The sequence below is a fragment of the Passer domesticus genome, chromosome 28 (assembly GCF_036417665.1).
Source record: "Passer domesticus isolate bPasDom1 chromosome 28, bPasDom1.hap1, whole genome shotgun sequence".
NCBI lineage: Eukaryota > Metazoa > Chordata > Aves > Passeriformes > Passeridae > Passer > Passer domesticus.
In genome coordinates this window covers 4,790,454-4,851,401 of record NC_087501.1, presented here as the reverse complement: position 1 = coordinate 4,851,401, position 60,948 = coordinate 4,790,454, and the positions used below count along the sequence as shown (strand labels likewise).

Genomic DNA, 60,948 nt, shown 5'->3' with positions numbered 1-60,948 from the left:
AGAAAGAAGTCTAAGCAGGCTGAAGAAATTACTTTGAATCAAGGCAAGAGGATGGAGAAATGTTTCTGGTTTGTCCCATCAGGAAATGAGGTTGGGTGTAGGAACAACAGGCATAGTGTTAATCTGCTTTCTGGTTTGTTTGGTTGTTTTTTTTGTTTGTTTGTTTGTTTTGTTTGGGGTTTTTTTTGTGTGTGGGTTTTGGTTTTTTTTTTTGGTTGGTTGGTTGGTTGGTTGGTTTGTTGGTATTTTTGTGCAACTGGAGTCTTTCTATTAAAAAAATCCCAAGTGACAAATGAGCAGCCAACTCTCTTCTCCTGGCCTAGGCTTGGGATCTCATCATCTGACTCCTGCTCCCTCCTCTCCCAGCGAATCTCTGACAGACTCAGAAAAGTCTCCTGACCTACATATGTTGGTTTTCACGTTTGTTAAACTGGGTTCACACTTTATGCACAGGAGTTTTGTGAAGATTAATTAGCTGCTGTTTGTGGAGTATCATATAAATACTCTGGCTCAGTGCAATAACCTCACTCATTTCTCACACAGTGGAAAGTGTACCTTCATTTAAAGTGCCTTTGTGCACTCCTGATCCCACACTGACTGTAACTCCTGCAAAAAAATAGGAAATTTTCTCATCAGCTCCCTAATAATACACACTGACATAATAGATCAAAATGACTCCAGAGATAAATATTCAGATTACAAAGAAGTCTTCCACTGTGATATTCATTAAAATCAGGATGGTGATATCAAATAAATGCAATTAATTGATTTGAAACAGTGACCTGCAAATCCAGCCCTTTGAAAGGAAGGAATTTGGAGTTGTGTGGGGCACTGGGTAGGGTTACTTGTCACACTTTTCTCAGAGGTTGCCATGCCAAGACACACACAGGTGACCTGAGGGGAGGACCTGACCTGATCCAGAATTCCCGTGTTCTGATGGAGTTGGAGTCAGGCCCTCACTGCAATAACACTTGCAGTTCACAGTATATTTTAATGCAATATTGTTGAAGTGATACTCATAATAACAACTTCTGTTTTTTTTTTCCTTTGTTCCCTTTGTGACATTTTGGAAGCACTGAATTATTGAAGCAGAATTGCACTGTATCTTTATATTTTCATTAGATTTTGGGATCGCAGGATTTGCTGGTAGGCATAATCAGAATTATCCTAGATGGTAGGCGTGTTCTCATGCCAAAAAATCACTGAGGCCACAGCTCCAAATTCCACAGCAACCCCAAAAAAGCCAGAATTATTTGCTTTACAAGAGAGATTTTTTTGTTAGATCCAGAATTTTAGGTGTATCCAGAGGCTGTTCCCAACATACAGCCAATGTTGGACCTCTTGATACTGCACCTCTATTTTAATGAAGCATAAAAGGTGGATTGATTGATTGATTGATTGATTGATTGATTTTTAAATTACACCTTCTGCTGCACGTGGGACTGAGATTTAGGGCTTCTGCCTAGTCCTGCTGAAGTCACCAGGAGGATTTTTCCGACTCCAGCAGGATTGATTAAGGTCAATTTGATTATTCTCACTCATCTGAGGTGAATAAACACCCTCACAGGTGTGGAACATAGGTTCCAGTCCTAGGCAGGTACAGAACCTGGGCATAGAGAGGCAAGATGGGACTGTGGGTCAAAAACTGCTTTGGAAACAGTTTAACTGATGCAAGACCTGGCTTCGTTTGCCCTCACCCTTTCTCCATGCCCATGCACCCTCAGCTGTGTTAGGAGCTCTCCTGGTGCTCCCCCACCAAGGACTGCTCAAGCTCTTGCTAAAAATTAGTTGAGATAACAGAGCTGCCTTTGTACTGCAGTGGAAAAGGGGCACTTGAACCATTCCTCAGCTGAACAGCTCCCAGCAGGAGGAGCAGTAACTTTTAAAATAGCTCTAGAAAGAGGGAGGCAGATTTAAGGTGGCATTTTGGAGACCTCTCAAGTGTATCAGTCTGTACCTAGTGAGGTCAATGATGAGAGAGAGAAAACAGGAAGACAAGTCTGTACTTATATCTTAATTAATTCTATGTCTGTGCATTAAGTCAATCAGCTTTCCTATAGCAATGCCAGAGTTTTCAGGGGTAGTTATTGAAATGTGTTTAGATTTTCCCCCATCACCCTGAAGAGGGCCAAGGATGGGCCAAGGTCCCTTTGCCTGGCTGGAGCCAGAGTCACCTGCTAAACTCCCACCTAATTCTTTCCTTAGCAAGGCTAAAGATTGGCCAGAAACATCAAAATCAACTAATTTGTTATAATAATTCTCTTTTAAAAAATTATTATTATTATTTTTCATGTATACACAAGTTAAGGCCAAAAAGTTCCTCATTTAAGTGCCTTTAAATGAGACACTTCAGACACTGGCTAAAGTGTCTTATTTAAAGAAATTAATAAAATTTTTCTGCAATTCTCCTGCTACCCCTAAATCAGCTTCATTTAGTGCTAAACCTTCCCTCCTCTTTGCTCCCCCCAAGTCATTTTTATTCTAATGTTGCAATAAATATTAATGCCTTTCCCAGCTGCAATATCTTTAAAAAAAAATTACACGTGCACATACACACATATCTATGTATATGGGTATGTATGTATATATATGTATATATATGTACGTACAATAATCTTCCAAATACTTCACGCAGATGCCCACTTGCAGCTCAAATTTGACTGGAGGACCTCTGAAAAAGACAAAAAGAAAGGTGTGGCTCAACTGGGATAAAAAAAGGAAAAAAAAAAATCCTTGCGTGGGCAGCTAAATGAAATTAAATCTAAATTTTGGGGTGATAAGAGGGAAATTGTCATAGTGCAGCTATCCAGGGATCTCCAACAAACATCCTAGCAAAATAAATATAAATTCTGCCACGATGTTTAAGTACTAAAAGAGAACCCAGCACTTTCTGAATTTTGTGATATTTTAATCAGCAAAAATTTCAGCATTTTGAGCTGTTCATCAATTCCAGAAAGTCCTGGCACCTCTAAGAGCCCTCAGTGGATCCCCAGGCTGCCCGGGTTAGGCAGGCAGGCTGAGCTGCCGGGCTCTGAGGCTGGGATGTGTTTGGTGCAGAGCACTCGGGGAGGGTGGGGAGCGCTCAGCGCAGCGCCGCGGCAGCTCAGGGACTGGGCAAGTTTTGTTCTCCGTGGTTTTTTAATGGCCATTGCCCCCCTCGGCACGAACCAGCCCGGATTTAATTGGAATCCAGCTTCATTTTCGAGTGTGCTGTTGGGTTGTGTTTGCTGGGGGTCTGAGCCCTGGTTTTCTGTAGGCGTTTAGCAGAAAAAGGGGATTTTTGTTCCTTGCCATGCCGCGTTGCAGAGTATGCTCGTGGATGCTGTCAGATGTACATTTGGAATTTTTACCTCTCTGTATCTGCCTTTTAGGGTTGTGTCACTCACAGTCCCCCAGGATCTGTCCTCTTCCCAAAATCAGCCCAGCTGACACAGCAAGTTCTCTCCCAAACGCTTTTCCCTACTCATTTTCTTCATTCTTTGGTTCATGTTGATAATTTTTCTCATCTCTATCAAAAGGGATGCAAGCATTCAAAAAATTAAAAAATAAGCTGGCCATTTTTCTGCTTAATTTATTTTATATTTCCTTAGAAGTAACAACTTGTGATTTTTTTTGTGGTTTTCCTGCAGAATAATCAGCCAGCAGCTCATTGATTTTCATACAAAAGTTCCTTGTCTTGGCTCATTTTATAGTTTGGTTTCATTCTGGAGTTTTCCTTTGCACAGGCACATCTCCTATAAACTGTTTCTATATCTGAAAATATTCTTTTTTATATCTGTAAGAAGAGGGAAATAGAAAAAGGAGGGTTTGTGGGTAACATTTTTGCCTCACATTATCCTGGGAGTCTCTGAGGGTGCCAGCGTGCAGGGGATTTTTCCTTCTGAAAACATTTTTATGGATTAAATCTCACCAAATCTTTCGTATAAAAGAGGTCACAGGTTTTAGCATGGACTCGACAGGACTTATTTAATAAAATATATTCAGTTCAGCTCCCAGGGCTTGAAATTCTGTAGGATTTTTAGTTTGGAAGCCACGGAGGTGCCCAGGTCTCTGTTGGCAGAAGTTGCCCTCTGAGAGCATTGACACCTCTCTCCTGCTGAACCTCAATGTCCTGCTGAAGGGAGACCTGAAATGAGAAGGAAATCTGGAGAAAATAACAGTTTCACCTTGAGAAAATAAACATTTTTAAAACATCTAATATATTTGTGAGATATTTAAGGGAATAATAGTTAAAAAGAGGACATTTTAATTGAAAAGGGTCCCCGGCCAGGGTGGATTTTGGGCAGTGGTTTTACATGATGCAATCTGTGTCTTTTTTGGGGTGAAGCTTCCGGAGGGGTTTGGTTTGTTCGAGCACCACACGAATGGATCCAGCCATGGCTTTTTCTTTGTATTTTGGCAGATGGAGGAGAAATCTTGTGGTGGGAGTAGTGCAGAGGAAGTGGCACTAACAAGGGGGAGCAGATTTCTGTGTTATTGTCTTGTGCTGGGGCTGGTTTGGAGGGTGTTGTTGGTAAACCCAGGAAATATCCATCTTTCTCCTTTAAAGTTCTAATTCAAGGCATGAATGTGTGAGTTCTGAAGGGACTTAGGGACTGCGGTAAAAAATCGTTGTCATAGTAACAGAAAGGGAAATAGGCCTGGCTCACCTGGGACTTTAACTTACTGCAAAAGCAGATTTATTTTTTTTTTAAAGGCAAGCACTCAGCAAGAGAAATAAATAAATAACTTGTTCTTTGTATTCAAAATCAATTCTTCAACTATTTATTTTTTCTTGTATATGACACTTTTTCCTTCTAAATCTATCTCCAAGTCTTTGATTTATTTTTTTAATTATAATTGTTGCGGTTAAACCCAACTTGTCTGACAAATAGAAGTGGAAAAAATCACAGGAATATTTTCACTTGCAACAGAGGATGCCAAAATATTTCTTGCTTATGCCTAAATTTTGAAGATTTGTTTGTTTTGTTTTTAATCCAACAACTGTGGCTTTTCACACAATTTCTTTACCTCTGAAATGTCCAGATTCAATCAGAAAACAAAGGGGTGAATCCTTTCCCTCGGTGGATGTGAGACAAAATTTGGTGGAATAGCTTAGGGAATAATTCCTGCTTAATTTTTCTAAATTCTAAAATCTCCATGCAGTGTTGGGTGAGTCACCAAACAGGCTGGAGATTCAACTTGGGTACATGACCAGCTAAACTCTACAGAAAAATAAACCATATGAAGATGGGTGTATGTGACAGAGCAAAAATAATTGGCACAAGAACTTTGTGGGATATTAATGGGTTTATCTGCTCGGACAGCGTGAGCTGTCATGTTTCACTTGAGCTCTTGCTTTCCTTATCCTCCCTCAAAATCTAGGTAGGAACAATCTGGGCTTTTGGCACTTTTGTTCCTCTGCTTTTGTGACAGGAATCTTCATCAGAAAAAAACATCGTCAGGATGAAACCTCATCAGATTCTTCTCTGAGCTGTGTTTGCTCCTGGGTCTCTCATACATTCCAAGTCATTCCAAGGCTTCTCTGCCTCGGAGTTGCCCTGTTGGTTTTGTGGTTTCCACAATACCATTATCCTTCTATATTGTTTCATGGGAAGTCCCTCCAGACAGCCAAAGAAAGACCTTGAATGTGAGGGAGAGATAAGAAAGAGACTAAAATTGTGTGGTCAAACCTGCAGAGAGGGAATGGGTGTAGATCAGAGGAATTATGTTCACTTACACCACGGTGGATTTCAGTCACACTGGTTATACTTTACCTGTTTTGTTTTTTTTTTTTTGTAAATTCTGTTTATTAGAGTTTGGTTTGTTTGTGTTTTGATGAATTCTTGTAGTTCTGTAAGATCCACTATGATGGAAATAACTTCATATACATTTTAAACCAGAATATAACAACACCTTTTGCTGTGGTTAATAGAAGTGATGTGGCTCTTTCTCTTTCCAGATTCTTCCTAAAATTTTTTCTCAAGTGCAATCAGAATTGCTTGAAAACAGCAGGAAACCCAAGAGATATGAGACGGTTCCAGGTAAGTCTTACAAGGCTCAGCATTAACCTGTCTGCCTCTGTCCTTTTCCTTTCCCATCTCCTCTCTCCTACATTGCTCCTAACAAACATGATGACAATCTATGAAAAGCCATATCAGACAGTGTTAAAGTTTTCCCCCGTTTGTTGTGTTTAAACCTTTTTTTCCCTTTTCCTTTTTTTTCCTTCCCTCTTTTTCCACCCTGAATCCCCAGGGGAAGTGCTGTACTGTACCAAGCAGCAGTGGATATTTGATTTGACACCCTCGGGCAAAGCACTCGCACATACAGCTGCCCACAGCAGGGATCGTGCTTGTGATATTTAGATGCCTCAGAATTTTTCAAAGTAGCTCTGTACGTGCTACACAAGCAACCTCTTCATTTCCTACCTCTTTGCCTGTTATTTTTTGCTTTCTAACACTCTCGCATCCTCCCTTCAGCTTCTTTAAAAAACCACAACAACAAACCAAGAAGCCAAAATTGTGATGGTGACTTTAAGTGACTTTAAGCTCTCCCAGCAGCGAGGGCGACCAGCCCGTGGGGCTGCGAGCGGCTGCAGGGCACGGTGAGCTCCGGCTGCGGAGCAGGGGCAGCGCGGCAGGGGGACAGGAGGGGCTCCCTGCCCTCTCCTTTCAGGCAGCTCTGCTCCTAAAGCTCTGCTCCTGAAGCTCTGTTCCTGTTAGGGGATGGTGCAGCTCGGGCAGCGGGGGACAGGAGGGGCTCTCTGCCCTCTCCATTCAGGCAGCTCTATTCCTAAAGCAGTTTCCCCGGTAGCTCAGCCCCTCTTAGGGGATGGTGCAGCTCTGGCAGCCGGGACAGGAGGGGCTCTCTGCCCTCTCCTTTCAGGCAGCTCTGCTCCTAAACCTCTGTTCCTATAGCTCAGCCCTGTTAGGGGATGGTGCAGCTCTGGCAGCGGGGGACAGGAGAGGCTCTCTGCCCTCTCCATTCAGGCAGCTCTATTCCTAAAGCAGTTTCCCCGGTAGCTCAGCCCCTCTTAGGGGATGGTGCAGCTCTGGCAGCCGGGACAGGAGGGGCTCTCTGCCCTCTCCTCTCAGGCAGCTCTGCTCCTAAAGCTCTGTTCCTGTAGCTCTGTTCCTTGTTAGGGGATGGTGCAGCTCGGGCAGGGGGACAGGAGAGGCTCTCTGCCCTCTCCTTTCAGGCAGCTCTGCTCCTAAACCTCTGTTCCTATAGCTCAGCCCTGTTAGGGGATGGTGCAGCTCTGGCAGCGGGGACAGGAGAAGCTCTCTGCCCTCTCCTTTTAGGCAGCTCTGCTCCTGAAGCTCTGTTCCTGTTAGGGGATGGTGCGGCTCTGGCAGCGGGGGACAGGAGAGGCTCTCTGCCCTCTCCATTCAGGCAGCTCTATTCCTAAAGCAGTTTCCCCAGTAGCTCAGCCCCTCTTAGGGGATGGTGCAGCTCTAGCAGCCGGGACATGAGGGGCTCTCTGCCCTCTCCATTCAGGCATCCTGAAGCTCTGTTCCTATAGCTCAGCCCTGTTAGGGGATGGTGCGGCTCTGGCAGCCGGGATGCGCTGCCAGAAGGGAGGAAAGCGGGGCTGGGGCTGGTTCTGGGCGAGGCTGAGGCACAGCGAGGGATTCTGCACCCCGGCCCTTCTGGGTGACCTTTGATGAGCCATATCCCCCTCATTTCATCTCTGATTCCAAACGGGGTTGCTTACATGAGCTTCCTCATTTATAAATGGGGTTAAAACTCCACAGGAGTTTACAGAGTTGCTTCAGACTTTCCATCAAAATGTGTTCTCGTAGAAAGAGTGATTTTAATTTTTCTTCTGCTAGCAATGAAAAATTTAATAATTGTAAAAAAAAAAGTTTCAACTTTTACGAGAAATCCTGCTAAACAAAATCTTCTGAAAGCTCAGAAAAATTAAACAAATGCAGGAAAAAAAGAGAAGAAAGTTTTATTAGCTTTTTGTTTGGATCATGAAGAAGTTTAAAGAAAAATTCCTGACCAACTTAATTTTTTTCACCAGTAGTTTAAAGAGACTGCAATGACTTCTTCACTCTGTGTTTTTTAGAGATGATAAGACATGAGAAAAAAAGAGGTGCTCATTGTTAGGGAATTTATACTGAGTTTTTTTTCAAGTGGCAATTTCCATAAAGAAAAGAACCAGCAATTAGTTATCATCTGCCAAGGATGCTAAAAAATCTGGAAAGCAAAAGAAAACCTCTTTTACAGCATGTAAACACATCTTGTTGGCTTTTGGAGCCAGCAAGAAGAACTGATTGTGGAATGTCAGGAAACATAAATAATCTCCTTTTTTTGGGGGGGGATTTGTAAAAATATTGTGCCCAGGGCTCTCCTGATTAACACCTGGGGACCTGTGCACTGCCATAATACACAGAATATTGGTTGCAACTGCCAAAAGAGAAATTCTGGACCCAAACACATCAGAATATTGGAGAAATTCAGCTCTGATTTCAAGCCCATGCTGGCTACTCCCAAAAAATACTCAAAGCCTTGATTCCCATCAGATGCTGAGCTGAAGGAGGAGCTGGGATCAAACTTTTTGGTGGGGGCAAAAATTTCTCTGTGGACTTAGCATTATTCTTGGTGTCACCTCACCCAAATGAGGATGTGACAGAGCCCAACAACTTCAGATGTCCAGGGAAACCTTTAACAGGGAAAGAAAACCAAATCCTGCAGTCATGTGGATGAGGATGGAATTCCTTCTTTCCTCAGCCCATCCACCTGGCAGCTCTCCTGCATGGGAGAGAGCCTGGCCTTGCTTTTGATCTCTGTCCCAAAATCAGCACTTTATTGAGGAGAATGAGCTGGGATAGACTCCTCAGCTGGGTTTTCTGCCTCCAAACATGCCAAGCTGGGAAAACAGAGCCAAGTGAAACTCCAGGGTTCTGTTTCTCTGGGATAACTTCAACTCCTCCTGCACGTCCAGTCCATGGGAGTTCGACCCCTTTGAGTCTCAGAGTGAGAGTTCAGTTAAGGCCCCCAAATGAATCAAGATCAGGCTTTAAAACCATTAAGTTCACTTTACTTTTTATCAATTCCCCCCCCACCCCACCCCCAATGTCAACCTTTTTTTCAGAGTTACAGAATAAAAACCTTTGAGACAAATTGCAGAATTCTTGAGGTTTTGAGTGAGAGCAGGATCTTCGTTCAGGCTGCTTCAAAGCTGGACACATGGGTTGCTGAGCTTTGTTCTGGGCTGCAGAGGTCAGTGTGGATAAAAAATACAAAAAGTGGCTCAAATGGCTAAAATTTGACACCTTGGGAATAACAAAGCTCCATGTTCCAAAGCAAATTAGCCATGATGAACAGTAAGGACAATGGGCAAAGACAGCTTGTTGTCTGTCTGCCTCCTGGTTTCTAAGGATATCATCATTACTTATCTGAACACAACCAAAGTTAGGACTGTTCTTAAACACTCCAGTGGCTTCTGGACACTTCTTTTATTTTGGTTGATTTTTGTTTGTTTGTTGTTGAGTTTTCTGTTTTAAAATTTTGATAAATTCTTTTTGCCTGCTGCTTGGACATGATCCGTCAGCAACCCTGAAAGTCAAAAGTGAGGGAGAAAAAATTACTTTAAAATATTACTGGTGTGTTTGCACACCTTGGACATGTTAATTTTCATTTTAATTGTTAAGATATTCACCAGGCAAAGTAATGAATGTGCAGAGTTGTCTGTTAGGTTTGAAGGGGTAGCTGTGCATCCTGCCAGTGCAGAAACCTGTGAGCAGAGTAAAAGCAGGGTCAAAACCCACAGTGCAGTAGAGTGGTTTATTCATTTCACTATTTAATTCATCATGTTTCAGTCTTAGGCCATATCTAAGACTTCTGCTGGTTTTCTCCCAATAAATTATTTGTACAGCTGTTGTTATTAAGTCCCTCCTTTTCCAGACACTTCCAAGCACTTCACTTTCCTTATGCAAACAGAATTCTGCAGCAATGCTCATCTAAGTGTGTTTTAATTCCTATCTATGTTCTTCTGCAGAACCAAATATTTTCATTTTCAATGGAGTAGTGCTTGTCAAACCTCCAGGAGACATCAGGATATTCCTTTTCTTCTGTGGTTATTAAACAAAACAGCAGAGAAAATCCTTCTATCAAAGTTCTCATTTAGATCACTACTGAAACCTGGGCCTGAAAGGGTCTCGTCCAGCACCATTTTTGGTCTTTAATAGAGCCTGAATGAAAGCCCAAACCTGAGGCTTTTTTGATGAGACACAAGTACAAATATGAGATGTGGAAATAGTGCCTTACAATGCATCCTACTGAGTTTTCCAGCACGGAGCAATGGTTACTCATGACTGGAAACGTGTCAAGCTAATGCTTCTGATTAAAGATGGGTGTGAAGCTGCACAGTTTGGGCTTGGCTTGGCTCATCCCCAAAGCTCCAAGGCACTGGGATCCAGTGTCCAAGACTGGCCCCAGCCTCACTTCCAGAGCCAGTACATGATTTAGATATTTCATACTATACTGGTAATATATTAAGATAAATTAAATGTTAGGTTTCACATGCATCATTAAAAAAAAGGGGGGTGGGGAGAGAAAGGGGAGGAAAGGCTACATTAACATTGTGTTGTAAATTTAATGCAGCTCCAGATGCCTGAAGAGTTGTGGGGTTTTTTACTATAATTCTTTCATTTGGAGAGCAACACCAGCTGCTGTGTGATCCTCTTGCCTTCCTTCTTTAACCAAATGCAATGATTTTGTGCTGTTGAAAACTATGTTTTACATCAGAAGTTAAGGAATGTGTGATCATTATTTTTGTGAGTTTTTTTCCCCTGTAGTAACATGATTTTATTGTGAATCACTACTTCAATGTCTGTCAGTGGCTAAAGCAGGGAAACAGACTCTTTTTAGAACTAAGGGGAAGGGAATATTTCTAGAACTAAGGGGTACTTTCATAGTTACTTGATGGCTGCCCAAAACCCACAGAGATAGAGCAGTATGTCCTTGTGAATTTAACTGAAACAAATATTGGCTATTTATAAATTAAAATATTTCCAAATAAAGCTGGTGGGTGGAAAACTGAGGCAAAAATCATCCTGAAATCACTTATTCAAACACAGGGTTTGAGTTCAGCTCCTCTGCAAATTGAGTTTACATAGGTATTGTTAGTTAGGGCTGTGTTCTCAGCGAGGGATTCTCCCAAGAATGGAACTTAAAATAAAAATAAAACCCCCCAAAACTCTGCCCTCCATTTAATGGGGAATTCTCCTGCAGAACTTGATGGAAGCCCAATGATACTTTAATGGTAATGACTGGTGTGTAAAGGGGGACAATAATTGTGTAGAATTAAGATGAGGCTCTTCAGCTGAAATGCTTCAGCTGAGACCTGGTGCTCACACATTAGGCTCCTGTTGATTGGGAATTCGGTTTCCTCCAGGAGCACAGTGATTAAACAGGTCCTGCAGTGCCAGGGAGGGTATGAGGCAGCAGACACTGGTTCTAACAGTGGTCAGCTTTGAACCAATGTCCTTTTTTAGGAGCAAAATGAGAAAGGTCAGTAGTTGCCCTCTGTTTTCAGCAGAAAACATGACATGGAATGTTTCCTGGCAGGTACCCCCCTCCTCTAGATGCTCTAGGGAGGAAGAGAAAGGAAAAATAACAAGGTGCACCCCTGGGGAGGTTTCCTTCCTGACCTCGGAGTGGTTGGATCAGTTCATCATCAGGCACGTGAGCAAAGCTGGCTGGGGCTGGGATTTCACCCAGCTCGCTCTAATCCAGAGCTCTGAGGGGTCTGTGTCACTCAGGGAAATGGAAAATGATTAAGAGGGGTGGGATGATATTGGGAGTTAGGAATGTAGGCTGTAGGAAGCAAAAAGGATGGCAAGGATAAAACATAACTGCTGTGAATTGGAATCCTGCTCAGGCTGATGGGGAAGGAATGTGCCAGAGACCCCCATGGTCAGGCTGGGATATGGATAGGGATCACTGGACTGCTGGTAGAGGTGAATACTACATGGAATAATCATGATGGGGGACTACTTTCCCAGGTAGAGATTGCAAAACAAATGCAGCTGGTGTCAGCAGAGCCTGGGCCTGTTACTGGAGGGGGCAGATTTCTTCATCGGGTACTGACTGAGCCAACAAAAGGTGATGTTATTTTATATTCTGTGTGAGTAAGGGAAGGACTGACTCAATTGCAAGAGAAAAAGTACTCAAGGAGCTTAATATGCTCAGATCTGAAGGCCAAATAACCATGGGGAAAGAGAGTTCCCAGAGTGATGTCTCATCCATGAAAAACAAACCACAGATGAGATCCACTCAGTCTCAGACTGCCAGCAGTAAGGAGGTGGATTTGTTGTGTTGGGCCCCTCTGATTTCTTGTTTGGGTACAATACACTGGATTAGCTACAGGCAAAGGAGAGCAAAATGACATTGGAACAGGTGCAGGAATGGGTCATTGAGGGGACAGGGGCTGGACAAGAGCTTGGCTCAAATACTTGCACTGAGGAGGGGTGGAACTGCTCTCTGAAATTACCCTCAGGAAGGCCAGGAAGGGAAATAATAATTGTAAAGCTAATGTTAAGTATAAACTGACTAGGAATAAATTTAGGCTGCAAGCCATAAATTCCCTCTTCACCAGGCTTTAAAACAAGACGAGTGTCAAAGGCAGAAGGTGGAAATGGTTGCAAATGATTTTAGGAAAACAGCTCCATGGTTTGTCTGTGGAAGATAGCAGGAGACAAGGTGTCGGTGACCCAGGAGTGGTGTCCAACCCGTGTCCCAAGAACCTTCAGATTCCCTGGGGTGAAGACTGAGTTTGCTGTCAGTCCCCAGTCTGCAGGCTCAGGGCCTGGAGAGGATTTCCCAAAGAATTCCATGGAAGTTTTGAGGAGAGTGAGGCTGCTGGCATTTTCCACATTGTTTATCTTATTCCTAATCCAACTCTGAGGCAAGCCCATCCTATCCAGGCTCTCCTCCTGTGTTACTCCCTCAACCAAAATTCCTGTTGACATCAATGGGAGCCCTGTCCAAGTCCAGACAGCAGGAGGAGGCCTGACATATTTTCTTCCACTCAGCTGGAAAATAATAATAATAACAATAATAACAATGACAATAATAATACTAATAATAACAACAGTAATAATAATTTTAAATCCTCATAGCAGTTTAGTTTTTTTTTTTAAGAAGTTAAAATAACATGGTGCTGTGACTAGAGAGTTACAAGGGAAAGTGCATCAGGAATGCAATATTGTTTCCAGATGTACAATGTCATAAAGAATTTTTTCCACACTTGGAATGGTAACAGGAATTTTTTGAGAGAGATCATTTACACAGTGATGAGATATGTTACATGTAAGTAAATGCCTGTATGCCTGGAATGTTTGTACCATATGTCTAAATAGGTGTCTGTGACTGATACAGATTTTATATCTGGGGATGTGAATGGATTTGCATATCTGTGATTTGAAGAGCAGCACACTTTAGAATATAAAAATACTGATATAACACAGTTGGGGGAGGGAAATTTGTAGTACCCAGGTGAAGGTTTGTAAAGAAACACAACCCCCTGAGCTGTGCAGGGAGGTGAAAGAGGGGCAGCAGAGCTCAGAGAAGCCGAGTTTAAAGTGCTAAAGACACTTTGGCTGGATGTCACGGGAGGTGAACCCTCCCTGTGGGTTCTGAGCGAGGATTGCATTACAGAAACCCACCTGGGAAACAAAAATAATGTGGAGATACAGCTCCGGCATTTCCCCAGGACTGCTGGGGAATCACTGCTTTATGGCTGTGGCCTCTCAGCTGATAAGAAGACCTTTGCAGATTGGCAGGGAGAACCTCAAGGAGTGTGAAAACAGCTTAGAATCCTGTAATCCCCCCAGAGTTCTGAGGGAGATGGGATCTGTGCTTGGGAGGATGAAGGAATAACATATTGCCCTCTCTATTTCCTTCTTGTTTGCTGTGCTCTGAAACCTCAGCAGAGGTGACAGTTTGGTCCAGCTTCTGGGTGGCACAAAATCTTAAGTTTTTATGCTGTCTGTGCCTAAAATTTGGCCCTCAGCCCCACTTACCAGAATCCATGGCCTACCTGATCTATTTTGTTGTTCTCAGATCATTCCCTTTAGAATAAATTTTGCATTAACAAATGGTAGTTGGAAAAAGATCATCCACTGAGAATAGGCAAAGAAGCCAAATTATCATACACAAGAAGTGGTGCCATCAGGGCAGGAAAAGAAAAACTCACCAGAACCATTCACCAGCTCTGTGGGCAAAAGTGGGCAAAAGTCAGAATTTAAATCTCCAGGGAAGTTTGCACATCACCTTTCATCAGCACTAAAAACAGGGCTTTTTAAAAAGGGCTTGGACTATTTTACGACGTTGGGAGAACAAGTGTTGTTGATAAATATGTGTTCAGGAGGGTACTGGCAAAAGTGCATAGAAATGGTTAACAAGGTAATGGTAAGAAATGTTGACCTTGATTTGTTTGGCTAAGATGTAAAGATTTTTGAAGGTCAAAGGTGTTCTTGTGTAGTGTTTTGGAGTCTAACTGTGTCTGACCCTCTAACATTAAGCTGCTGTGGCCTGCAGTTTTGAAGAGTGAAGCAAACCAGGGGGAAAGAGGAAGGGGGAGAGAACAGGAAATGGAGTGAGGTGTTTCAGGAAGTTGTCAGGAGTTGACTGATTGATTCCAGATGGAAAGGGTCACCCTTCATGACCCAGGAAATACTCACTGGGGGAAAGCAGTTGGCTTGTGAAAGGGAAGGGCCTGGGAGTTAGAGACCATGGTGGAATGCACATTCCTCCTCCTTTTATCCATAAAACATTGGTTTTTAATCTCCAGAATAAAAAATTGTATTGTGATCTCCATCAGGCAAGAGGGAACAGCTGGGCCAAAGTGAAGAAATTCAGTCATTTTGATGTCCATGATCTCATGTGTCCTTTCTCCACACCATGGATGAGGAGTTGGGTGGTGGTGTAGCAATGACAAAGGTCTCTGCTGCAATTGAGGTTACAGCAAAAAAAGTCCCAAATTTTGAGAAGGTTCTGCTCCAAATCTGAACTTTGCATCTTGTCCTGTCCACAAGAATGCTGTCGTTATTTACCCTGGGTCCCCACCTGTGACAGGCCAAGTGGCTCTGGCCCTCCTGTCATGGATGGGAGAGGTGGATAAAAATGGAACCACACATGGAGAGAGGTCTAGAAGTGCATCTTCCATTCCTGCTGGCTCGGGGAGCAGAGGATGCTCAGCACTTGTCTTCTGGACTGGTTCTTGCCATTACTCTGCCATTGCTGTGGGGGTCTCTACATCCCCTACCAAAATGTGGCTCTTGTGCTGTGCACAACCTAAATGGGGATTCCAACACTGACCTCTGCTCTGGGACAGTGACAGGACCCAGGGAACAGCTGGAGCTGTGCCAGGGAGAGCAGGGAAAGGTTGGATTTTGGGAAAAGTTCTTCCCCCAGAGGGTGCTGGCACTGCCCAGGCTCCCCAGGGAATGGGCACAACCCCGAGGCTGCCAGAGCTCCAGGAGTGTTTGGACAACACTCCAGGGATGCCCAGGGTGGGATTTTGGGGTGTCTGTGCAGGGCCTGGGGCTGGGCTGGATCATCCCAGTGGGTCCATTTTCCACTCAGGACATTCTATGATTCTGTTCTGTGTGTGAACACTTGAAGTCTGCCTCTATTCTCTCTTCCTGGGAGCAGGTGGGTGTGTACTTATCCCACTCGTGTGAGTGAGCTCAGAGATATCTATTCCACAGTGTAACTGTATATACAAGACACAATTTTTATTTACATTTGGTTGCAATTTAAACACTTGTCGTAAATATTTCAGGCACTGGAATAATTCAGGCCTATTCCCCTTTGCCACAGTGTGTTCTGGGCTGGCCAGTGAGAGACTAAAATTTATTTCCATTGTTTAAGGGAAAATAATGAAGTGCATCTGAGTGGGCTCAGCTATGTCATGCAGGAAACGTTCCCTTTGGATGGAGTCACACCCCACCCTAATGGGAATGAGGAAATCAGTTGGCACACAAAAGCAACACATTCTGTGACAAGAATGCTTGAGAAGTATAAGAGTACAGGATGACAAGAGCCTTTTGGAATGAATTAGAGTTGTCTCGAGAAAGAAAGTATTCTTTAAGCTCGCCTAAGCCTGGGGAGGGCAAGGTCTCTCCTGCTCTGTGCTGGATAGAGTTTTATCAACAATTAGAGCTTGACATTCTCTTACCTCGGCTGTGACATCTGAGGCTGTGAAAATCCATGAACACATCCAGGGTTTGACTCTCTATGGCTCTGCATTACTGTAGGTGTGGCAGTGGGGTGGAATTAAGCTCATTTACACCAACTAATGGTCAAAACCACTCAGTCAGAGGGCATTTTCTTTCAGGAGTTAAAACACTGTTTGTTTTTCCCAAAAGCTTGTGGTTTGAAGTCACACATCTTTATCTGGATTGATGGGATTTAGAGCTTTGGATACTGTAACTAAAGTGGGATTAATTAAAATATACAGTTATTTCCTCTAAGAGTTAAGATTGGAGCCCAGTCTTGGACGTTGAGGTTAAAAACCTACTGCTTGATTTGGGGTCCTCAGGCTCAGATGATTTTTTAGAAGGCACCATGCACTCCCATATCAAAGCCAGGCATGATATTAGGTCCTGTTTTCATGGAGTTTCCATCCTGCAGGAGCTGGATCATTATACAGCCCAAAGGATGCAGTGTTAAATACAATTAATGCACTGAATGAAGGTTGAAAATATTTTCTCCCCCTCTTAAACCCCTGCAGGGTGTGCTGCCATTTTGCAAAACAAGGCTTTAGCTGAACTGAATAATTAATCCTTAACAAGTTGAATTTCAAATAAATCGTTTACCTGGCTGTTTTTTCCTTCTCTTTCTAAATATCCAGGTGGTGCTATCAACAACAGTGAATGTGGATGGGCATGTGCTGGCAGTGTCTGACAACATGTTTGTGCACAACAACTCCAAGCACGGGCGGAGAGCAAGAAGGCTCGACCCCTCGGAAGGTGGGAGTTTCGTCTGGAGAGCAGAGCAGAAATTACCCGTTCTTCCATTTCTGTTTGTTTTCAGGAGGGAAGGAGAGCTAAGGGGGAATTGCAGAGCCTCAGGGGGTTTGGAGAAGGCAGAGGCAGGAAAACAGTGTCTACTGCATGCAAAATATGATCCTCCTCACATCTAAGGGACTGACTCCCCATCCCCCTGCAATTTATTAATTAGTATGTACTGCAAAGATGAAAAACACAGAAACACCAAGTATTATCTAAATTTCAGCCCTCTCATTCAGCTGGGATAGATTTGATTTCAGGCAAATTAGGCAAGATGACATCTTAGTTAAACAGAGCCGTTCCAGCACAAGATGTGTATGAAAAAGTGTCACTGGTTCCCTTAAACAAACTGTGCATGGAGCCTAACGATGCGCAGAGGGAGCTGACACTAATTGATGTGAGTTTGTTTGGCTAAGCCAGACTCATGGCCAGCTCCAGGATGGGTTGGGGACTGTATTCAAGCAATTACAAATTCTTGTATCTGTTAAGTTTCAAAATGCTCGGCCCCTCCTCTCCCTCTTCATTCCCAAAACATTTCACCTCCCTCACGCAGACAGTGCTCAAAAACTACTGGAAAATGCTGGAAAGTGCTATCAGTGCCTGCTTTTCCCTCTCCTGCAGCCACTGAAAGTGAGAAGAGCTGGTGATGTTAGTAGAAAAGACAAGCAAGGATATTATTTCATTATAATGTTTTGCTGCCCCACTTCTTAACTGTGCCCTGTATCAACCTAAAAGAAGAATTAATGAACTGGAAGAAAATGATTGAATCAGTAAAGAATTCAGAGTGGTGTTAATTCTCCCCCAGCGGGCAGTGAAATGGTAGAAGGAAAATCCCAGGATTCCTGGCCTAGGAAGCCATCCAGTTTTTCCTTGACTGATTGGATGTGATTGACTGGCTGTTCAAAGGAGTCTCATGTTTTTGGAGCACTGCCAAAGTTCCCCTCCACCTCTGACCCTGTCAACATTGGGAATGGAGTGATGGATTGACTTTGGTTATGGCCTGGAAACCATATTGGGTTCCTGATGGGATGCATAGTCCATAGGCCTTGAACATATGGAAGAGAGAAATAAAAAAAAATAAAGGCTCTGTAAAATCAAGAAAATTATTAGAAATTATCTCCTGATATGAATTGGAGGAGACATTTGATATTCCCATATCTTCTTTCACCCATTGATAAATGCAATGAATGTGACTCTACCTTTTTTCCACAGGGTTTGTCTGTGGGATCATATGCTAATCAGTGGGTGTCATTTTGTTTTTTTAAGCAGTCTCTGCACAATCATTTAAGCATTTCATTTTTACACCCACTACAGTTGGCCTATTAGGCTTTAATGACACGATGTTAAGTGCCAGTAATGAATAGGCAAGTAATTAACACTTGCAAGGCAGAAAACACTCCTTTATTTATTTATTTATTTATTTATTTATTTATTTCTCAACATTCTGGGGGTTGTGGAGTGGTGAGAAGCCTTCATGGGTGAATGGCTAGAAGGGACTTGTCCTAGGCCTCTGCTAGCAGTGGGAATTCAGGAATTCCCAGGTGTGGATGGGTGGAGCCTCTCTCAGCTGCAGTTTTTGCATCACTTGGGATGTTTGATGCTCACAGGAATTGCTCCAGGGATTTACACCCAGGCCTCAAAACTGTTGGAGGGATGAAAAGAGACACCTTAAAGAGTTGTTTGGATGTTTTTTTGTTCTTGTAGCCACGCCCTGCATCAAAGCCATCAGCCCAAGCGAGGGGTGGACCACGGGGGGAGCCATGGTGATCATTATTGGGGACAACTTCTTCGATGGGCTGCAGGTGGTGTTTGGGACCATGCTGGTGTGGAGTGAGGTGGGTACAGCTGCCCCTCTGCCCCTGATCTGGGGAGACTTCCCTTTTCTGAGGAGGAACGGGGTTAATTCCTGTTCCTGTTCCATGGTGCTGTGCGAGGTGGGACATAGAAACCTGTGTGAAGGGAATTTATGGAATGTGATTTCCTTGCTCTGTGATATTATTGATTGATACCCAGAATGGAACTGAACAATTCTAGGTGTCTCTAAAATCAAAGAAATTATTAGAAATTTTCTCCTGATATGACCTGAAGGAGACATTTGATATTCCCATATTTTTTTTTACCCATTGATTAACTTAATGAATGTTACTCTACCGATTTTTCCACAGGGTTTATTATATACAGAGGTTTATTTACATAAGCAAAGGCAGAGAAATAAGAAAGGGTTTAAGTTTGGGAAGGAGAAAAAATATTCATCTGGGCCCAGGAACAAGCCATCAATTAACCAATGGGCTTAACAGTACAAGTTTCTTGATGACAATTCATCCTAAAATGTGTGATCCTCTCTCTGGAGGCGAGGATCTAACCCAGGTGTATCCCTCTGCTGCTCAATATTGATGATTTTTTTTAAAAAGAGTTTTTACTGAGGCCTGTGATGGCAGGACAAGGGAGAATGGTTTTAAAGTGAACTAGGGTAGAATTGGAAATGAAGATGACATTTTTTATGGTGAGGCCCTGGTACAGGTAGCCCAGAGAAGCTGTGGCTGCTGCATCCCTAGAAGTGTCCAAGGTTGAGCAGGACTTGGAGAAATCTGGGATAGAGAAAGGTGTTCACTGGGAGTGGGACTGGATGATCTTTAGGGTCCTTCCAACCCAAACTCTTCTGTAATTTACTGGTGAAGTAAAAGGACAGAACAGACCCTGATGGTGCCTCTCCTGTTGCCGTTCCCAGCTGATCACCCCTCACGCCATCCGCGTCCAGACGCCTCCCCGGCACATTCCCGGTGTGGTGGAGGTGACATTATCCTACAAATCCAAACAGTTCTGCAAAGGAGCACCAGGCAGGTTCATTTACACAGGTGGGTGCCTGGGATTGGGGCTGCAGGAGATGTGCTGGTCATTGGTATTGGCAACCCTTGGTTTGATTAATTAATTTATTAATTCACGCTCTTGCTCGTCCAAGGCCACTCTGGCAATGGTGTCATTTGGGGGTGTAAGGAGGAGGTTTCATAAGGCATTTTTACTGCACATTAATATATTTCCCAACTGCTGTCATAACATATTCTGCCTACAGAATATACAACCAAATATTTATGTTCAACCAGATTATATTTGAGCTTTTCTTTTCTTTTTTTTTTCTTTTTTTTTTTTTTGGAAAGAGTGCCACTAACATTGTTTGAAACTATTGGAAAGATTAATGTAAAAATTAGCTATACATTTCAAGGGTAAATCTAACTGGCACAGTGAGGCTCTTGTGGGAGCTCGTCTGTGTCCTGTAATGTGCCTTTATGTCAGGCTTCAGCAAAGTGTGCTGCGCTGGCACTGCTGCACTTCTGGGGCTCTCAGTGTTTACATCCCCAAGTGCTCTCACCCAGGGGTGCTGCAACCCGGCCATCAGCCTCCTCTCCTCACCAAAATGGGACATGTGGACTTTTCCATAAGGTCCCCACATGGAAAAATTCCTGTCAGAGTGAAGCCAGCAGGATTCTGTAGACATGTAACCATGTGCTGGAGAGTACAGCAAAAACCCAGAGAAATGGCTGAACCAACTTCAGCACCTGAAGTAAAAGATTAAATACTTAAAATGAGAAATAAAATCCTGTTTTTAAATCACCACATCAGGAGCTTGGAAGCTCACTGTTATCTCCTTGCTTGGCTTGGCTGAGAGAAAGTGGCTAAAAATGAGGAATGGGAGTGATGGACCAGCCCGGAAAATAAAACTTTAATAATGAAAATAACAAAACGTGGCAACCACAGGTTACAGAGATTCCAAAGGCTCGTGGGCAAGGCAAATGCAGTCAGGTATAGGGGCATCTGAGGGCAAAGGTCCAATTGTGAACGTGAACTCAGAACAGGACCTTATAAGAAAAAGATCCTGAACCAACAGAGCAAAAGAACAGGAAACTTGATATGTAGGGTAGAACTATTAGCATACTGGCTCCCAAGAACCCACAGTTCCCACTGTGACCCAACTAGGTGGCCCCCTTCAGTATATAATGGTCTGAGGTCAAAACCCTCTCTAAAAGTATCTGAGGTAAAAATCTCAACAGGATGAGATCCCACAAGCACACCCAAGCACTTGGTCCCTGTGTGTGCCTTCATCCAGTGAGGATACAGGTTGCACACATCCCTGTTCTGAATTGCTTTCCTTTCATCAGCTGCTCCTGGAATAAAAAGACATTTGTTCTCTGCTGCTAATCTTGCTGTAGCCTCATATTCTGCTTTTAATACGACACAAATTCAAATTCTCTGCTGCTGTAAGTGGTTCCATTATAGTTCCCCTGGCTTTAATAACACACCACTTTATGCCAGCTGAGGGCACATCTTGTAGGCTTTCCTAGTTCAGCTTTGATCACAGCTCTGCATTTACTTTGTCACAGAGATGCTAACCTGGAAATGTGTATATCAGGGAGATTTGGAACATAATTTTCCTTGCTGAGCAGAAATCCTCCAGGGGTTACCTTGTCAGAGCAAAGCAATATAAAATCATCTGTGGGAGAGGCTGGGCTCTGGGTTGTGCTGTATCAGCCTCCGTGCCAGGATCCAGGGATGGGAAGGGGCTGGTTTGCTAAATCTTGTAAGGAGATTGAAGCTCTTGTTTTCTGCTTGTGAGAAACAACACTTACAAGGATGCAGAGAGCTCTATAAATTGGAAGAGTGAGTTCCCTTGGACAGAAAAAGCTGAGGTGACAAAGCATTTCCTGCTGTCACTGCTTTAGCCTGTGAGAGGCATGGGGAAATAGAGAATTCCAGGATCTGAGGGGGCTGACAGGAAAACCAGAGAGGGACCCTTCATCAAGATCTGTAGTGACAGGACAAGGAGTAATGGGTTCAAACTGAAAGAGGGGAAATTTAGGTGAGATTTGCAGAGGAAAATCCCCCCAGTGTGAGTGGTGAGACCTGGCACAGGTTTCCCAGAGAAGCTGTGCCTGCCCCATCCCTGGGAGTGTCCAGTGCCAGGCTGGACAGGGCTTGGAGCATCCAGGACTAGTGGAAGGTGTGACTGCCCATTGCAGCAGGGTAGAACAAGATGATTTTTTTTTCGTCCAACCCAAACCATTCCATGATCCAAACTTTGATACCACAGGTGCCTTTTCTCTGCTAACACCTTAAGGGTTGGGCAGCCCACTGCAAAAACTGCTCTCCCTCTGCCGCACCTTTATGGGTTCAGGATATTTCTAGAGATATCCAGGCTTTGATTCTCCTATTTTCCCTGTGCTGTGCTTTGTGGGGTAAGCCCAAGGTGAGCTGCAGAGCTGTGATGAGGAGTGGCCCTCAGATGTGGCCCTTTCCCACATCTCCTGGGGTGATACCAGCACGAGCTGCTGCCACTCCTCCTGCACAGGCTGAGGTGCTGTGACGTGTGGTGAGACAGGGAACCCTTCCAGGGTCAGCACTGTGCTGGCTGGGTGTCACAGCCAGGCCCTGCAGAGAGGGCTGAGCTGATGCAGACAAGTGTCCTGGCAGAACTTGCTCAGCTGTGAGAATTCTTCTTCCCTTCCTATTCCAGCAAGCCAGAAGAGCTGTGTTTAAAATAAAAACACAGGTTTTGAGGGGTAAAGAACATGAAAGAGGAAGCACTGTCCAGACTCTGAGCCTCACATAAATAAAGTCAGGTAGTTGGTGACACATTTAGATCTGTCCCTACTCTTATACAACAAATCTGTTGTTAAAACAGTAGTGCTAGAGAGAGGTTTACAGGCTCACTGATAGTTTAGCTTATTCCCTGGGTGGCTTCTCTTTTTGTGCATAAACTATATCATGCCATGCCCAGTTTTTTAAACTGTTTTGGGAAGTTAGAGAGACCCCTTAAACCTGAAACTCTGGATTTGAGGGTTGCCAAAGGGATTTTGTACCTGAGTCCATTTTCTGAGGGGTTTGATTTCAGATATCTGATTTCTAGGAAACAATGAACAGCCTGCTTGTGTGTCAGACCCCTTTATGGTCTCTGAATCCACAAACCCCAAAGCATTTGGATATAATTCTGGTATATTTCTATGTAACACACAGATAAATCACTCCTGACCCAGCAGCTCTTTCCTCATTGGAAGTGGGATTGTTGGGAAGCTGCTTAAACTTACTGGTGGATTCTTCATGTTTGGCCTCCACTTGGGAAGGTGTCATTTACTCCTTCAAATACTTGGTACTGGTTTTTCGCAGGATTTCACAACAGAGATATTTTTGTTCCATTAATGAGTAAAACCAGTAGTGGGCAATTTTGTTGCAGGCTGTACAGAAAACCTTTGTGCTGAAAGACATAATGTACACATTGATTCAGGATGGCAGGGTCCTGCGAACAATTCAGCATTGTTGGGAAATGATTTGCTGCTGTTGATCTATCAGAATGAAACTGTCCATGTCAATCCATTGAAAAAATGTTTGTTGAGTAATAGCCAGCTTCTTCTTCCTGAATTAGCATTTTGCATATTCCCACTAGCTATTTTTAGTAACTTGATATATATTTGAATCCTTGTATATTTCACATGTTTGAATTCTGATATATTTCACATTTCTTTAGCTTTAGATATATCACTTAAATGAACAGATTTGTGATCAAGAAGAGAAATGCCACATAATGATGTTTAGGCTCTTGAGACAATAGGCCTCTAATTCTCAGGATTACTGGCAAAATAGCCCACCCCCCAAAAACTCCTCTTCCCAAACAGGATGTAGATTCTGTGGCAGTTGAAATGTGTATTATTAAACTCCTTGAGCAAACCAGAATGGCTCCCAGTGGAGAGCAAAGACATTCTAAGTATAGCCAAGACTAAATTCTCAGGTCTGGGTTTTCTCTGCTCAATTCCCACTTGATTATCTCCTGTAATATTTAAACTTCATGCCATGCCATAATTATTTAATAAAAAGTAAATATAAAATGTATCTCCGTGGAGAATGTGACCTTTTACCTTCATGTTGTTATACCAAAGGCAGACAGGGATAAACAGGGAACAGGGATAAACAGGGAACCTGAATGTCTCACATGATGGGATCTTCTCCTGGTGCAGAAGATGGCTCTCCTGTGAGGTGCTCAGGATATTTTGAATCATTCAATAAGAATCATCAACATCTCTTGTAATCAGGGGTTTTTAAGCTGTGCCAGTGCTATTTATTTTTAAAAATAATGATTTTTTTTCCCTCCCAAAAGAACCACAAATGGTACAAGAAAGTCTAAGCCAGCACTGACTGAGGGTGTACTAAAGGCCTTACATGTGTTACTTATTAAATGTGTAATGAAATTCTTCGCAGAATCCTCAGCATGAATGTGTCATTTGTGTTAAAATGTGCATTCTGAAGAATAAGGGAATTCAAAGAAAAGCATCCCTGTAACTGTGCTGGTGCTCAGTGGCACTGCTGAGGTGTTGGAGGCAGGCAGAGCCCAAGCACACAGAATGCTGCAAGCTGACTTTTGGGCTCTGCACCAATTTAAACTGGAGTTTGAATAATCAGAAATTCGAGTATTATTACTGCGATTTCCTAGCAGAGACTAGGAAAGTGTCTGAAGTTTCCTGAAATCACCAGCGATGCCAGTAGGGCTCTGCCAGCTATTGCAAACTGAGGATCTGGGTCAAAATATCCTGGTTTATCCACCAGAGATTAAGATCATTACAGGGAAGTGGCAGCGTATGCAGAACACACAACTGGGGAAGGGAATGTATCTAATGAATAGCTGTGCCCTACTTCGGGACTGCAAAACATTGGGGGCGTGTGTGGAATGTGTTTATTAGAGGAGCAAACACGGCTGTCTGATTTCTGGCTGTGTAACCAGCAGGAGAAGGCCTGTTCTGGTGTGTATTTGTCTCATAATTTGCTTTATTGATGTAATGGTTTTGTCCAGAGTGAAACATTCATCCTTAAAGGAGTATTTTGTGACAGTGCTGCTGCATCTTGCAAATTATTAATTCAGCTTTTGATAGAGGATGAGAAGTCAGCCAGGGAAACAGGAGCAGTTTTAAGTGAAGAAGTCATGATTTCTTTGTTGCCCTATTGAGACAGAGCCATATAAAAATACATGTTTAGATACAGTCATATAATATGGTGGGGTTTGATGTTTTCCTTCCAGCTTTAAATGAACCTACCATAGATTATGGCTTCCAAAGACTGCAGAAGGTCATCCCAAGACATCCTGGGGACCCTGAAAGATTAGCTAAGGTAAAATAATTTTAAGCATTTCACTCAGCCCACCAAATGTGTTTTTTCACTTCTAATTCATAAAAGAGACACAATTATGTCTAAAATGACAATCTCATCAGAATTCACCAATTAGCTGTAAATCTGGCAAGAATGGATGGGACTGTGTAGAACCCACAGTGATTTTTTATGTTAGAGTTCAAACAGTCTCTGTGTAATTTTGCTGCTAGATTGAGTCCATTGAACATTCCCAGTTCATTGTCCTTGTGCTCTGCTCTACTCCTGGAGGCACATCCCTGAGCCCAAATGCTGTGTCCATGCAAAGGAATGCATTGAATCCTCCACACGTTCGTGTGTCCATGCAAAAGGACCCATTGAAATCCCCGGGGGAGCAGGGACGTCTGGGATTTGTCTCCGTTTTTGGTGCTGCTGAGGTGGAGCAGGTTCAGGACTCTGGAGAGCTCCGGGTCATGGAGGAGCCCCGGCCCCGGCACGGCCGAGCCAGGGATCAGCCCCCGCTGGCTGCAGAGGGACTCGTGGCTTGGAGGGGCTGCTCTGACCCACTGGGAGGGCTTCAGTTCCTCAGGTGCCTGGCAAATAACACCTGAACACAGCACCTGAACGCACCGGGCTTCAGAGCGACCACACACAAGCACTGGAGACACTTGAGAGAATACTAGCTCATGGTTTTATTTATTTAACTATTCTATTCTATTCTATTCTATTCTATTCTATTCTATTCTATTCTATTCTATTCTATTCTATTCTATTCTATTCTATTCTATTCTATTCTATTCTATTCTATCGCGTCCTATTCTATTCTATTCTACTTGTCTATTTATTGTATTTATTTTATTTTATTATACTTTAGGCTACTCTAGTCTGTCTTATTCAATTTGTTATTTTCTTTTATTTAGTTTCTACTGTTTTATTTTATATTACCATTGTATTGTGTTTATTGTATTTTGTTATTTGTTTGTATTTTATTTATTACATATTTATTTAATCAATTGTATGTTGTACTTATTTTTATTTATTATATATATAATATATAATAAATATATATATTTATTTTTATTATTTTTATTTTATTATTTTTATTTATTATTTTTTATTTCATTTATTATATATTTAAATTATACATATTTATTTACTATATATTTAATAAATATATATATTTATTATTTTATTTATTATTTTTATTTCATTTATTATATATTTTAAATTTTTTGTTTATTTATTTTCTTTTTTTTATTACATATTTATTTTACTTTATTGACCAGAGCTACTTTTTGCCATTAAAACACCTCCTTCCCTCCGCCCCTCAGGAAATGCTGCTGAAAAGAGCCGCTGACCTGGTCGAGGCCCTGTACGGGACGCCCCACAACAACCAGGTCAGGCTGCCGCGGGTGGGAGGGTGCAGCCCAGGCCGGGGGCTGCCGTGGCTCCGTTCCGTGCCTGAGCTGTCCCTCGTTCGCAGGACCTGATCCTGAAGCGCGCGGCCGACATCGCCGAGGCGCTGTACAGCGTGCCGCGCAACCCCGCGCAGCTGCCCGCGCTGCCCAGCTCCCCCGCGCACAGCTCCATGATGGGCATCAACTCCTACGGCAGCCAGCTGGGCGTCAGCATCTCCGAGTCGGCGCAGGGCAACAACCAGGGTGAGCCCCGGCGCCTTCCCTGGGCTCCGAGACCCCAGCCCGGCCACCTTCCCCATCGCTCTTCCCTGGATCCGATTGCCAACCTCTCCGTGTGCCCAGCGGTGGATTTAACTCTGGGCATCCCAAAGGGTGGTGCTGCCTCTGTGTCTTATCTGAAATAATTTTTGATTACTTTCGATACCAACTCGCCCCTGAATTCCCTCCCTGTCCCCCTCAAAATATCAATTTTTTTTTATTGTATCTCTGTTTTCACAAACAACAATGGCAGCAGCTGGAAAAAAACTTCACACGGAGGTGGGAAATTTTCCTTTTTTTTTTGATTTTAAGGCAGCTGCTTCAGTGTTAATTTTACCAACATTCATCTATTGTATGTATTACATACCAGATACACTATTGATTGTGAGGAAAACAACCCATAAAAGAATGTATTAACATTCTAAGAATTATCAACTTTTCTGCGAACTCAATATTTTGATTTTTAGCACACACAGTCTGTGGTTGATCTCAATAATTGGCTGTGTTTTACATTAAACAAACCCAGGTTGTTTAATGTTAATTTTCTATCTGTCCAGTTAAAATCCATCATCAAGATAATTTTGCTCATTTTTTCAAGGTCTTACCAGCCCTGAATTAGAGCCTCATCATGTAAATGAGCAGATACACTGCTCATTGATACACCTACATATTATGTCTAAATAGTGACTGCTCTTAACATAATTATTGTATCAGTCTCTCTAATGAAAGTTTTTTCATGGAAAGACCCTTTTGCAGAGGGAATAATTTTATCCTTTTATGCTGCTAGCTATCATTTTTAACTCTCTTTTTGGAGTAAAAAAAATGCTGAAATTTGGCTCTCAAATGTTTGTTAGCATTTTTTAATACAGCAAAAATGGGTTTTACTTATCCAGTTTATTCTTTCTCCCAAGTAGAGGAAATTAAAAGTTAAATTACAAACTTTATATGGGTTATAATTTTCCCTTAGTAATGTACTTGCTTTATCTGTAATTTAACAATTCAACAATCATTTGAAGAGTAAAACCTCCCCCATTCAATGGTAAAAAATCCCATATATTATAAATTCTACCCCAGGTAAACATAAGCACACACACTGTTGTCCAAGTCTTTGAATTCATTTAATATTTTAATAAATCCAATTTTATTGGAAAAATCTACATTGGATCACTTCAAAAAGTTGGTTCAGAACTTAAACTGCAGGAAAAACCATTGAATTTATTGGTGTTGCTTAAATGTTTTAAATAATCTGGATTTCAGTGGCATTTATTACAGCAGGGGATGTGCAGGAGGAAGTTTTAAGCCACGGAGGTGTCCTGAAATGTGCTTTATTTCCAGGTTACATCCGTAACACCAGCAGCATCTCCCCCCGGGGCTACTCGTCCAGTTCCACCCCGCAGCAGTCCAACTACAGCACCTCCAGCAACAGCATGAACGGCTACAGCAACGTGCCCATGTCCAACCTGGGCGTGCCCGGCTCCCCCGGCTTCATCAACGGCTCCCCGACGGGATCCCCCTACGGATGTACGGCCTTGCCCTTCCCCCTTCACCCTTCACCTGCCCTTCATCCTTCACCCTTCACCTGCCCTTCATCCTTCACCTGCCCTTCACCTGCCCTTCATCCTTCATCTGCCCTTCATCTGCCCTTCACCTGCCCTTCATCCTTCACCCTTCACCTGCCCTTCATCCTTCACCTGCCCTTCACCTGCCCTTCCCCCTTCACCCTTCACCTGCCCTTCATCCTTCATCTGCCCTTCATCTGCCCTTCACCTGCCCCTTCACCCTTCACCCTTCACCCTTCACCCTTCACCCTTCATCCTTCACCCTTCACCTGCCCTTCATCCTTCACCTGCCCTTCACCTGCCCTTCCCCCTTCACCCTTCACCTGCCCTTCCCCCTTCACCCTTCACCTGCCCTTCATCCTTCATCTGCCCTTCACCTGCCCTTCATCCTTCATCTGCCCTTCATCTGCCCTTCACCTGCCCTTCATCCTTCACCCTTCACCTGCCCTTCATCCTTCACCTGCCCTTCACCTGCCCTTCATCCTTCATCTGCCCTTCATCTGCCCTTCACCTGCCCTTCACCTGCCCCTTCACCCTTCACCCTTCACCTGCCCTTCATCCTTCACCTGCCCTTCACCTGCCCTTCCCCCTTCACCCTTCACCTGCCCTTCATCCTTCATCTGCCCTTCATCTGCCCTTCACCTGCCCCTTCACCCTTCACCCTTCACCCTTCACCCTTCACCCTTCACCCTTCACCCTTCACCCTTCACCCTTCACCCTTCTCCTGCCCCTTCACCCTTAATCCTTCACCTGCCCTTCATCCTTCACCTGCTCCTTCACCCTTCACCTACCCTTCACCTGTCCTTTCACCTGAGCCCTTCACCTGTCCTTAATCCTTCACCTGCCCTTCACCCTTCACCTGCCCCTTCACCCTTCTCCTGCCCCTTCACCCTTCACCCTTCACCTGCCCCTTCACCTGCCTCTCCCCTTCACCCCGAGCCCTTCTGCTCCCCTGCTCCAGAAACAGAGTCAGCCAAAGGCTCTCTTCGTCCTTGGGTGTCTTTGGGTACCAACTAGAGAAGGCTCCCATTTTTTGAGCATTGAACTTCTTTATTTTCCTCCATTTCTTTTAATCCTTATGCAGATTCCTGAGTGGCAAAGCCACCGTGGGAAATGAGGTGCAATTTGCAGCTTTATTAAGCAAGTAGCCACTGCTTTTAGCATAGAGACTTTGCAAATCCTGGGTAAAAGCCACTCTGAAATAATCTTTATGAGTTTGAAGGCATTATCAATACCTGAGAGCTGAACTGGGGATTAATTTCCTGTGAAACCATATTAACTTCATAACCAGAAATATAACATGTAATAGAATTAATCTCTCAATTTCTGCTTGTTTTACCATGAACAGCCACTTTCCCTTCCATACCTTGATTTCCCTTTGTCTAGGGAATGTGTGAAAAACAACCAAAAAAAAGTATACACCACCAGCTATGGTGTAAGTAAATAATTAAATATATGTTATATATGTATACATACATTAACAGGATGAAGAGGTAAACTTCTTCATCTTCTTCTTGTTATTATTATTATTATCCCCTCTTCTGGAGCTTTCCATAAGGAAAGGATCAGGTCTCTCTCATGCTATTGTGATTTCAAACTAATACTACCAAGAGACCTGGGAATTCACATGAAATACTGTTATTTATTGCTCCTTTTGCTGAGGAATGGCTGATATTGTTCTGGAAGCTCAGCAAACAACTCCTGGACAAGTTATTGGACATAGAAAAGGGCTTTTTTTCTTGCAAGGCACTTCTTTAAAAAGTAGCCAATTTAGAGTAAAATCTAAGCAGCAGCTTGAAACCAAGGAAAATTAATTTTTTAAAAACTGGGGAAAACACAGGATTTGAAAACACAGGATTTGCCAGCCTTTCCAAATTTCAAGGACACTGAGTGGACAGGCCGTTACTGTTCCTATTGACTTCGCTTTTCCCTTGATGATTTTCAATTTTCTGGCACCCTCACCCTTAATTTTGAAAGAATTAAGCACTGTTTTTTCTGAACAATTCAGTTTAACTCCCTCTGTACTTCAGACCTACTCTAATGATACTCACTGAGAATGAGACCTCCTTCGAGAGGTAAAACAAGAAATGGATTCTTGAAAGTTTTACCGAATTTCTGATGAGAAATTCCTTTTTTTCCTTTGGCAGTGATGTCCTCAAGTCCAACAGTCGGCTCCTCCAGCACTTCTTCCATCCTCCCGTTCTCCTCCTCGGTGTTCCCTGCTGTCAAACAGAAGAGTGCCTTTGCTCCTGTCATCAGACCCCAAGGGTCCCCCTCCCCTGCCTGCTCCAGTGGCAACGGGAATGGCTTCCGAGGTGAGGAATGTGCTCCTGTTCACTCACATTAAAGCTCCCCTTCGGGAAGGGCAGCCCCACCTGCGTGCCCCAGTCATCACCGTGAGTGCCACCACAGCCCTGCAGGGCTCAGGAGGGAACCCTGCCTAAAGCTGCACTGAAGGATCAGCCCAAGCTCTTGGCTTCAGGGCAGGGGCCAGGCACTGATTTCCTCAGGAAGGTTCTGAGCCAACGAATTTCAAACCCAGAACTGTTTGGGCTGGGAAAGGATCTTAAAGATCCAGTTCCAACCCCCACCACAGGCAGGGACACCTTTCCCTGGAATATAGGGGAATATCAGCTCTTTGTGGGGAATGACTTCTCCTCAGGCTTGGGGACTTGTTAAACAGAGCAGAGTTAATCCCCAGCTCTGTCCAGAACACAAACCTGCTGCAAGATTTAGGCTCAGCCCGGGAATTGAGCCCCACAGCCCATTTACAGCCCTTTTAAAGGTGATCTGTGAAACAAATGTGAGCAGTAAGATAAGAATGGAAACCTGTAGCGAATTCTTGCTTTTAACAGGCTGGGGGGGTGTGTGCAGCACATAAATATGCTCCAAGTCTCCATAAAAAATGCCTTTATAGGGCCTGGGAAGTCATCTGGCTCCTTCAGACTTCACTAGAGATAGCCTAGGAAACACAGCTCTGGGAATTGAGCCGTGCCAAGAGCCAGTGGTAATTCCAAATGAGCCCCACAAACAGCACCTGTTTGGCTGGGTGTGATGTAAACCCTTAGCTGCACCACAGGAACTTGCAGAAAGTGTGATTATTTTATGTAGTAAGGAAACTCTAAGTGTGCTGAACAGAAACAGTAACATTTTTAAGAGATAACTCAGAGAGTTCTGAAACAGCTTCTTCCCCTGTCCCAATTAGAAGAAAATCCACACTTTCCTAAGATAATTTTCTTCCCATGAATGGGTATATCCATTGATCTCACCATGTGAATGCACAGATTTAAGTCTGCTTTAAACTTGTCTGTTTTGTAAAGAAGGCCTAAATATTACACCTAAATATTAAGGAGTTACCTGAGGTGGTGCTAAACACAAATCAGAGAGAAAACCACTTAGGCTGTTTCTGGGAGACAGAAAAAGGACAGATTAAGAAATTACTGAAATTTTAAAATTAATTTGCCTTAAGGTAACACTGAATGCTCTGATTAGAAAGAGTTTATCTCTCTTCCAACCTATAAAGAAATAAAGTACTAGAGACCAGCTGGTCCCACCTATGCCATTTGGTGTTCACAACATATTTTATCCAGTCTATAAATCAGTAATCAATGAGAGATTCTAAAAATCGAGCTTTAATACTAAATATAACAAAATGTCAAAGCTAAAAGCTGACATCCATCCATTTCTACTGACCAAAGTTCAGTCCTGAGCTGGTCAGGATTAATCTATGAGTTAAGGTTGTGAATAATTGCTGAATTAGCAAAATCATACAGATTTTGGATGGATACAAAATTTATTAACCACATCCCTTTCTTTGTGGGATTTCTACCTGTACATCAACACAAACATAAGGATACTCATATTCGACAACTGTTAAATTTAAGTATCCAACAAAACAGGACTGGTCAGTGACACAGCAAGAAGAAACAAGGTTTGTTACGCCAGGTCTTGGTAACTATTGAACTCTTTCAGCCATGGATGCAAATTCCAGCTGAAATATTTAAATTGATGCAAGCTGGGGAGCACATGCTTTGGAAAAGATCCAGGTACACGCAGCCTGATATCCAAATTAACGTTCCCACAGTGCTGACAGACAGATGTGGCCAAAAAGTCAACAGGAGGCTCCCAAAGAGGCTTCTTGCCTGGACTGGGGCAGTGGGAGATGGATAATGCCCTCTGCCACGCCACCCCCTGGGGCTGGAACCAGGCATAGGTGTGCTGGGCATGGAATTTAGGATTTATTTCCTTATTTATCAAACTTAGGTATCTGAAAATGCTGCTGGAGGGAATAGCAAAAGCACAGGGCAAGCAGTGAATATGTGCAGGCCCCTTTCCAAAGCCATTAACTCTGAATTTCCCCACCCATAACATGTGGAAAACATCTCCTCAATACATAATAACAATATATATATTATAGAATTATATATCTACATTTAGAGGATGATCTTCTTCTTCTCCTTCTTTCTCTTCTTCTTCTTTACCAGCCCCTCAGAGCATGCCACTCTCCTTACAGGCAGCAATGAAAATCTAGATTGGAGCTTCCATATATGTTAACCACAGCAGTATTTAAGGCTGGATTAAAACCAGTCTAAACATGAGCAGCTGTGCAATCTTCATCCTGAGATTTGCATTCCCATTGTTCCAGCAGTTTGCAGGGAGTGTTTTCTCCCAATAATGTATTTTAGGAGGATTTGCTCCCTGTGAGGGTGCTGAGGGGCTGGGATGGAATTCCCAGAGGAGCTGTGGCTGCCCCAGCCATGGAAGTGTCCAAGGCCACTGGGACAGTGGGAGGTGTCCCTGCCCAGGGCAGGGGGTGGATGAGATCAGCTGTAATCAACAAACCCAAACCATTCCATGATCCTGGAGTTCAACACTAATCCCCTTCCCAGTTCTCACGTTTGAATTGCAACGAGCCCCTTTCCACTCCAAGACAGTTTTCCAAAGGCCACTTGTACTCACCAGGCTTGTGATCATTATTAATTACACCCATTAAAGGTGCCTATCACCAGATCATCTGGGTGCTACCCATCTTTGATTATTTATTTATAAAAAAATTCTCCAACCTTGTGACAATTTTAATCAAGTGTTTCAGTTGATAATTGCAAGCTGTCAAGGTTAATACAATAAGGCTCATCTCTAATTCTTTTTCCATTTCCCTCCAAGAGAAAAAAAAAAGACCCTCTGGGATAATGACTGGTGGTTGCTATATTCCCAACTCATCAGGGAGTGTCCTGCATTGAACCACCTTTATTGAAAAGTTACATCGATTCAATATATAGTAATACAGGCAAAAATAATTACAGCTTTGCTAGCAGTGTAAGACCTTAATCCAAACCTCCCAAACATTCAATAAAAAGCGATCCAGGCTGGGAATAGGCTTTTGACAGTGCAGCCCCAACGGGGAGTGGAGGTGGGGTGGAAATGGGCAGAGCAGGGTGTGTGAAAAGAGAGAGAAGCCGTGAGATGAGCTGGGGAAAACCAGGTGAGAATTCCATCCAATATTCCTCCACCGACTCATTCTTTGTTGCAGGAGGAGGTGAGACTGAGAATGAAATGCCAGTGACACAAATTAGGCTTTGCTTGTATTTTCTGTGTTATAGAACTTGCTATATCAGATCATGGAATCACAAAATCCCAGAATCATTTGGATTGGGAGGGACATTAAAACCCATCCAGTCCCACTCCCTGCCAGGGGCAGGAACACCTTCCACTATCCCAGGCTGCTCCAACCTGGCCTTGGACACTGCCAGGGATGGAGAAGCCACAGCTTCTCTGGAAACCTATTCATTCCAAAACATATATTATTTTATTATTAATATCTCTAATCCTACAGTAAAAAATATGCTTTCATTTAAAGTTAAGCAACTTCCCAAAATGATGCCTCTGAAAGTTTTCTCAAAATATTTTTGAAGACACATGGCAGAAACTCAGGTTTAGCTTTGCATTGCTTTGCTGTAAGATTTTCTTGATAAAAAAAAAGTGAAAATACTGTTAATAAAAATAGCCACAAAAAAGCATTTATACTGTTATGGACTGACTCTCTTGGGAACAGAGCTGAAGCTACACTGGCACCAGCCCCTGAATGGCTGAAACTCAGCTGTGCTGAGCTGTCCCAGGGGTGCAGCCCCTGTGCCCAGACATCCAACAGCCAGGAAAGGCCATCCTGGATGGGGACGAGCCAGGCACCGTCTGTGCAGGTGCTCCTTTACTTGCTTCAGGCAAAGACCCAGCCAGGGCACCTCAGACAAACACTTTAAACTCCCCGAGGCAGCCTGGATGATTTTGCCTGGAGCAGAGCACGAGGATCTGCTTCCCTGGGATAACTGTGGGATGGAGCTAGCACGGAGGGCACGAGCCCACCTCTTCCTCCAGCCCAGCAGAGCCTGGAGCAGGGCAGAAATCCAAGGCTAAATCAAGTTTTCCTTTCTAGGGACAGAAAGGCAGGCATGGGGTCAATAGCCAGCTCTCCATGTCACTCTGGGACACCACCAGTAGGATTATTTTTGGGGTTTGGGGGTGAGGAGAAAGAATGGAATGGCATCCTTGGTGTCATCAGAAAATCTCTCTTCTAATGTACTCACACATATCCCAAAAACAGGCATGAAAGCGTTTACCTGCTTTATTTAGGTTTGAAAATATGAGGAACAACAGCAAATTCCAAAGCAATTACAAAAGGTATCTGTTTGACTTCAGGCTGTTGGGTTTCACTTTCCCTTTCAGCTATCTGCTAAAATTGGCAGGGACTTTAGCCCCAGTCAGTAAGAAAATATGAAAATATTTATTTTCCTATTGTATTAAATCACAGACCATATCCACAGTTGTTTAAAAACACAGCTCCAGTAACAGACTTGTGTTAGCTCAGGAACTTGCCCAAAGCACTTTTTCAAACCCTCTCAAGGAAAGGGTGAAATGAATTCTCAGTGGGACAGGGTTTTAAACACACCAATAATTCCACAAATTTCAGTGAACATAAATCTTTGCAGGATTAGAACCTCGCACTGCGCCGAGGCCCCTTTGAAAACGTGACTCACTCGTTTGTTATATAAATACATCTAAACTCAACTTACCCCTCAAAACCTTGGGGAGCAGCACCGGTCCCAGGCAGCTCCAAATGTTGCTGCTGTCGGTTACGAGGAGCAGAGCTGCAATTAAAGGCAGGAGAGTGACTAATAAATAATTTACATAAGCCCAGTGTTCTGGGAGTGTGCCAGGTAGGGCTGCAGTGACTCAGACATGTGGGGGAAACAAAGTGAGGCAGTGAGGCTGTTTCCACTGCAACCAGACTGGCAAATCCAGCCCTGGGCCTTGGGCCGTGGTTCAGGGCTTGGAATTCCCTGGCTCGGTCTTGTCAGTAGCACAGGGGGCAGTTCCCTCTGCTTCCACACCTTTCCTCACTCCCAGCCCTTCCAAGCACATGGGTAGGGAGCAGAGACCCTGCTCAGTTTTGGGTTTTGGAGATGGTTTTGAGTGTTCAGCTTGAGAAGTCTGAATTTGGGGGCAGTTCTGAGCAATGTCCATCTCCAAGGACTTCTCTCCAGAGATAAGAACTCAAAAATTGGAAGGTTTTTTTGCAAACACACATGAACTGAATTAATCCTCTCTCTTTCTCATCCATTTAGTAACCCTGGTGGGCCTGGGATTTTCACAGAATCAGAAAACCCTGAAGTGGTTTAGGAAGGGACATTAAAGCCCACCCAGTGCCAGCCCTGCCAGGGCAGGGACACCTCCCACTGCCTCAGGGCCCTCCAACCTGGCCTTGGGCACTTCCAGGGATCCAGGGGCAGCCCCAGCTGCTCTGGGAATTCCATCCCAGCCCCTCCCCACCTCACAGGAAGGATTTTATTCCTTTTTACCCTGAAATAGCCCTTTGTCCATTGCTGTGTCACAGTCAGTCCTGACAATTCTCACTACAGCACCAAAAGATTTAAAGAAACCAAAACTCTAATTTGACCTCAGATCAGGCCCTTCCTGTGATTCCTGACTGCTCACAGGAGGGCAAAGGGCTCGAATATATTTTGTTCCATAACATTTTGCCACAATTTCATCTTTTTCACTTTTCTTTTTCAGCCATGACTGGTCTTGTCATTCCCCCGATGTAAGGAAGGGGCAGCTTTGCTGCTCTCCCTCCCTCTTCCCTTTTTTCCTCCTTTTTTTTTCATTTTTCTTTTACAGCACAAAACTACTTATTGTGATGGACCACTAAAAAGAAAAAAATAGCACTACAAGCTCTTTTTTGGGGAAAAGCCAGGCCCAGGAAAAAAAAAAAAGGAACATTTTTTATGGATTGGACAAGACAGAAGTCTGCATCATTTACCTGTTTCATATTTCTGACACAACCACATCAACTCCTCAAACATTGGGAATGAAGAATCAGCAAGAGCCAGGATGAACAAGACTTGGCAGAATGGAATTAGAAATGCAACGTCTTTCCTGGAAGACATGAAAACCTTCCTAAGATTTGTAAAATATTCAAAGGGAAAAAAAAAAGAAATTGGCAAAATGATTCAAGGTTGATATTTTGGATACAATTTGTTTTACTTTGTAAGGGTAAAAAAGTTGAAGTTTCTATTTTCTATGGAGCCTTTCAGATATCGATTTAGTTTATGCAGAAAAACAATTCAACAAAACAGGGTACCAGCATGAAAGAATTTCTAGGACAAACTGACATGAATGATGGAACTTTGGTGTATGTGTGTATTTGCTTATAGTTTAACCTCTTTAAAAATGTAAGATGTTTTACAATTATTTAAATAAATAAACTTGTAACTTATTGTATGTAGAGGTAGAAATTAAACCCTGTTTTGGATTTTTTCCTCCAGTTGTACAATGAAGACAGATGATGCAAAAATGTAGTGATAAGTTTGAGATATATTATTACTGCTGCAATTGCTCCTCACTTTCCCTCCCTCTTACTGAATTCATGTGCAAGGATGTATAGGATTCTTTCTGATTAACAAAACCCTCAGAAACTTTTACATACGTTGTGGTAAACAGCTCATGTAGGAATTTTTCACCCTCCTCATCTTTCCCTCCTTTCCATTTTTTGCTTCAATTAAAATATTCAGGTACTAAGATTAACTGCTAAGTCTCAAAGACCCAGCTGACGAGTGAGTGGCACTTAGGGATTTGAGTGAATCGGATTTTTCATGAGGTACTGAGTTTATTTTATAGATTCAATGTATGAATTAGGAGGGGAAGGGTTCTCTGGGGTTTTCCATGTAGTTAGAACACCTTAAGTTCAGTTATGCTTCATATTAAGGGTGCATTTAAAAGGGTGAACATGTATTTGAATGATTTATGCACTTTTATCCTGAGTCATTAAAAATGGTAAGTATTTGCCAGTTATATATTGAAGTTCATAGAGGTAATAAATTGCTTTGAATTTTTCTGCATTTTAACCTAAGAAAAGAGTTTAATTCTCCTTTGCATCTCCTCTCCTGAAATTGGAAGGTGAGGAAAAGTCTGATAAAACAAATAATGAATTATTTCAGAGAACACTCAAAAGAATTTCGTTGTTGGAAAGCCATTTTTAGTGGGGAAAAAAATAAAAATCAGCTACACTACAGAGGCCCCTCTAAAATCCACACAATTAATGGCTGCATGGACAGTTGCTCCTATGGAAACATCTTGATTTTAATCAATAAACCCTAAATAAGGCCCCAGGATCTGAACTTGTCCATTTGCCCAGTAGTTTTATGGATGGGTAAGGAAAATTATTCTTGGTGATCTTTAGGGATGGTAGAAGTTGAGTTGGGCTTGGGATGGTGAAACTGGGACAACTGACATGGCTGAGCTCTTTTGGAGCTGCTGTGGAGCTAACTGGGATTAGGAAGAGCCCAAACTCCTCTCTGCCAATGCACAGCTGGATGGTGATGGGAGGCTGAGGGGGGATGCCCTGAGGGACCCTCTCCTGAAGGACAGGGTTTGGGCACAGGGCAGCCTGTGCAAGAGAGCAGGGCATGGAACCAGGAAATCCTGGAATGATGGCCTTGGAAGGACCTTAAAGCCCATCCAGTGCCACCCCCTGCCAGGGGCAGGGACACCTCCCACTGTCCCAGGGTGCTCCAAGCCCCGTCCAGCCTGGCCTTGGGCACTGCCAGGGATTGAACAACGCTTCCAAGGATGGGACCAGGTCCTCCAAGTTCCCTTTCCTGGGGCAGTGCACAGCTCAGTTTATGGGATAAATCCATCCACTGCATGTGGGGTTCTGAAGGAGATCTCAGAGGGACTGGAGACACCAGCTGGGCTGCTCTGGCCATTCCTAAAGGAAGTCCCACTTCACAGGAAGGAGTGTTGTGTTCCTGACTGTGCTGTGAGGTTTGGCAGGGTCGTCATTTGGTGCCTTCTCAATGCCATTGAGTCCCATTTTAAAAAGGTGGAGGAGGGTAAATCTCTTCTAAAACTCAAGACCCAACTTATATCAGCAAAAATGACAATTTAAGGAGAGATTTGGTGGGAATAATGTGGGTTTAAGAAACATGGATATAATTAATATTTCACAGTCAGGCTACTGAAACTGTCTGAGTTCCACAAAAAATGAAATAAAATAAATCCCTGTTAGTTATGGCTGCAGATTGATTGTCCTTACGGGTTCTCTGCGTGCCCCTCGTGCCACCAAGGTTGTGGCAGCCACTGGAGGTCAACCAGCACCCCTGAAACCAAGTGAGCTCTGAAATATCAAAGGATTGTAGATGTTAAATAGTCTGGAGTTGTCAGTGTATCTCTGATAACACAACAGGGTGCAGGGTCTGACCTGGATGTTCCAAACAGCAAAACAGCAACAACAAAACCCCCAAAATATTTCATATATTCATAGGCACTGATATCCCAGCAGGGCTAAGTAGGAAGTCCAAATTCATGTTTGGAATTATGCATTTATCCAGGGATAAAAATGGATTAAGGACTGGAAGAGCTGGAATCAAAACTTCCATAATTTTCAGTCAAAACACATTGAGTCCTAATTCCAAAACTTATCTTGGTGGACCAGGTTCATTCTATCAAATCCCTTCCTCCATTCCCACCTACTAAAAACCCCAAACAGCTCTGAAGCCTGAAGATGGTGAATATTCCCCCTGCCCTTCTCTGTACAGACTACTTCTAAAACTGATCATCAAACAGACTCAATATTCTGTCTGGCAAATATTCCAGATCAATAGGAATTTCTAGACCACCTGCTGGAGAGCAGCAGTTTGCTGCCTTAAATCTTGTTCTTTTTTCTTAACAAATGGGATTTTTCATTACAAAATCTCAGTCAGGAAAGTTTCCAATTGAAAAAAAAAGAGAGATATTTCATGGGAAAAGCTGGGTTTTGTCCATCCTTCTGTTTTATTTTTGCTTAGTCAGCACAGGTACATGGAAGAAAGATCTACCACATCACTAAAATCTTGGGAAGATTCAGGGGTAAAAATGACAGTGTGGTAATAAAAAAATATATATTAAAAAAACGAAGGTTTCTGGAACACTGAACATTCCTTTCACCCTTCAGTTATTTTTATTAGTTCTGTCCAGTTGCCCAGTTGCCATGAGTCCAAGTGAAAAAGAGAAACCTCCCTGAAAAGCTGCTCCAAGCACTTGCAGAAGAGCAATTGTCTGTGTTGGTGCAAATATGAAAAATCTGGTTTGCTTTGAGAAAAAAGAAAAACAAAAAACCAACAAATTAAACCTAGGAATTATTTAGAACATGGATTTTGCTTATGCAAGGAAATCATGGTACTAGAGATGAGTGTAGTTAATTGAGGTTTACAGAGAAAAACACAATCAGAAATCCTTGGCCATGAAAAAGGAGTTTGGCAGTGGCAAAACACTCAACAAAAAGGGCAAAGATGATTCCAGAATCGATGTGTAAGAATTTTTTCACTGCAATAAGCAAACCTGTCCTCTTTGAGTGGTTGCTGTTGACAATTCCCTGAGAGTTTTCCTCTTTGCCACTGGGAAGATGAAAGTGTTGCAATAGGTAATGACAAATTTCATCATAACTTTGGCAGAGCTGGTTTGATCTCCTAATTTATCTCAGTAGAGCATCTTCCTCTCCCTCTTTCTTTGCACACTTCCAATATGCATGGTTTCTCCAAACCCTTCCTCCCTCCTGTAATTTAAGGCCTCATTTCTCCCTCCTGTATAGTTTTGGGGTTTGTTTGGGGTTGGCTGGTTGTTTTTTTGGGTTGTTTTTGGGGTTTTTTTTTGCTTTGTCAGTTATATACAGTATGAAGTTGCTATGCACAGAGCTTTTGTAAAGATAGCTTTTTGGTTTTTTTGTTTACTGTTTTTAATGGTCCTACTTATGGAAGAATATCTTGTTTGTAAAATGAGTATGTCTACTTCAGTTTTAAACTTTAAATTATCCTAACAAAAAAAATAAAATTTTTGTACTGTAAATAAGGGGGGAATTATCTTAATTTCAGAGTGTTCAATCTGCTTCTTTATCATCTTCACAGGTAACAACAACACTTTAAAAATGGTATAAAATGTTATGTGAGAGTTTTTAAATCAAGATTTGAAGATTTGCTTGTAAAACATCCAACCACATTTGGGAGAGCCAGGTTGAGATTATGCTGGGCATGGAATAATAGGATAATTAACGGTCTTTTGTGACCATTCCTTTATTACAAATGGACAACACCAGTGTGAGAGTTCAGTCCTTTTTGGAGGGGGAAGGACTCAAAGGGCTGGACAGGGGGAATTTGGACACCTCCCCCTTTTTGTTATGAGCACACAGTTGGTCAAAGAACAAAATCAAAATTAAAAACTGGGACTAACTGATCCTGGCCTCTCCCTGGACTAAATTTGGGGTTGGTCCTGTTTTAGGAATCTTCTCTGTGCAAAATTCTGAGCAAACAACGAACTGATGCTGCAGAGGTGAATCACATTTTTTCCCAAAAATAATTTGGATATATTTACTCCCTCTTGTGCAGAGTGCATGTCTCAGCCACAGGGATGAACAAAACAGAGTGCTGAAAACTGCTTGGAAAACAGTAATTGGCCATTTGAACCAGGAATATTCCATTTTCTTCAATGAAAATTACTGGAAAGGTTCAAACAAATGAAATTTTAATGATGAAGGTCACTTTTACTGACATTTTCGACAGAATGTGAGTCAGTATTTAAATTACTGCCAGATGTCAGTGAAAGCATCTGAAAACATGAGGCACTATCAGCCCAAAGCTGAGGAGAAAACAGAGGTTTTTGGTGACCTGCAGCCGTTCCTCCTTTCAGGATAATGTGCAATCAGCAGATGACCTTCATCCCAGCACTGAAACCAGGTCCTGATGAAATATCCTTCATCTCCTCTTGAACAGAGACCCATTCTCCTGAAAATCTTATTCAGCTCTTTCCCCCCGCTAAGAAATCCCAGCAGTATTTTAAGTGATGATTTTGGTGATAAAACCCGCGGTCCCTGTGAAAGAGATTCTCAGATTTAACAGGGCCCTACTGTTGTGCTGCAGGGAGGAAGTGTGTTGGGCAGATGAAAGCTGGAGATCTGCTGCTCCACTCCTGCTTTCCTTACATCTCTTAAGGACTTGATGATGGACAGACATAAACACGAGCCTGGGATGTGTCACCCTCTGAGCTGGAGCCTGAGCAACTTCCAAACAAAATGCTGAGGGAGGGAAGAAGGAGATGTATGAGAGTTTCAGACCAAAAAATCAAGTTTTTAACTCAAATAAGCACATGTACAACTGCTTCCAAGCCCAAGTAGCTCAGATTATCTAGAATTATCTACACAGAAATGTCTTGAAAAACAAAAAAAATTCTCTAGGATCATTGTCATGAACATATTTCATGTATCAGTCTTACTCCATTCTTAAAAAAACATTGTGAAAAGAGGTTTTTTGGTCAATGTTAAGACCAATAAAGGCTTGAAACCTCCCCACATGTTAAATCCTTGGCTCACCAGGTTTTACAGGAAGATCAGATGTTCAGCCTTCCCTCCAAGGTTGCTGCCACACTCTGGGAAGAGCTGAATGACTTTGGTCACATCAGACATAGAAAGTGACCCTTTTCCAAAGGCAAAGTGTCTGGGTCGCTGTGAATTTGTAGAGTATAAAGGAATATTCCTCCTAAGAGCAGTGATAATGGAATTCTAGGAGCGGTCAGTGATCGTGCAGGTTGTCCTTCCCCAGGGAGAGGACAGTCACACCTGGGCATGGCCAGGTTGATCTGCCTTGGCTCAGAAAGGCCTTCTAGAACAGCACATTCTCTCCCTCCCTGTTTTGTTTTTGTGGGGGTTTTTTTTTGGTTGTGGGTTTTTTGGGGGGTTTGGGTTGGGTTGGGGTTTTTTTGTTGGTTTGGTTTTTTGTTTTGTGGGGTTTTTTTGTTTTTTTTTTTTCTTTCCAGGTATTTTCTAGATGGAAAAAAAATTGAATTTCACTTCAATAAATGGTGAAACAAAAGCCACTCCTTCAGCCACTTGTGCAGGGCAGGCAGGGAATTGCCAGCCCAGTTAAAATATTTATCTCTGTGACAACACACAGCTGCTGAGGTGCAGAGATCTGAAGCTTTAATGGCAGCATGTTATTTAGGCAGGAATGTCTCATTAACTCCGTGTGCAGGACTGGCTTAACTAGCAGCTGGGGATGGAGCTGAGGGTGCCGACAGAGCAGGAGAACAAACACCAGTGGAGATAAGGGAAGGGGAAACCCAACACTTCTCCACCCTGAGGGGGAAGGCACTAAAACACGTCCATGGAGGCAATAGAAGAACTCTGGGGGAAGCACAGCGGGAGGCTGGGGAAGGGAAATGGGATCTGTTGTCCTGGGTTGGGTCTGGGCAAAGTTACACAAGCCTGGCCCTTGGCGCGTCCCTTTCCACAGGGAGACGTGGATGCAAGCCTCCACCTTCTGGAGGCACAGGAATTGTACCTTCTCAAGCCACCTTCTGGCCTACTCATTGGCAAGGGAAGATCCCTGGAAATACAGTGCAGCTTTTCAGAGAGACATTTTACACTGCTTTTACAATGGTGGTTATTCCTAATTTAAGTTGTGATTTTTAAGATATGACTCAGTTATTTCTGAGAGTAATAGAGAAAAAATATTTCCCACAGCAAGCAGCCTTTTGAGAATGCTTTGGATCAATTTTAAGAGTGTAACTAACATGGATGAGAAATTCAAGCACCCCTTCTTTTCTCAAGGCTCCCTTTAGGCAGTGGCAGCAGCGCAGTACAAGAGTGGGTTTTGTGCAGGGCTGGGCTGGAGAAGGACTTCTCCCAACACCTCCCTGCCATTGCAGACTTGATTGGAATTTACCAGCAGGGTCCCTCTGACACTGCAATTGCTGCAGTCATTTCTTTGTCTTTAAAATGCCATATAATTGCTAATGTAATTAGTGATGTATACAGAGGGGGCCCGTGCAATTACCAAGTCCTAAGATCAAGTAATTAATGTTCTGTCAACAAAACAGCAACTGTTTCATTAACAACTGTCTGGGTTTGAAAACAGATCAACTCAGAACGTACCCACTCCGCTGAGTTTGGCAAGAGCAGTGGATTTCAGCCCAAAACACACCAGCCTGCCTCACCTGGGTGTGGAAAAGGGGATTGTGCCAGTCCCACCTCCAGCTCCCAGTTATTCCTCCCCCAGTAAGATGAGGATTCACCAATACTGCCCACAGGGACAGGGCTCACAGCTGGAAGTCCCAGTTTTATAGGTAATCTCAGGTTTTAAAAAAATTTGCAGAGGGTTCTAGGGCCTGCAAAGGTTTATTGAACTGGAGGACTTGGAATTTTGGAGAGGTGAGGCCTGTGATTTTGCTGACCTCTGGACTAACTTTGTACACCCAAGGTTTTCTCTACTACCACAACCCTGAGCACCTCCCTCAAAGTGACAGGAGTGGGGTGCCCACTCTGATCTGATTTTTCACTCTCCTTTCTTTATGAAATTGAGTTTTACAAACAGGTTTTTAACCAGGTTTTCACCATGTCCTTTTCCTCACAGCCCATTTGGAGAGCTCACATCCCTCCAAGTGTTCACCAGGCCCCCTTTGGTGTCTCTTGCCAGTCTCCCTGTCTCAGTGCTTCCATCCAAGCCCATTTTTAAGGGTGAGACCCTGAACAGTGAAGCCTGGAAGGAGCTGGGCTGGTCCTTCCCAACTCCAGCCTCTGCTCTGTCCCCACTGCTCCTGCATCTCTCCGTTTGCTGTTTAGGGGGGGACTCCAGGTCCAGCTTTCCCAGGACACACCACAGACTTGGAGTCCGGATGCAACACCTCAGATTTCCAGGATCCAGTGGTCGCTGTCCCCTCAACACCACATCTGCTGAGCCTTCAAGCCAGGACGAGCTCAGTGCTCCACCTCATTCCCTGGGAGGACGGAATTCCCAATCCTCTAGAGCCATCCCTGTTCTCCCTGGCCACTGCTCCCGTGCCTCAGGCAGCACAGGACACAACACAGCACAGGAGCTCTGGCAGGGTGGAATTAAGCAGCAGGAGCAGGAGGGATCAACGGGGATTTCCGGGGAGATTTGAAACACAAACAAGCATGAGGAACTCTAAAAGTACACAATTTTTCCTCCCGCTCTGCGCGTGTCGTTTTATTACAGGGTAATTAAAGAACACTTTAAAATTTTGATTAATGGGCTTTTTAGCTTCAGAGAAATCACATCTTTGATGTCAGTTGCTTAAACATTCCGTTTACTTTGCCATTGAGGAATGGAAATAAATAAAGAATGCTGAGGATGCTTTTATCCCCTCCTGCTTTCTGCAGGGAAGGTTTGTAACAGCCACATAGATAAAAATGGGATTCATGCAAGAAAAAAGTGCCATCTCAGTCTGAGTGAATGAAACCCTGGTCACAAGGAGCAGCTCTGGTCACACTCAGTGCCACAGTGTGACTTCAGCAGCAGTTGGTGTTTACACAGAATTTGGAGTTTCCTTCTTCTGGGAAGCTCCACACAACAGCAATAATTCAGATTATTGGACATTAAAGGGGGTGGGGAAGCAACTGAGGTGATCCAGATCCCAAACCAACACCAGGTACCTTCACAGCCCATTCCCTGGGAAGAAAACACTTCCCTGGGTGGAGGGAATGAGCATAAAGAGAATAAATGTCTCTTTAGCAACACTAGCAAATCTCAGGTGCCCAAAGCCTTGTTTGCTGCTTAGTTTGAGGCACTGGTTGGAGCAATGCCTCTCTAGGGTGCTTGGTTTTATTTCATAGGACTATTTTTAACCATGGATGAATTTGCACAGGGTGGAGGGTTAAGGAATAGATCAGTTCTAATTGCCCTTATTTTTCCTTCCACTTAAGATCCAGGCTCCAACACCACCCACAAACCCTTGACAGCCTGAACCCCACACCCTTTATGATAAAGGTTATGGAGGTGCTTAGTCCTACAGTATTTTCAGCTCCCTGCCAGCCTATTTACCAATATGTTTTCTTGAAGACTAATTGTCACCAATTTTTCACCATTTCTCCTTTCTAAGCCTTTCCCCTTACATCCATAATTATAGAAAAAATTTAAAAAGCAGGTTTTGGAGTTTGAGAGGATAAATAATCAGTTAGCCTATATTTGAACATCATTTTCTTAAAATATTTTTGAAGCTTTGTTGGAGTTCCTTTATATATTTTTGAAGCTCTATTATCAGTGGGGTTTTTTTGCATAAATCCTGCCCCCCCCCCCCAGTCACACACACACACACTCTTCCTTCCAAATATCCACCTCTATGCAGATTAAAATTATGGATGCTTTTCGTTCAGCTGCTTTTGGAAGAAAAAGGGAGGAAAGGAAAGCGGGGAGGGGGGAAGAGTCAACTTTAATACTCTACAGTAGCACAATCCCCCGGGCATAAAGCAGTGCTCAGGTAGACACATCTGGTGAAATGCATCACATCAAATTAGTATCAAGGGTATTGAGATTCTGAGACGCCTGGCAGACAATTCCCCTTCTAATGCACTGCTTTGGAGCTTGTTGAGGAAACTTGAATCCCAAATCTCCAGTGAAATGAGTGATACTAAACATGCCTGCTCAAATACTGAAAGTGAAGATCAAAGACGCAGTGTCCAAATTGGCTTTGCAAACAAAGCAAGCCCGGGGATCCCCAGGAGGACGTGGTGCTAATTTTATCAGATCTCCTTGACTCCTTCCTCCCAACAGTTTGTCATTTAAGAAAAATAATAATAATAATGAGAATGCATTTCTGGCTGGCTGGCAGGAACCTGGTTGTAAGACAAACAAATTCAGTGTCTCTTAAGGGTGTGCTTTGCATGGCACCTTAATCAAGTTAAAGTGAAAAATGAGAATATTTCCCTGTGAAATCTGCCCACGCCTGGGTCCCCAAACCACACATAGACAAACACATGGGGCCATGAATATTTCAGTACAACTCAGGCCTTCAGATCAATACAGGCAACTCTCAAGTTCTATTGATTTTTCAGAGGTTTGGCTCACAGGGGTGATAAAATATTTCTCAAGTTATGAAACCTGAGCTCGGGAGCTTTTGCTGATGCCTCAGCATTTACCAGACACAACCCTCTCCCCTCCATGTGGATTTATGACTAAGCAATAAGTCTTGGAAAGGTGGGCACTGCCATCCCATAGGGCCCACTTAAGGTCAAAAAGAGAAATCAGGGCGGTCCTTCAGGTCACCCAACTTCTGTTTTCTGAGGTAATCACTTATTCCTTCCCCTCCAAGTCCTTATTCCAAGATTCATTAGGCAGCGAGTGAAATTCCCTTTCAGCGTCCCCTGTAAGCTGTCAGAGAGAAAGGGACACCAAAGCAGACACCAAATAAAGCAACTCCCTGCTGAGGCAAGGGAGTTAATCCTCTCCATATGGAAAGGAAATACACTTAATTATGTATTTATGCATGTCATTGCAGGCTTATATCTTGTTTCACTTTCATCCACAATGATCCAAACCTATTTCAATATAATGAGTAAACATTTCTGGGTTTACAATAACAGAAGCATTCAGTCACTCACCATTTCCCAACCATTTCCTTGCAGTTTTTATTTGTCCTGGAGCAGCACCCAGGGAATGCTGTGCTCGACTGTGACTGTAAGGTGTTTATAATCACAAAACCCAAAAGAGCTGGCTCCAAAGAGCTTAAAACTGAGCTGAAAAAGCATTGTGAGAGAGAAGAGGGAATCTGTGGATGCTGCTTGCAATATTCCAGTTATTCCCTCCCAAAATGGGTATCTGTGCAGAACCAAAAATTGCCTTTTTAATCCAGTGGGTTAAACACCGTCCAACACAGTCAGTCAGGGACTGAGGTCATTTGCTGGCCCCACCAAGAGACCTGGTGCATGTGAATTATGGAACTTAAGTTGCTTTTTGGTAGTTCAGGAGGAGAATCCTCTCTGTTTCTTTGTTTAAAGCTGTTTTGATTGTTATTAATATCGGTGGGGTTTTCTTGTTTGTTTGTTTGGGTTTTTTTTAACCCAGAAGCATCAAGGAGCTTTAAGGGCCAGGGACACCCTGTGCTCCCTGTTGTCCCTCAGACAGCAGGACAATGTCCCAAACAGCCCTTGCCAGTTACAGAGAAGGTTTCAGGGAGAATAAATAGCAGAGAAAAGAGACCTGTCCAGATCCACAGGCCAAGGAAAGGGGGGACCCCAAGAAACATTCCCAGAGCTGCAGCCTGCAATTAAAAAAGGCAACAGAAAGGACATTTTCCAAGTGACTCACAAAAAAGAGGATTTGTGTGCGTGGGCAAAGACCCCCTGGCACAGTAACACTGCCCTGATCTGTGCATGACCTCGAGAGAGCACCTGAATTGCACTGAGACACTCAGAAAAGCTCATTTAGAGACCCTTCCCCAGGTGCCAGAGCTTGGCATGGGAGTCCAGCTTGCCCAATTCTCTTTTTTCCCCTGTGTGATGGTCTTTTATGACTTTCAGGAAGTCAAACACAAAAAACTAAACCCTTCATTTCACGTCTTCAAACCAAATCTGGCTTTCACCCCGCTTCCTGGCAAAGAGCATCCATCATCCCCCTCACTGAAACACATTCCAATGGGTTCCGCAGCCCAGCCTGGTGAAACTCTGCTGCTGCATCCCAGGTTGGCACTTCAAAAATGCAAGTTCACATCATCCCATCCCCATCCAGCCCTCCCCTGGCAGCAATACCTGGGAAGAATCCTCAGTCAGTTAAAACCCACCTCAAACCCCCACATTGGCCATCTCTAATCAAATTACACTTCTCAAGCTGTTCACTCCCCAAACCCCCTCCAATGCTTTCTAATATTTTTCCCACAACTGGTGTTAAGCTGTAATTGCTCGCTGCATCTTTTTGCCCCTCTTGAATAATTGGTGTTAGATTTGCCACTTTATAGTCCTTGGGAATGTGACCTGTCATTATAAAGCTTCCAAAAAATCTCTGTTAACACTTTCCAATTTTCTCTCCTTTATTTCCTCCTGCAGCAATGGATGTGCCCTCCCTGAACCAGATACCTGATCTACCTTTGGAGCATAAAAAACCTTTCAGCAATAATTTTTGCAGTCATTTACGCAGTAACACCTCTAACATGCCTGGGAATAGAGAGTCAGGTCCTTAACAGATGTAAACTGGCAGAGCTCCACTGATTTTAATGGTTACCTTGGTTTGCACCACTTGGAGGGTTCACTGAGAATTTTTGCACATTTACAAGCTCAGACAAGCTTATTTCTCATTATGTAAAAGGCTCAGCTTGAATACTGCATAGAAAATCAAACTCAAGTGATAAGAGCAGCTGTTATTAAATACGAGATTTCCAGACTAAGTGGAGCCTGTATTTCAGGACATGCCTAATGGGAGGTCTATTGAATCTATCAATCTCCTCAATTATCTCCTTGAACTGGACCCTCAGTTCATAGGTTCAGTGCCTCATCTTCCAACATGCCAAAAACCCCACATTTCCAGTGGCAGATCTGTGGGCTGGGATGTGCAGAAGGTGGGATTTTGACAGCCATAACCAGGAGGATCCTCATTTGGATAAGTTACACACAAGGTTCCCTTTGGAGAGGAGGGATTTGAATACAGACAATGTTCTGGAAGGCTGATATTTCCTAGTGCAGTCACAAACTTCTGTAGCCTTTTCCTTCAGCAGGTTCTTGGAGAGTTTCAGCAGTGGCTGGTGCTCTGATTCCCACCTCCCAAATCCCTGAATCTCAGCTGGCATTTATGGTGCTCTAACACACACATAGAACCAGTTGCTATGGCTGGCAGGACCTTTGACACCGTCTCCAAGCCCCAGTGTCCAAGACTACTTAAATATAAAATATTTAAAGCACATTTCTTGACCCAGGATTGCCCAAACTCTTTATAAAGTGGATGGAATTCCTCAGCAATACAGGTCTTATCCATTCCTCCTTCCCTGAATGTTCCAGCCCATCCCTCCTTCCCTGAATGTCCCGTCCCGTTTTGCCATCTCTGGGAAGGGGGCAGGCAGCTGGATCTGGCATTGTTGCTCCAGCTCCACAGTAGGTTGACCCCCTGGCCTCTTCCAGCAATCCCTAATTCCCCTTGTTACATGATTCCTAATGGCACTTCTTTGGCGCTGGACAGGGCAGAGGTCAAGGTCTGGAATGTCACCAGAGCTGCTACTTAACAGGGACAGACAATTAGGGGATTGTCTGGGTGAGGGAGCTTCGGGCTGGGTGTGATAAGCTGCCATCAGCCCCGGGAGGTGATAAGAACAAGCTGCCGGGCCACTGGGCTTCCCTTTCCAGCCTCCTCCTTCTTTCTGGCATCTCTGGATCTCGCCCTGCCCTGTGCTGCTCCTTCCCTGCATCTGCTGCTCCCCACGCCAGCTGTGGGCATCCAGCTGCACACAGAGCCCTTCCCCACCCTGCAGCAGAGGGCTGGGCCCTTTGCAGACTTTATTTATACTTACTGTGATGTTATTTATGCAAATACAGAACTCCTAATCCTAAACTAACACCGTTCCCTGGCAGGAACACACACCCCACAACCACTTGCAGAAAGGAGCTGAAACTGCATTCCCAAAGCCCAAAAAGCACATTAAGCCACTGAGTCACTGCATTTTAAAAAACAAAACTAACCCAAAATAACCAGGCAAACCATTATTCCCAAGCATCTTGAATATCTGTCACATCTAAATTATATGTTTAAGATGACCAAACCCCATTTATTCCTGGTTGGAGATAGGGAATAAATATCACTATGTGGTTTTGTACTGCAAAATACTGATAATGCCATTACAGTTCTCTAACACCTCTAATTCCAATGATCTCCCAGTATTTTATTGTGGCCCTGGTTCACCAAAAAAATGTAATCACAGAATTAAAATCCCATTTACTCCAGCAGAATGTACTCAAGTGCTTTGCTGAACTGGGGGACTAAACTATTAAAATTTACATGCCCACAAGGCAGGAATTATCTATCCTGGTTCACAGAGGAGAGGAAATGAGGCTTGCAGAGAAACTCCCTCAGACCTACACTCGGTGATTCAAGGTATGTCCAAATCAAACACAGGGATGCACGAGGGTCCAAAAACAACAGGCTGGAGGCAGAGCCTGCTTTAAAGAGTTTGATGTGCTCATCCCTGAGCCACAGAGACCAGACTCGAGGGGAGAGGAAACAAGACCATGTGGGAGGGGTGAGTCCATGGGCACTGAATATGAATAGTCTGGAGAAATTACATTAATTGCTCTTTTCCCTCAGAACGGGCACCCAGTTTTTGCTTTAGACCTGGCAAACCAACACTACCTCAACATCTGAAAGCCCGATCTTGCCTCTGGGTTCACAGAAGGATTTATGGAAATGTGAGCCTTTTCAAGCCCTAGAGCCAGCAGGAAAAGGCTCGTGGGTGTGTGTCTTACCCAGAGCTGTTTCACAGGACCTTCTCAAGCAACACACAACGTCCTGGGAATCCTTCCCTCCCCTGTCTGAGTGGGTCTTGGGAAGAAAGGCATCTCCTGGGATCCTCCTCGTGTTTGACACTGAACCCACCCACTGGTGGAGGGAGGGACTGTTCAGCCCCTGTTCTATATGGGTACAACCCAAACCTCACAGTTCCCTCCCTCACATCCCTCCTCCCTGCCTTGCTTCAAGGAGCTCCCAATAACCTGGGACAGAGCAGCAAACTCCACACAAAGTGAACATTAGGCAAGGGCAAATGCTCTCTTACATGAGCCCCAGTTAAGAGAATATCCAGGACATGTTTTATTTACATTCCCCAAATAAGGCACTTGGGGCTTTGGGGGTCTTGTGGGTTTGGTTTTTTAATTTCTTTTTGTTTCAAACCAACTTTTGTTGGATGAGTTTGTCTGAAAATTTCTTGTAAAGCCCTGAACAAGTTCTGCTGAGCAAAAGCAGGCCTGCATTTACTATTCTCAAGCTTCCAAGGCACCTTCCTGCACCATAAATGCACCGTCATGGAGCACTGAGGGGAAAAAAAGGAGGGAAATGAATCAGGGCTGGTCATATCCAAACTATTAAATGTAAAACTTCTGTTTGTGAGCCTCAGAGGCTTCTTAAAGTGTGGGGAACGTCATCAGTCTGACAGTGCTGGGGGCTGTGGGCTGTTTAAAGCTTGGTGTAGCACAGTTTCCTTGAGGTTCAGACCCACCTAAGCCCTGCCTCATGTGAAGTGAGAGGTTCTATAAAAACTGGGAAAGAATGGCTCACTTGGAAAACATCTGTTCAAATGTTCTTTGTCATCTAAACCAGTGACAGACTCCGATCCAGAGGAGTTCAACCACTACAAATGAAAGGGCTGCTAAGGAGAGAGAGAATGGAGAAAGGAAGTTGTTATGCACCAGCTACAGCTCTGTCTGGCTCAAATTCTGGAAGAATGTCTTCACAAAATGTGCTGTTAAACGTTGGAGTGAGCTGCCCAGGGAGGTTTGGAGTCTTCATCCCTCTAAGTGTCCAAGGAAGGCCTGGATGTGGCACTCAGTGCTCTGGGCTGGGGACAAAGTGAGCATTGGGCACAGATCGATGACCTTGGAAGGCTTTTCCAACCTCATTTTTTCCCATGATTCTCTAAAATGACTCTGGGAGTCAAAAGACCAAGTCAGAATCTGCCTTTCCTTTCCTGAAATGCCTGATGCAATAGGAACGTACTCCAGGATAATTTCCATTGCATTATAAACAATAAAAGATGAGTGTTCGTGCAGCCTGGGCAGAATTTAGAGCTACACCAGGTACAAACCTTCAGCTTCTCTTGCTGCTTCTGTGCTGGGTGTTAAATCAGCTGCCACTGGTACAATTCTCCTGCAGAAAGAGGCTCTTCCTCCTCCCTTCATATGATTTGACCCCCGGGGCATCAGAGCTTTCTCCACTGCAGCTTTTGCCCATCAATGCATCTCTTTTCCCCTTCAACTCATTCACACTCTCTTCTAAACTCAGCTGGAAGCATCTCTTTTCCCCCTTGCCCATGACTCTTAATTTCTCTCTCCCTTGGCAGTTATTTAACTCATTAACTGAATTAATTTTAACCCTAAAGCACTTTGGGTGAATAGATTTTATGAAAGATCTGATGCGAAATGAAGTCTTGGGGGCCTTTTTTGGCACTGTAGGTGCACAAAGGAGCCTCAGTGTGTCTGAGAAGAAGAACCCTTATTTCCCAATTTCTATGTGGAGTTGAATCTCAGAGCAACTCCCAGATTCCATTTAATGACAAAGTGGCTCTTTGATTGATAAAAGTCCCATGCCTCTGATGCAGACTAAATAGCCAAGCATCCTGAGCAGTGGAAAAATTATTCTTGGATCTGTATGAAATGAGGTTTGCCATCATTTTCCCACACTTGCTCCTTAGAAAAATTCCTTTTCATTTTAAAATGCTGTTTTATTAGGAAATATTAAAAGCAGAGGAGACTCCAACACGGTGGTTTTGCCTTTTGCTCTGAGAGGTGGCTGTTTGGCAGGGAAAAACCCCAGAAAGTCAACAGAGAAATAACATGGAAGTTGCCCTACAGATTATTTATTTTGCTTAGGTGCACTGGTGGCTTTGAAAAGCAGTTTAGTTTCTCTTTCAGGTCAATAACACTTTTGTTCACCAAAATTGCACTGGAGACAAGAGTCTACCAACAGGAGGCATTGATTGGAGGCTGCCAGCACCCAAAAAGGAGCATTTTCAGCTGGCTGGGCAGAAGTGGTTTCTGAGGCTACAATTTTCCACATAAATGCTGGGATGAGGAGGAAGGGAGCCTGCAGGAGTGTGATGGGAAGGGAAGGAAAGGAAAGGGAATTACGGCTGCTCAGCGCCGTTTCCAGAGCACATATCCCATGGACAGGAACAGAGCTCCTGGCGTGGAGCACTGTGAGTAAGGAGCCTTGGTGGGGCCCTGGAGGGTCCAGCAGTGCCCAGCCCGAGCTCGCTGCTGCCCCAGAAAGCTGACAGGACAGGCAGGGTGGCTCTTCCTTCCTGTGAGCTCCAGCAAAATGGGTTCATTGTACAGGAACAGGGTGCAGAGCCCAGGGGGCCCAGGCACGGAGACAGGGTGCCAGCTGAGGGCACAGGGGTTTATAGGGGATGGTGAGGGTGTGGCTGAGGGTCAGGGTCCAATGGATGGGGGAAATGGTGCACAGGAGGGGTTAAGGGTTGGGTCAGCTAATAGGGAAACAGGGGCAATGCAGCAAACTAGGGCCAGTGGAGGGACAGAGAGGGAGAACACTCAGGGACTAACAAAACATGGGTAATAGGGGTTGAACTAGGGTCATTAGGCCAATGGGCCAATGGGGTATCATAATTTTGCATAAATCAGTATGTGCCTGCAAAGATCTATGGGAGAAGCAAGCTTCTCACCATAACCTAAAGCCTGTTCTTCTTAATTGGGACCAGTCTTCCACAGCTGGGTGATTGAGACTCTGATGGTAGACTCCTGTGTCTCCACACTGACTGACAACTTCATGGGATTCAGACCAGGTGAACTCAGATATATCCACAAATTTATACATTTCTATATCATTGCCAATTTTAAAATGATGGTTATTGTCTACCTTGCTCTTTGGAACTGAGAAACTGATTATAGCCAGACCATCCTTTCCAGAAGCAGCCAATTTTCCCTGCAATTTACACTGTTTGGGTCTATCACAAATCTCAACTTTAAAGAGCATTTCTTCACCAATAAAACAATTAGAGAACAACAGAACTAAAATGGCCCATAAAAATCACCTTCTGTTTCCCATCCCTGCCACTTACTCACTGAATCACCTCAAGCAAATCACCTCCCAAGTCCTTTATATTCCCAACCCTTCCCTGCTCAGATCAGCAGCAACTTGGGACAGGTTCACTGGATGTGAGAGGTGAGCAAGGTGAGCAGGTTTAGTGTCATGATGGCTCTGCAGCTGAACAATGTTCCCATAAAAATACAAATACACAAAGTGCCTGGAATGTGCCCCAGCCCTGTGGGTGTCCAAGGGCAGCATGGACGGGCCTTGGAGCAACGTGGAACAGTGGAAGGTGTCCTAGCCTGTGGCAAGGGGTGGAATGAAATCTTTAAGGTCTCTTTCAACCCAAATCATTCCATGATTTATGATATAAACAATGGGAAAATAAAGTCCTGGTTGGCCGCTATCCTCTTATCCCGAAAGGAAAATCAGCACCTATTTGAAGACCAGTCTGGCACACAAAAACTTCAGCCCTTTTTCTATTATAACGTATTTATTTCAGTGTGTTTGAAAGCTTCATCAGCTTCTGCAGCAGGACCAAACTTCCAGGAAAAGGGATGAAAGTAGCAGGAGCACACTGCTGATGGGCTTGGAAAAAGGGGGGAAAAAGGAGAAGCAGGGGAGAAAAAACCAACTTGTCTGCAACTGCTGCTATTTTCTCCCTTACAGCCTCTCACACACTTTAATCACAGGCACTGAAGACCCTGCTCTGATCCTCTCAGCACAGGTGACCTCGCAGCTCTTTCCTCACCTGTAATTCCTGGATTTCAGCTCATTTCAGAGACTGCTGTGAAACGACCCCTGGGCAGAGCTCAGAGCCAAAGAGGAGCCCCTGCACCACGGGCACGTCCCTCTGTCCCTCAGACACGGAGTAAATTGACCCCAAACCCAGCCCTGGAGCTGCTGGTGCTTTTCCCTGGAAGCAGAAAATAAGGAGCAGGGCTGAGGAGCTGAGCCAGAGTAATTTGGGCAGTTATTCTTTGCCTGAAAGGTGATCCTGAACTTTTATCCCCTTCTCGTTAGTGGCATCATTCAATCAGGACGACTCAGCCTCGGAGTGAAGGGATTGCAGCCACCCAGGGAATTCCTCATTCCAGCCAGGAAATGTGGGGTTTGTTAGTTCAAACAGCATCTGTAGGAAGCTGGTAAACAACAGCTGAGATGATGAAAGATCACATCAGCTCCTTGCTTTGAAGTAAAAGATATTAAAACCACGAGTGCAGGAGTTCTTATTCTAGCTTAGCCCCCCCTGCCTGCTGATCCCCGAGAACCTGGCATGGCTCTGGCTGCTGCATAACAAGCTGGATAATAAAAATCCCTGAAAATATCAACAAGACACTTGGAAGTGACATGAAAAAGCGAGGGAGGCCTATTTCTGGTGATGCTGCCATTAAAGGCAATTTGTTACTCAATGCCTGGAATGAAATCAAACATCCTTCCAGGCCCAGAGTGACATTTCCAGTCTCAAAAATTTAGGATGTGTCATCACCTGGATGGGCACATTATGGATATTCAGAGGCAGAGCCATCAGCATCATTTGTACACAGAGTCAGCATCAAGAACAAGGACAAGGGGTCATATTTTAACAGACTCGTGAGGCACTGAGCTGTGAATTCTCCCATTTGCAAAGTCAGGTGGATTTTTGTTATTAATTATGAAGGTACAAAAACAAATTTAGGGGACTCTGCAGGGCTGCAAGTCAACATCTACAATGGACTCGACGACCCTGTGGGTGCCTTCCAGGCCAGCTTGTTCTGTGATTCCCTGAAGCTGCTGGAAAAGCCATGGACACTGTTGCTCCTGGAAGTTCTTTCCAGCTCTCTGGAACGACTCTCACCACCCAAATCCAGAGCACACATCCCTGTCAGTCCCTGTCATGTCAGACCACTCCAACCACAGCAGATGTCCTCACCCACTCCCTACCCAACATCTGCTTTTCCCACCTCTCCTAAATCCCCTCAGCCTTTGGTGCTGTGCTCCCCTTCTCTTCCCCTGCCACCAACATCTCCACCTCGATTTTTCCTCTGAGCTAATTAATCCCATCCTGTTTTCTACCCTTGGAAGAAATGACATCTCCAGAATGCAGTGGATAGGGCACTGGCCTGGGATGGTGGAGGCCCCTTCATTCCAGGTGGAATTCCAGGGGTGCTGCAGTGCAGTGGTTTCCCTCTCTCAGCCACTCCACTTTAAACAAGGAGAACAATTTACATCTTCATTTGCAAAATGCTTTGACATCTCAAAACGAAAAGAGCCAAACAGCAAGAATGAATAATAGATGAGAGCTACAGGACAAGAGACAGGCTTATTCCTGGTCCTAACATCCTAACATGCCAAGTGCAATATTTGTATCTATGTAAATATTTTTCCACAATAAATTATTGTTGGTAACCAGTTTTCCCCTGGTTTGTGTGTTTGTTTGTGTGTTGGTTGGTTTTGGGTTTTTGTTATTGTTTGTTTGTGGGTTTTTTGTAAGGGTTTTTTTTTGTTTGTTTGTTTTTTGTTTGTTTGTTTTTTTGTTTTTTTTTGAAGCCTTGAGCATTCAAAATTGCCTGGTCAGGGAGACCTCTGATAAACATAACCCTGATATGTGAAGTCTCTTTCTAGTGCTACTGTTCATCCCCTTGTCCCCCAGAAAAGGACCCTAAATTGTGTATTTAATACATATCCAGGCATCATTACAAGGGTGGAATAAGCACATAAAGAAGAATTCAAACTACTCATGGTCGTATGTCAGGAGATGCCTGAAAGCTGAAATACTCAGAGGCATTTTGCCACCGTATTTGTTTGGTTAGATGCCTTTCAGTACATTAAAATACATTTATTTAGGATGCCATGAAGCTTACAGAGAAAAACAAAGTGCTTTAGGGTTCAGCACATCCAGATTCTGCAGAAAACAAACATCTCAGGCCCTGACCCCACAATGAGCCCCACACCAGCAGCTCTGGCTCTTCAGGAGAGCTGGGTTTGTGACTCTAAAAAATTTAACTGCTGTTCCAAATGAAGGAGAGATAAAGGATGTGGATGAAGGGCTGGACAGGGCTTGGAGCAACCTGGGGTAGTGGGAGACATCCCAGCCCATGGCAGGGGGTGGCACTGGGTGGGATTTAAGGTGCACTCCAAGCCAAACCATTCCATGGTTCTATAATTCTGTGGAAAGCAGAAGTTCCAAAGGCTCCATACAGCCATCATTCCTCCTGGTTTTCCAGGGTGTTTTGTGAGGACAAGGCTGCAGGACCCTCAGTGTGAAGCCAGGATGGATGGGAGCTGCAGCCAGCAGTGTCTGCTCCCCTTCCCTGTGTCCCCTCCCTCCCAGGAGTGCCTGAGCATGGACAGGAGCCCAGCCTGGCACCAGGTGATGGGTTGTGGAGTGTGCTGCACTCCACAACCTCCCCTCAGCTCCCTCTCCAGGGTGGAAAATGAGGCATTTTCCCTGCTCCAGCCAGGGGCTGCAGCAAAAGGCTGAGCACCAGCAGGGCCAGGCTTTGCTTCTGAGTGCAGAGCACATGCTCCAGGGGCTGGGTCCTGGCTCAGCTCGGGAGAATCCTGACCCAAACACTGCAGTTGTTCTCGGAGATGTCTCTTTTTTCCAGCAGCGGGTCTGATTCCATCAGCCTTGGAACACAGGCTGTGAAAACAAATCTGTTCAGGCTCCTTCTCTCTGATTGCAAGACTTAGCACGTCTGCAGAATGAGCAGGGAGAGCAACACACACTCTAGAGCAACACACACTCTGCAAATGAATTAATTAAACCTCAAGAAAGAATGTGTGGGCTTGGAGGAGGGTCTGAGCGAGCAGTTTGCAAAGTAATAATGGGTGAAAAAAATTAAATTGCATTCCCCAGCACCCTGAACAGGACAGATCAGGACAGCCAGGGCAGAGAGGAGGGTGCTGGACCATGCTCTGGTCACCAGGAATCTCTTTGAAATGATTGTGGGCTGTCAGAACATGCTGGGCTCCAGTCACCCCCTTCCCCAACCCAAAGGTATCTGCCTGCATTATGGGGCTGCAAGTAATGCCATAAAATAAAATCCAGTTTCATTTGACTCTTGTTGCTCTGTACACCAGGGCTGCCTGCTTTACAAGTCTACCAGAGTGAAATAAAAAGTAAGACTTCCTGCATGTCTGCTCCACTTCTCAAGGTTATGAGGCAGAGAAAAAAAAATCATCAGTAATTGCTTTACATATAAATGTGAAAACAATTTTAGAACTCCCTGGCCCTGCATCAACATTCATGTGCCTTTTACCAGCGCTGAACTGGGTATTATCCTAACTTTAGAGCAATGATAAAGGAAATGGTTCTGCTTCACAGCTCTAGGTTAACCTGTTTACATCCATGTGTTTGCAGAATTACTCTTTTTCTGCTCGAGGTGTTGCTGGGGATGCTGAGAGCTCTGCAGTTTGTTTCATTTGGTGAGGGGTAACAACATAAAAACCTGAGACCATCTCCCTTGGCCATGATCCACCCCAAAGCTGTGGAGAGGAGCAGGAGGAAGAATCCAACACATGAATTACAGCAGCCACAGTGTGGGCATAACATCAGTGTGTGGTGCTGTTATGGTCCATATTAATGCAGAAAGTACAGTACAGAAAGAGGAAGATGCTCAGCTGTGTGTATTTCATTAAATCCATCATGAAAAGCCAAATTCTGTGTGGCTCAAAGGCAGGAAAACTTGCCCTAAAAGAACTGGATGGGTTTGAACCCAAATACAATTTTAGTATTTCAGAGCTGATGCATCCACACAAACCAGCCCAACGTTCTGCTGCATCCATCAGCAACAGAGCAACACTCCACCAAGGAAAAGAGAAAATCAATACTATGCAATTAAAAATATTTCTTCTAAGTAGCAGCAACCTGTCTTTTCCTTTGGCAAAGACAGCCAAAAGCTTGTACAGTACAAACACAACAGAAGTAAAGTGAGTGGACATTCTCCTTCAGCATTCATAAGCAAACCCCAGGGAGCTAAGTGCCACTTGAGGGAGAAACAAAGCACTTACCTCAGTGTAATGCAGTGCCAGAAACCATTAAAAATAAAAATCCACCAGCATCCAGCAGCCAGACACTGCAGCTCCTTCTCCTGCCTGCTGGGGATAGCCCTGCACCCCAGTTCCTGCTCTGGGAACTCCAGTGAAAGCACTTCAGTTCAGCTAGAGCTCTTGGAAAGAGGATCAAAATTCAGAAGTTGTTTTAATTAATGCATTGGCCGGTGCAGGGCCAAAGGCAGAGCTGGATTCTGGCTGTGGGGGAAGTCCTGGTAGCCAGACCTGGTGTTTTGTGGCCAGGCCTTGTGCAAACCCACTGTTATTGTTTGGGATCTGCAAAATTCCTCCCCTGAGCCCAGGAGCCTGTGGAATGATGTGCTGCATTTTAAGGGCAGCAGTGCTACCATTTAACTCCGTCTCCTGTGCAGAACAGGCTGGAGAATTCTCCCAACACCTGAACTCACCAGCTCCTGATGGTTTCCAAAAAGTCACCCAGTCAAACAGTGGAGAAGGGAGAAGGCTGAGATTCCATCACAGTCATTGTCCCAGGGGCAAAGGCTAAGTTTAAATATGAGACAAACTAAACTTCAACCAATATAATTCTATCCAAAAAAAGGGATTTTTTCCCCCTCTGCTCTCTATGCCCCTATAACATTTCCAAAAAAATCCCTCTGAGCCAACCATACTTTTTCAGGTTAAAAGAAGTGAAGAATTAGAAAGCTGAACATGGGATATATGTGGAACAAAAGTACATGAGATATCCGTAATAAGCTGTAGTTTGATGTTCTCTCCTTTTACACTGGGCTTTCATTTCTAAAGGAAACAAATCCCAGATCCTACTCCATGAGCACGGCAGGGTCCTCCTGTCTCTGGATGTGGCTGGTTACAGCTGCTGAGAAGGAATTTTCAGTGCAATCAGTACTATTTACACATAATCAAGTTATTTCCTTCCCCATCCTCACCCCTCTCATTCTTTAACTCTTCTACTCATTATGTCCTATCTAGAAAGTTTTTTAAAAGCATGGTGACAAATTTAAATATCTGATCCAAAGGCACGGAAAGGCTTCCCTGAAGGTGTCTTTAGTCCTGTGGAGTCACCAGCACAGGATTTAGCAGTTTTTCTGTAAAGCTCCGGAGGGGCAGATACTAAAGTACCCCATTTTGAGGAGATCAGAAGCCATGGGAAATGGGGAGTGTTTAATTCCTAAGGAAAGCAAAAAGTCAACAGCAAAACCAAGCTGGACTTGGACCTGAGCCATTGGGAGCCAAAGGACCCAGCCTGAACCCTGCCCAGGATGTTTAAGGCTCTGACTTAGTGCTCAATGAAATCAATTATTGATTTCCACAGGAACTGGAAGACATCTTCTGTGAGTTGCCCAAAGGGACACAGGAAGTTTATGGCAGAGCTGAGAACCAGCCCAGCTCCCAGACCTCCCATGTAACCATATGTCCATGTGTCCTTTCAGATTTCCCTGTCTCATTTTCAGAAGCCATTTCCCCCCAGCTCTGCCCGCCTGCTCTGCTGGGAGGGAGGAGATGGCACTTTCCCTCTCCCAGCCGC

At 43.9% G+C, this 60,948-nt stretch overlaps 1 protein-coding gene across 1 annotated transcript; it reads left to right on the top strand.

The window, feature by feature from the left end:
• Nucleotides 1-4,563: 4,563 nt before the first annotated feature.
• Nucleotides 4,564-37,135, top strand: LOC135286972 (transcription factor COE2). Its single transcript, XM_064400226.1, has 11 exons — nucleotides 4,564-4,571; nucleotides 5,915-6,023; nucleotides 16,847-16,964; nucleotides 18,708-18,838; nucleotides 19,732-19,858; nucleotides 25,060-25,148; nucleotides 26,456-26,521; nucleotides 26,608-26,785; nucleotides 28,136-28,321; nucleotides 30,507-30,674; nucleotides 36,427-37,135. Exons 1-11 carry the CDS (start codon nucleotides 4,564-4,566, stop codon nucleotides 36,456-36,458), a joined length of 1,212 nt encoding a protein of 403 aa, XP_064256296.1. The 3' UTR covers nucleotides 36,459-37,135.
• Nucleotides 37,136-60,948: the final 23,813 nt, after the last annotated feature.

Coding starts and splice junctions, on each gene's coding strand:
- LOC135286972 (XM_064400226.1), top strand. Junction 16,965..18,707: donor AAGGCTCGACCCCTCGGAAG/GTGGGAGTTTCG, acceptor TTGTTCTTGTAG/CCACGCCCTGCATCAAAGCC. Junction 18,839..19,731: donor CCATGCTGGTGTGGAGTGAG/GTGGGTACAGCT, acceptor TGCCGTTCCCAG/CTGATCACCCCTCACGCCAT.